This window comes from Cetorhinus maximus, unplaced genomic scaffold (assembly GCF_964194155.1).
Source record: "Cetorhinus maximus unplaced genomic scaffold, sCetMax3.hap1.1 HAP1_SCAFFOLD_1928, whole genome shotgun sequence".
Taxonomy (NCBI): domain Eukaryota; kingdom Metazoa; phylum Chordata; class Chondrichthyes; order Lamniformes; family Cetorhinidae; genus Cetorhinus; species Cetorhinus maximus.
In genome coordinates this window covers 1-62,418 of record NW_027597868.1, presented here as the reverse complement: position 1 = coordinate 62,418, position 62,418 = coordinate 1, and the positions used below count along the sequence as shown (strand labels likewise).

Genomic DNA, 62,418 nt, shown 5'->3' with positions numbered 1-62,418 from the left:
CCCACACACGACTCCCCCTGACCCCCTCTCCTCACTCATCGACTTCCCTCGTGGTTGCTGCAGACTCCAAACCCAGGACTTCGCAGACCCTCGAATCGGATTTCCATCGTCCGACTGGGAGGGAGATACACCCCACCCTCCGTTTGGCGGACCCCAAAAACCTGTCACTGCGGCGAGGGGATAGAGGGCAGAGGATTTGCCACCTCAGCTCTGAGACAGAGAGAGGGATTGGAGTCCCTCCGAGGAGGGAGACGACGAAATCCGCTGCCCCGAACATGCACAGGCGCACCTGTTCATTCACAGGCGCACGTACGCACAGGCGCACCTGTGTCCATTCACAGGCGCACGTACGCACAGGCGCACACGTGTACATTCACAGGCTCACGTACGCACAGGCGCACACGTGTACATTCACAGGCGCACGTACGCACAGGCGCACACATGTACATTCACAGCGCACGTACGCACAGGCGCACACGCGTACATTCACAGGCGCACGTACGCACAGGCGCACACGTGTATATTCACAGGCGCACGTACGCACAGGCGCTCACGTGTACATTCACAGGCGCACAAGTGTACATTCACAGGCGCACGTACGCACAGGCGCACCTGTGTCCATTCACAGGCGCACGTACGCACAGGCGCACGTGTCCATTCACAGGCGCACAGGCGCACATGCGTACATTCACAGGCGCACGCACGCACAGGCGCACACGTGTACATTCACAGGCGCACGTACGCACAGGCGCTCACGTGTACATTCACAGGCGCACACGTGTACATTCACAGGCGCACGTACGCACAGGCGCACACGTGTACATTCACAGGCGCACGTACGCACAGGCGCACACGTGTACATTCACAGGCGCACATGTGTACATTCACAGGCGCACACGTGTACATTCACAGGCGCACGTACGCACAGGCGCACACGTGTACATTCACAGGCGCACATGTGTACATTCACAGGCGCACACGTGTACATTCACAGGCGCACACATGTACATGCACAGACACACGTACGCACAGGCGCACGTACACAGGCGCACGCATGCACAGGCCCACCCACACGTGCACACATACATGCAAACCCACACGTGCGCACACTAACCCTAACCCACACACGCGCACACAGTCACACGCATATGCACACGCATGCGCTCAGACAGGCACGCACACACGCACGCACCCAGATTTTTCCAGCAAACTGGACGGAGGAACCTTCTCGTTCCCTGACTCACTCACTCTCTCTCTCTCTCTCTCTCTCTCACTCCCCTCCACCTTCCCCCCCCTCCCCCTCCCCAATCCCTTTTATATATATCTAATAAAGTTCAGACTGTGTTCCTTTGCGTCATGTTTCCTGGTCGTCGTCGTTTTTGTTGTTGTTGTTTGACACCTTCCCCGTCCGGGTGCGAGTGGATTCACAGGACCAATCCGCTCACTGCCAGATCCACAGCTCCGAAAGGGTAACGCAATCCAAAGTATCCCCTAACCCTAACCCTAACCCCCGCTGTATACACTCTCAAAGGGTGGTGACAATCTGTTAACTGAAGTGTTCCGTTTCTGGCAGTCGAGCCTGCCCCGGTTTATTTGCAAGAATCAAATTTCTACGAGAGTGAACTGTCTCTATTTGATCAAGAATTGATTTATTAAGAGACTGGAGGAGTGAAAACAATCGGCAATCCTCTACCTATTGGCTTCTGCACTCTCTGACTCTCACTTCGCTAACAGTCCGTCGCCTGCCTTTTCCAAATACAGCCTCCCAACGTTTAATAAACATTTCACTCATGACAAACCTACTGAGGTGAGAGTGACTGCCCTTGACATCAAGGCAGTATTCGACCGAGTGTGGCATCAAGGAGCCCCGGCAAAACTGGAGTCAATGGGAATCAGGGGGAAAACTCTCCGCTGGTTGGAGACATACCCAGCACAAAGGAAGATGGTTGTGGTTGTTGGAGGTCAGTCATCTCAGCTCCAGGACATCACTGCAGGAGTTCCTCAGGGTTAGTGTCCTCGGCCCAACCATCTTCAGCTGCTTCATCAATGACCTTCCTTCCATCATAAGGTCAGAAGTGGGGATGTTCGCTGATGGTTGCACAATGTTCAGCACCATTCGCGACTCCTCAGATACTGAAGCAGCCCCGTGTCCAAATGCAGCAAGACCTGGACAATATCCAAGCTCGGGGCTGACAAGTGGCAAGTAACATTCACGACCACACACAACTGCCAGGCAATGACCATCTCCAACAAGAGAGAATCCAACCAAATCCCCCTTGATGTTCAATGGCATTACCATCACTGAATCCCCCACTATCAACATCCTGGGGGTTACCATTAACCAGAAACTGAACTGGGACCAGCCATATAAATACTGTGGCTAACAGAGATGTGGTTGATTCTACCTTGCTGACTGAAGACAAATAGAGATCTAGCGAGTAACACCCATGCTCCACACCGCAAGTTCCTCTCCAAGCCACTCACCATCCTGACCTTTTTCTTAGTCGTTCATGGGATGTGGGTGTGACTGGCCAGGCCAGCATTTATTACCCATCCCTAGTCACCCCTTAGTTCAGGGGGCATTTAAGAGTCAACCACATTGCTGTGGGTCTAGAGTCGCATGTAGGCCAGTCCAGGTAAGGAGGGCAGATTTCCCCTCCCTAAAGGGGCATTAGTGACCCAGATGGGGTTTTTACAACAATCGACATCATCCGACTTTTAATTCCAGATTTTTATTGAATTCAAATTCCACCATCTGCTTGGAAATATATCGGCCGTTCCTTCACTGTCGCTGGGTACAAATCCTGGAACTCCCTCCCTAACAGCGCTGTGGGTGTACCTACACCACACGGACAAAATCCTGGAACTCCCTCCCTAACAGCACTGTGGGTGTACCTACACCACAGGGACAAAATCCTGGAACTCCCTCCCTAACAGCGCTGTGGCTGTACCTACACCACAGGGAACAAAATCCTGGAACTCCCTCCCTAACAGCGCCGTGGGTGTACCTACACCACACGGACAAAATCCTGGAACTCCCTCCCTAACAGCGCCGTGGGTGTACCTACACCACAGGGGACTGCAGCGGTTCAAGAAGGCAGCTCACCCACCACCTTCTCAAGGGGGCAATTAGGGACGGGCAATAAATGCTGGGCCCGGCCAGCGACCCCCACATCCCGTGAAAGAGTTTTTAAAAATCTCTATCTGAAGCATCGTTGTCCAGTAGGATTTCATTGCTCTCCAACTTGTTGCCTACAAAGTCACCATATTTGCCATTTGGTGTAAAGTATGTGCGATATTAATAAAACAAACCCGCAATCTTTATTAAAAGCGTGTTTGAGGTTTTAAACCATCAGTAATCGAGACCGATCCACTCACTGCCGGATCCACAGCTCCGAAAGGGTAACGCAATCCAAAGTATCCCCTAGCGGAGCAAACCCACTCTATACACACTCAAAAGGTGGTGACAATCTGTTAACTGAAGTGTTCCGTTTCTGGCAATCGAGCCTGCCCCGGTTTATTTGCAAGAATCAAATTTCTACGAGAGTGAACTGTCTCTATTTGATCAAGAATTGATTTATTAAGAGACTGGAGGAGGGAAAACAATCGGCAATCCTCTACCTATTGGCTTCTGCACTCTCTGACTCTCACTTCGCTAACAGTCCGTCGCCTGCCTTTTCCAAATACAGCCTCCCGACGTTTAATAAACATTTCACTCACGACAAACCTCCTGAGGTGAGAGTGACTGCCCTTGACATCAAGGCAGCATTCGACCGAGTTTGGCACCAAGGAGCCCCGGCAAAACTGGAGTCAATGGGAATCAGGGGGAAAACTCTCCGCTGGTTGGAGTCATACCCAGCACAAAGGAAGATGGTTGTGGTTGTTGGGAGGTCAGTCATCTCAGCTCCAGGACATCACTGCAGGAGTTCCTCAGGGTTAGTGTCCTCGGCCCAACCATCTTCAGCTGCTTCATCAATGACCTTCCTTCCATCATAAGGTCAGAAGTGGGGATGTTCGCTGATGGTTGCACAATGTTCAGCACCATTCGCGACTCCTCAGATACTGAAGCAGCCCCGTGTCCAAATGCAGCAAGACCTGGACAATATCCAGTCTCGGGGCTGACTAGTGGCAAGTAACATTCGCGCCATACAACTGCCAGGCAATGACCATCTCCAACAAGAGAGAATCCAACCATCGCCCCTTTGATGTTCAATGGCATTACCATCACTGAATCCCCCACTATCAACATCCTGGGGGTTACCATTGACCAGAAACTGAACTGGGACCAGCCATATAAATACTGTGGCTACTAGACTCCCATCTAACAGAGATGTAGTTGATTCTACCTTGCTGACTGAAGACAAATAGAGATCTAGCAAGTAACACCCATGCTCCACACCGCAAGTTCCTCTCCAAGCCACTCACCATCCTGACCTTTTTCTTAGTCGTTCATGGGATGTGGGTGTGACTGGCCAGGCCAGCATTTATTACCCATCCCTAGTCACCCCTTAGTTCAGGGGGCATTTAAGAGTCAACCACATTGCTGTGGGTCTGGAGTCACATGTAGGCCAGTCCAGGTAAGGAGGGCAGATTTTCCCCTCCCTAAAGGGGCATTAGTGACCCAGATGGGGTTTTTACAACAATCGACATCATCCGACTTTTAATTCCAGATTTTTATTGAATTCAAATTCCACCATCTGCTTGGAAATATATCGGCCGTTCCTTCACTGTCGCCGGGTACAAATCCTGGAACTCCCTCCCTAACAGCGCTGTGGGTGTACCTACACCACAGGGACAAAATCCTGGAACTCCCTCCCTAACAGCGCTGTGGCTGTACCTACACCAGACAGGGGACAAAATCCTGGAACTCCCTCCCTAACAGCGCTGTGGGTGTACCTACACCACAGGGTCAAAATCCCAGAACTCCCTCCCTAACAGCGCTGTGGCTGTACCTACACCACACAGGGGACAAAATCCTGGAGCTCCCTCCCTAACAGCACTGTGGCTGTACCTACACCACAGGGACAAAATCCTGGAACTCCCTCCCTAACAGCGCCGTGGGTGTACCTACACCACAGGGACAAAATCCTGGAACTCCCTCCCTAACAGCGCTGTGGGTGTACCTACACCACAGGGTCAAAATCCCAGAACTCCCTCCCTAACAGCGCTGTGGGTGTACCTACACCACAGGGTCAAAATCCCAGAACTCCCTCCCTAACAGCGCTGTGGGTGTACCTACACCACAGGGTCAAAATCCCGGAACTCCCTCCCTAACAGCGCTGTGGGTGTACCTACACCACACAGGGGACAAAATCCTGGAGCTCCCTCCCTAACAGCACTGTGGGTGTACCTACACCACAGGGACAAAATCCTGGAACTCCCTCCCTAACAGCGCTGTGGGTGTACCTACACCACAGGGACAAAATCCTGGAACTCCCTCCCTAACAGCGCTGTGGCTGTACCTACACCACACAGGGGACAAAATCCTGGAACTCCCTCCCTAACAGCGCTGTGGGTGTACCTACACCACAGGGTCAAAATCCCAGAACTCCCTCCCTAACAGTGCTGTGGGTGTACCTACACCACAGGGAACAAAATCCTGGAACTCCCTCCCTAACAGCGCCGTGGGTGTACCTACACCACAGGGGACAAAATCCTGGAACTCCCTCCCTAACAGCGCTGTGGGTGTACCTACACCACAGGGACAAAATCCTGGAACTCCCTCCCTAACAGCGCTGTGGGTGTACCTACACCACAGGGGACAAAATCCTGGAACTCCCTCCGTAACAGCGCTGTGAGTATACCTACACCACAGGGGACTGCAGCGGTTCAAGAAGGCAGCTCACCCACCACCTTCTCAAGGGGGCAATTAGGGACTGGCAATAAATGCTGGGCCCGGCCAGCGACCCCCACATCCCGTGAAAGAGTTTTTAAAAATCTCTATCTGAAGCATCGTTGTCCAGTAGGATTTCATTGCTCTCCAACTTGTTGCCTACAAAGTCACCATATTTGCTATTTGGTGTAAAGTATGTGCGATATTAATAAAACAAACCCGCAATCTTTATTAAAAACGTGTTTGAGGTTTTAAACCATCAGTAATCGAGACCGATCAACTCACTGCCGGATCCACAGCTCCGAAAGGGTAACGCAATCCAAAGTATCCCCTAGCAGAGCAAACCCACTCTATACACACTCAAAAGGTGGTGACAATCTGTTAACTGAAGTGTTCCGTTTCTGGCAATCGAGCCTGCCCCAGTTTATTTGCAAGAATCAAATTTCTTCGAGAGTGAACTGTCTCTATTTGATCAAGAATTGATTTATTAAGAGACTGGAGGAGGGAAAACAATCGGCAATCCTCTACCTATTGGCTTCTGCACTCTCTGACTCTCACTTCGCTAACAGTCCGTCGCCTGCCTTTTCCAAATACAGCCTCCCGACGTTTAATAAACATTTCACTCACGACAAACCTCCTGAGGTGAGAGTGACTGCCCTTGACATCAAGGCAGTATTCGACCGAGTGTGGCATCAAGGAGCCCCGGCAAAACTGGAGTCAATGGGAATCAGGGGGAAAACTCTCCGCTGGTTGGAGTCATACCCAGCACAAAGGAAGATGGTTGTGGTTGTTGGAGGTCAGTCATCTCAGCTCCAGGACATCACTGCAGGAGTTCCTCAGGGTAGTGTCCTCGGCCCAACCATCTTCAGCTGCTTCACCGATGACCTTCCTTCCATCATAAGGTCAGAAGTGGGGGTGTTCACTGATGGTTGCACAATGTTCAGCACCATTCGCGACTCCTCAGATACTGAAGCAGCCCCGTGTCCAAATGCAGCAAGACCTGGACAATATCCAGTCTCGGGGCTGACTAGTGGCCAGTAACATTCGCACCCACACAAGTGTCAGGTAATGACCATCTCCAACAAGAGAGAATCCAACCATCGCCCCTTTGATGTTCAATGGCATCACCATCACTGAATCCCCCACTATCAACATCCTGGGGGTTACCATTGACCAGAAACTGAACTGGGACCAGCCATATAAATACTGTGGCTACTAGACTCCCATCTAACAGAGATGTAGTTGATTCTACCTTGCTGACTGAAGACAAATAGAGATCTAGCGAGTAACACCCATGCTCCACACCGCAAGTTCCTCTCCAAGCCACTCACCATCCTGACCTTTTTCTTAGTCGTTCATGGGATGTGGGTGTGACTGGCCAGGCCAGCATTTATTACCCATCCCTAGTCACCCCTTAGTTCAGGGGGCATTTAAGAGTCAACCACATTGCTGTGGGTCTGGAGTCACATGTAGGCCAGTCCAGGTAAGGAGGGCAGATTTTCCCCTCCCTAAAGGGGCATTAGTGACCCAGATGGGGTTTTTACAACAATCGACATCATCCGACTTTTAATTCCAGATTTTTATTGAATTCAAATTCCACCATCTGCTTGGAAATATATCGGCCGTTCCTTCACTGTCGCTGGGTACAAATCCTGGAACTCCCTCCCTAACAGCGCTGTGGGTGTACCTACACCACACGGACAAAATCCTGGAACTCCTTCCCTAACAGCGCCATGGGTGTACCTACACCACAGGGAACAAAATCCTGGAACTCCCTCCCTAACAGCACTGTGGGTGTACCTACACCACAGGGACAAAATCCTGGAACTCCCTCCCTAACAGCACTGTGGGTGTACCTACACCACAGGGAACAAAATCCTGGAACTCCCTCCCTAACAGCGCTGTGGGTGTACCTACACCACAGGGGACTGCAGCGGTTCAAGAAGGCAGCTCACCCACCACCTTCTCAAGGGGGCAATTAGGGACGGGCAATAAATGCTGGGCCCGGCCAGCGACCCCCACATCCCGTGAAAGAGTTTTTAAAAATCTCTATCTGAAGCATCGTTGTCCAGTAGGATTTCATTGCTCTCCAACTTGTTGCCTACAAAGTCACCATATTTGCTATTTGGTGTAAAGTATGTGCGATATTAATAAAACAAACCCGCAATCTTTATTAAAAACGTGTTTGAGGTTTTAAACCATCAGTAATCGAGACCAATCCACTCACTGCCGGATCCACAGCTCTGAAAGGGTAACACAATCCAAAGTATCCCCTAGCGGAGCAAACCCACTCTATACACACTCAAAAGGTGGTGACAATCTGTTAACTGAAGTGTTCCGTTTCTGGCAATCGAGCCTGCCCCGGTTTATTTGCAAGAATCAAATTTCTTCGAGAGTGAACTGTCTCTATTTGATCAAGAATTGATTTATTAAGAGACTGGAGGAGGGAAAACAATCGGCAATCCTCTACCTATTGGCTTCTGCACTCTCTGACTCTCACTTCGCTAACAGTCCGTCGCCTGCCTTTTCCAAATACAGCCTCCCGATGTTTAATAAACATTTCACTCACGACAAACCTCCTGAGGTGAGAGTGACTGCCCTTGACATCAAGGCAGCATTCGACCGAGTTTGGCATCAAGGAGCCCCGGCAAAACTGGAGTCAATGGGAATCAGGGGGAAAACTCTCCGCTGGTTGGAGTCATACCCAGCACAAAGGAAGATGGTTGTGGTTGTTGGGAGGTCAGTCATCTCAGTTCCAGGACATCACTGCAGGAGTTCCTCAGGGTTAGTGTCCTCGGCCCAACCATCTTCAGCTGCTTCATCAATGACCTTCCTTCCGTCATAAGGTCAGAAGTGGGGATGTTCGCTGATGGTTGCACAATGTTCAGCACCATTTGCGACTCCTCAGATACTGAAGCAGCCCCGTGTCCAAATGCAGCAAGACCTGGACAATATCCAGGCTTGGGCTGACTAGTGGCAAGTAACATTCGCGCCATACAAGTGTCAGGCAATGACCATCTCCAACAAGAGAGAATCTAACCATCGCCCTTTGATGTTCAATGGCATTACCATCACTGAATCCCCCACTATCAACATCCTGGGGGTTACCATTGACCAGAAACTGAACTGGGACCAGCCATATAAATACTGTGGCTACTAGACTCCCATCTAACAGAGATGTAGTTGATTCTACCTTGCTGACTGAAGACAAATAGAGATCTAGCAAGTAACACCCATGCTCCACACCGCAAGTTCCTCTCCAAGCCACTCACCATCCTGACCTTTTTCTTAGTCGTTCATGGGATGTGGGTGTGACTGGCCAGGCCAGCATTTATTACCCATCCCTAGTCACCCCTTAGTTCAGGGGGCATTTAAGAGTCAACCACATTGCTGTGGGTCTGGAGTCACATGTAGGCCAGTCCAGGTAAGGAGGGCAGATTTTCCCCTCCCTAAAGGGGCATTAGTGACCCAGATGGGGTTTTTACAACAATCGACATCATCCGACTTTTAATTCCAGATTTTTATTGAATTCAAATTCCACCATCTGCTTGGAAATATATCGGCCGTTCCTTCACTGTCGCCGGGTACAAATCCTGGAACTCCCTCCCTAACAGCGCTGTGGGTGTACCTACACCACAGGGACAAAATCCTGGAACTCCCTCCCTAACAGCGCTGTGGCTGTACCTACACCAGACAGGGGACAAAATCCTGGAACTCCCTCCCTAACAGCGCTGTGGGTGTACCTACACCACAGGGTCAAAATCCCAGAACTCCCTCCCTAACAGCGCTGTGGCTGTACCTACACCACAGGGACAAAATCCTGGAACTCCCTCCCTAACAGCGCCGTGGGTGTACCTACACCACAGGGACAAAATCCTGGAACTCCCTCCCTAACAGCACTGTGGGTGTACCTACACCACAGGGTCAAAATCCCAGAACTCCCTCCCTAACAGCGCTGTGGGTGTACCTACACCACAGGGGACAAAATCCTGGAACTCCCTCCCTAACAGCGCTGTGGGTGTACCTACACCACAGGGGACAAAATCCTGGAACTCCCTCCCTAACAGCGCTGTGGGTGTACCTACACCACAGGGGACAAAATCCTGGAACTCCCTCCCTAACAGCGCTGTGGGTATACCTACACCACAGGGGAACTGCAGCGGTTCAAGAAGGCAGCTCACCCACCACCTTCTCAAGGGGGCAATTAGGGATGGGCAATAAACGCTGGTTCCAGCCAGCGACGCCCACACCCCATCACTGAATAAGTAAAAACCCAACGTGCGACTTTAACACAACTTAGCATTGTGTGATTCCAAAAGGGGCCAGGATTAATTTGTCCCATATCTGTGAACAATTGAGCACATGGGGTGAGTGGCGTGAGTATTGGACAATGCTGACCAGGGACCCTCATAACTTTATAAACCTCAATTAAATCTTTCCTAAGCCTCCTATTTCCAGAGCCAACAGCCCCAGGCTATCCAATAAGAATATAAAAATTGGGAGTAGGCCATTCAGCCCCTCAAGCCTGCTCTGCCATTCTATAAAATCATTACTGAGGTCCCTGTGGCCTTAACTCCACTTTCCTGCCTGCTCCCCTCCCCCAACGTAACCCTCGACTCCCCTTGTCAATCAAAACTCTGTCTAACTCAGCCTTGAATATATTCAACAACCCAGGGCCCCACTGCTCTCTGGGGAAGAGAAGTCCACAGACTGACGATGTAAGGAACATATCTTTTTTTAATTTCTGTTGGGCTGTGGGTTAAAATTACAATGGCTGCAGTTTGAAAGACATGCCTACTGGAACAGTGTGAGGGATACATGTACAGCGTTGCTGTCCTGGAACAGAGTGTGCCATGAAAGACAGGATGGTGCTGAGGAGGAGGAGTCCGGTCTAATGGGGAACTTCCTGGCAACAACATTTTTAATTGGCTCACAACCGGGTGGCCATGGTTTTATGAGAGCAGCACAGTGGGGTAGCTCCTGGCATGAAAGGAAAAAGACCTAAAACCTCCGTCTCCTGTGTGTGTAAGATTCCAGTAATCCTACAGTAATAGCTAGCTGGCTTTTTCCCCCCTCTTACCTCTACAACCTGCTCTCCCTCTGAAAACCCCTGTCAAGAGGCAAAGGGGAAAATCACCCTTAGAGACATTGAAAGGCAAGTACTCAACCAGTAAACTAAAGGCTGTAAGGGCTGGACGACCACCTCATATCATCGACAAAGAACTGAGACATCAATCAAAATCAACCCATCGAATCCTGTGCTCTGGAATTGGTGCTATTGAACTGTTTTATCCCACCCTTAAAATTCATGTTTTTGTGTGTCTTATGTGTGTGTGTAGGGGTTTAAGAAGAAGGTAGAGTTTAGACCAGAAGACCATAAGACATAGGAGCAGAAATTAAGCCATTCGGCCCATCGAGTCTGCCCCGCCATTCAATCATGGCTGATAAGTTTCTCAACCCCATTCTCCCGCCTTCTCCCCATAACCTTTGATCCCCTTACCAATCAAGAACCTATCTATCTCGGTCTTAAATACACTCAATGACCTGGCCTCCACAGCCTTCTGTGGCAATGAATTCCATAGATTCACCACTCTCTCTGGCTAAAGAAGTTTCTCCTCATCTCTGTTCTTCCCTTGACTCTGAGGCTGTGCCCCTCGGGTCCTAGTCTCTCCTACTCATGGAAACATCTTCCCCCACGTCCACTCTATCCAGGCCTTTCAGTATTCTGTAAGTTTCAATCAGATCCCCCCTCATCCTTCTAAACTCCATCGAGTATAGACCCAGAGTCCTCAAACGTTCCTCATATGTTAAGCCTTTCATTCCTGGGATCATTCTCGTGAACCTCCTCTGGACCCTCTCCAGGGCCAGCACATCCTTCCTGAGATACGGGGCCCAAAATTGCTCCCAATATTCGAAATGTGGTCTGACCAGAGCCGTATAAAGCCTCAGCAGCACCTCCCTGCTTTTATATTCTAGTCCTCTCGAAATAAATGCCAACATTGCATTTGCCTTCCTAACTACCAACTCAACCTGCAAGTTAACCTTAAGAGAATCCTGGACTAGGACTCCCAAGTCCCTTTGCACTCCAGATTTCTGAATTCTCTCCCCATTTAGAAAATAGTCTATGCCTCTATTCTTCCTACCAAAGTGCATGACCTCACACTTGCCCACGTTGTATTCCACCTGCCACTTCTTTGCCCATTCTCCCAACCTGTCTAAATCCTTCTGCAACATCCCCGCCTCCTCAATACTACCTGTCCCTCCACCTATCTTTGTATCATCTGCAAACTTGGCCAGGATGCCCTCAGTTCCTTCATCTAGATCATTAATGTATGAAGTTTAGGTTATCGTGTTAGAAATTAGTAGAGTTGATGAGGGGGAGCCAGTGGATGTGGTTTACATGGACTTTCAGAAGGGCTTTCGACAAAGTCCCACATAAGAGATTAGCGTGTAAAATTAAAGCGCATGGGATTGGGGGTAGTGTGTTGAGATGGATAGAAAACTGGTTGGCAGACAGGAAACAAAGAGTAGGAATAAACGGTCTTTTTCCGAATGGCAGGCAGTGACTAGTGGGGTACCACAGGGATCAGTGCTGGGACCCCAGCTACTCACAATATATAGATGGGGGAATTAATTGTAACATCTCCAGATTTGCAGATGACACAAAGTTGGGTGGGAGGGTGAGCTGTGAGGAGGATGCAGAGATGCTTCAGTGTGGTTTGGACAAGCTGAGTGAGTGGGCAAATGCATGGCAGATGCAGTTTAATGTGGATCAATGTGAGGTTATCCACTTTGGTAGCAAAAACAGGAAGGCAGATTATTATCCGAATGTCTATAAATTGAGAGAGGGGAATGTGCAACGAGACCTGGGTGTCCTCGTACACCAGTCGCTGAAGGTAAGCATGCAGGTGCAGCAGATGGTAAAGAAGGCAAATGGTATGTTGGCCTTCATAGCCAGAGGATTCGAGTACAGGAGCAGGGATGTCTTTGCTGCAATTGTACAGGGGCCTTGGTGAGACCACGCCTGGAATATTGTGTGTGCAGTTTTGGTCTCCTTATCTGAGGAAGGATGTTCTTGCTATAGAGGGAGAGCAGCGACTGATTCCTGGGATGGCGGGACTGACATATGAGGAGAGATCGAATCGGTTAGGATTATATTCACTGGAGTTCAGAAGAATGAGGGGGGATCTCATAGAAACCTATAAAATTCTAACAGGACTAGACAGGGTAGATGCAGGAAGGATGTCCTCGATGGTGGGGGGAGTCCAGAACCAGGGGGTCACTGTCTGAGGATACGGGGTAGACCATTTAGGACTGAGATGAGGAGAAATGTCTTCACCCGGAGAGCGGTGAGCCTGTGGAATTCACTACCACAGAGAGTAGTTGAGGCCAAAACATTGTGTGTTTCCAAGAAGGAGTTAGATACAGCTCTTGGGGTGAAAAGGATCAAAGGGTATGGGGAGAAAGTGGGAGCAGGATATTGAGTTGGATGATCAGCCATGATCATGATGAATTGGTACAGTGAATGGGGTAGTTGTTAAAAAGGTGAAGTTCAAAGAGGCTGGTGGGACAATGAGAATTTGAACTCAATCGGCGGCGGTGGGTATAACTTCAGTAGTTTTCGGGTGTGCGGGACAGAGGCAACGTGAGATCAAAAGGCAGCTGTCAGTCCCCCAACTGGCTCCACAGGAACCAAAGTGAACAGAACCTCATTTTGGGTTCGTAAGGTGAAAACGCTTTGCCTGGTGTTTGGTTAAGTCCGTGGGTCGCTATTGCCTGAATGGAGATTAGTTTGGGAATTTGTTAAAAGTGATGATCGTAGTAATTTGTAGCCATGTGTATATATATTTTAACCCATGTAAATTAATAAAATGTTTCATTTAGTTTAATGTAAAACCTCTCGAGAACTGGGGGGTCTGATTCCTGAGTTTAGAGTCGCATCTCAAAACACGACGCTTAAAAAATTATAGGTTATGACAGTTGTTTCAAGTTTCCCCCTGGGGAATTTTTAGAAAAAATAATAACTCTGCTTGACCAACCGTGTCGGTCACAAGATCGTCGGAGATAAACCCACAGCGCGGATGCAGAACCGTTCCAGGTACAGAAACCGAAACCCGGTCGACCTCAGTCTCCCAGCTTCAGCGCGTGGGGTGTGGCTCACTTAGAAACTGAGGTCCGGGTCCATGTCGGCCCCTTCACCGAGAGCCAATGGGCCTTTCACCGGACACCGAGAACCTATGGTCCTCCACCGAACAGCTCCCACAGAGCAAAGTGCCTCCTCCCCCTCCCCCGGACCCGCCCACCCCACCCCCTCTGCCGGTTAAGCCCGAGGGCGAGGCCCTGGAAAAGGTGGAGGGCCGCTTTCCCTGGCTGGGGAGCCTCCCCCCTCAACGGGAAGCAGGAGCTCATCGTCGCCTCCGGACCGACTGAGGGAGAGGGTACTCGAGGGTCAGGGTCTCAAGCCCTGGCTGGGCTGGCTGGCCAGAAGTGACCTCCGCCTCCCCTCTCTGTGTTTCAGAGACTTGGACAACCACCCCCCCCAGATGGTGGTCTTTGGGGAAAGGCTTTTAGGGACATCCTCAAATCGCCTCCCCTCTGAGGAAATGGTAATGTCACTGGACTAATGCGTGTCTGTGTGCGCGTGTGTGTGTGCGTGTGTGTGTGCATGTGTGTGTCTGTGTGTGTCTGTGTGTGCATGTGTGTGTCTGTGTGTGCGTGTGTGTCTGTGTGCGCGTGTGTGTCTGTGTGCGCGTGTGTGTCTGTGTGCGTGTGTGTCTGTGTGCGTGTGTGTCTGTGTGCGTGTGTGTCTGTGTGCGTGTGTGTCTGTGTGCGTGTGTCTGTGTGTGCATGTGTGTGTCTGTGTGTGCATGTGTGTGTCTGTGTGCGCATGTGTGTGTCTGTGTGCGCATGTGTGAGTGCGCATGTGTGTGTCTGTGTGCGCATGTGTGTGTGTGCATGTGTGTGTGTGCATGTGTGTGTGTGCATGTGTGTGTGCATGTGTGTGTCTGTGTGTGCGTGCATATGTGTGAGTGTGCGTCTGTGTGTGCATGTGTGTGTCTGTGTGCGCATGTGTGTGTCTGTGTGCGCATGTGTGTGTGTGCATGTGTGTGTGTGCATGTGTGTGTGTGCATGTGTGTGTGTGCATGTGTGTGTGTGCATGTGTGTGTCTGTGTGTGCGTGCATATGTGTGAGTGTGCGTCTGTGTGTGCGTGTATGTGTGAGTGTGCATGTCTGTGTGAGTGTGTCTGTGTGCGCGTGCATGTATGTGTGCGTGTGTGTCTGTGCGTGCATGCATGTGTGTGTGTGTGTGTGCGTGTGTGTGTGTGTGTGTGCGTGTGTGTCTGTGTGTGTGTGCGTGTGTGTCTGTGTGTGTGTGCGTGCGTGTCTGTGCGTGCATGCGTGTGTGTGTGTGTGCGTGTGTGTGTGTGTGCGTGTGTGTGTGTGTGCGTGTGTCTGTGTGTGTGTGAGTGTGCGTGTCTGTGTGCGTGTGTGTCTGTGCGTGCGTGCGTGCATGTGTGTCTGTGTGTGTGTGTGCGTCTGTGTGTGTGTGTGTGTGCGTGTGTCTGTGTGTGTGTGCGTGTGTGTCTGTGTGTGTGTGCGTGTGTGAGTGTGCGTGTCTGTGTGCGTGTGTGTCTGTGCGTGCGTGCGTGCATGTGTGTCTGTGTGTGTGTGGGAGTGTGTGGTGGTGTGTGTTTGTGTGGGAGTGTGTGTGTTTGTGTATGCATGTGTGTTTGTGTGTGTGTCTGTGTGCATGTGAGAGTGTGTGCGTGTGTGTGTGTGTGAGTTTGTGTCTGTGTATGCCTGTGTGTGCGTGTCTGTGTGCTTGCATGTGTTTGTGTGTGTGTGCACGTGTGAGTGTGAGAGTTTGTGTGTGTATGTCTGTGTGTGTGTGTGTGAGCTTATGTGTGTTTGTGTGTGTTTGTGTGTCTGTGTGTATGTCTATGTGTGTGTGTCTGTGTCTGTATGTATATCTATGTGTGTGTGTGTGTTTGTGTGTGTCTGAGTCTGTATGTATGTCTATGTGTCTGTGTCTGTGTGTGTGTTTGTGTGTGTGTGTCTGTGTCTGTATGTATGTCTATGTGTGTGTGTGCGTCTGTGTGTGGATGTGTTTGTTTGTCTGTGTGTATGTGTTTCTGTGTGTTTGTGTGTGTGTGTCTGTGTGTGTGTCTTTACACCTGTAATGTACTCACTGAGGTACAAGAGGGGGGTTGAATTTTGCTGGTGGGTTTTGTCTTGTGGAGAATTCTTGTGAAGGAACCTGCAGGCAGGGGAGGTGTGAGAAGAGTTTATCCTCAAGCTTCATTCTCCGTGTGAACTGCACTGGGAATGGTTATTTATTGAGAGTGAGGTACAATCTGCCCTTTGTCTCCCCTTCCTTCCCAAACTGGTTTTACCAGCTCAGTGAACCTCATCCCCGTGCTGTTAACCTGAGAGGTCAAGATAATTCCGAGATAAAACGATGGGGCTGAGAGATTCTGGTAGGTAAACAAATCTTGGGAAAGGGAGGGAGAAATTCTGAGATTCAGAGTTAGTTTTAACTGTTGAGAATATCACAGAGGAGTGGCAGTGACCCAACCGATCGGACAGAGAGAGAGAGAGAGGCAGAGAGAGAGAGAGAGGGAGAGGGAGAGAGAGAGACAAAGAGAGGTAGAGATTGATAGAGAGGCAGAGACAGAAAGAGAAGGAGGCAGAGAGATAAGAGAGAAAGAGAGGGAGAGACAGAGAGAGAAAGGGAGGCAGTGAGAGAGACAGAGAAAGGCAGAAAGATAGACAGAAAGAGAGGCAGAGAGAGGAATAGAGAGAAAGAGAGAGAGAGTGATAGAGGCAGAGAGATGGAAGATAGGGAGAGAGACAGAGAGAGAGAGAAAGGCAGAGAAAGAGAGGAAGAGAGACAGAGAGACAGATAGAGAAAGGCAGAGATAGAGAGAAAGAGAGGAAGAGAGAGAGAGAGACAGACAGAGAAAGGCAGAGATAGCGAGAAAGAGAGGAAGAGAGAGAGAGACAGATAGAGAAAGGCAGAGATAGAGAGAAAGAGAGGCAGAGAGAGGAACAGAGAGAATGAGAGAAAGAGACAGAGAGAGAAAGAGAAAGGTAAAGAGAGAGAGGCAGAGAGGGGGGGAGGAACAGAGAAACGCAGAGATAGAAAGAGACGAGAGAAAGAGGCAGATAGAGAGAGAGTTTGAACAGAGAAGTACAGAGAGAAAGACAGAGAGAATGAGAAAGAGAGGCAGAGAGTGATAGAGGCAGAGAGAGAGGTTGGGAGAGTCAACATTAGAGAGAGAGAGCGAGAGAGCGAGAGAAAGGCTTAACATATTGAGGAAGGTTTGAGGACTCTGGGTCTATACTCGATGGAGTTTAGAAGGATGAGGGGGGGGATCTGATTGAAACTTACAGAATACTGAAAGGCCTGGATAGAGTGGGACGTGGGGGAAGATGTTTCCATTAGTAGGAGAGACTAGGACCCGAGGGCAGAGTAAAGGGAAGACCTTTTAGAACAGAGATGAGGAGAAACTTCTTTAGCCAGAGAGAGTGGTGAATCTATGGAATTCATTGCCACAGAAGGCTGTGGAGGCCAGGTCATTGAGTGTATTTAAGACCGAGGTAGATAGGTTCTTGATGGGTAAGGGGATCAAAGGTTACGGGGAGAAGGCGGGAGAATGGGGTTGAGAAACTTATCAGCCATGATTGAATGGCGGAGCAGACTCGATGGGCCGAATGGCCTAATTTCTGCTCCTATGTCTTATGGTCTTGACCATGAGGCCCAAAGTCACAAACCCGCCTGGTTGACTGCTGTCCGGGCGCGGCCTGGTCTGTCAGTGACTCAGCTCCCAAGGGCAATTGGCGCAAGGGCAATAGGGGATACGGGGGGGCAATAAATGCGGGCCTAGTCAATGGCGTCCACATCCCCTTGAGTGAATAAAAGGAAGGGAAGGGCGGACAGAGAGGTGGAGAGAGAGAGCGAGACGCGGGACAGTGCCATCAGAGTGGAAGAGGCAACCAGTGCAGACGAGGTGGTTATTGAGGGAAGGAGGGAGGGAGGGAGGGAAGGGAAGGGTGGTAATCCTCGAGGGTCCGGTCACAATCTTCTCACCTCCCTGGGCTGATGGGAAGTGATGGCTTGAGACGGGAAGATTACAAATGTGTGACCCCACCCCTTTCTTAAGGGAGAGGAGTCATTGGCGGCGGTGGTGAAATTTGGGAGGCAGTAATTTGGACCAGGATGACAGCAGCACTTGGAAAATGATGGGCTATGGTTTGAAAGCCAACACGGTAAGGCTGGAAGAAAATGGCATTTAACGGACCCATCGTTGAGCTTCTGGTGAGGTATCAGGGAGAGGGTTGATGAGGGTGACGTGGTTAATGTGATGTACAGGGACTTCCAAAAGACACTTGATGTAGCCCCACAATATGAAACTGTTATCAAAATGCAAGTCCCTGGGATTGAAGGTCTTGACATCAGGGACCTAGGAGCGGAAGTAGGCCATTTGGCCCCTCGAGCCTCATCCTGTACCTCAGCATCATCTCCCCCCCCCCCTATCCCTTCTTGGGGCCTCTTTGGTATCCAGAAACCTTTGACCTCTGCTTTTGGGCATGCTGAGGGATGGGGGCCCCTGCAGCCCTCTGGGGTAGAGAGTGCCAAAAAGATTGACCACCTTCTGAGTGAGGAAATCCCTCCTCATCTCCGTCCCAAAAATGGCCACCCCCTTATTCTGAGGCTGTGTCATCCCCCTCACCACACACTCCCCCTCAACCAGGGTAAACAATCCTTCCAACGCCGACCCTATCGAGAATCTTGGACACTTGGCGTTGAGGTCACCCTCTCAGTCTTCTGAACTCTTAGGAAAAACAGGTCCCGGCCTCCTCAATTGCTTCTCCCATCATCCCAGACGTTAGTCTGGTGGGTCTGTGCCGCGCTCTCTCTATGGCCACTAAATCCTTCCTTGGGTAAGGAGATCAAGAGTTCACACAACTGCACTGGAGGGTGGGGTGCAGAGGAGATTGACCAGGATGTTGCCTGGGGATGAAACATTTAAGTGATGAAGAGAGGTTTGGATAGACTTGGGTTGTTTTTGTTGGAGCAGAGGAGACAATGGGGACGACCTGATCGAGGTGTACAAGATGATGAGGGGCATGGACAGGGTGGATAGGGAGCAGCTGTTCCCCTTAGTTGAAGGGTCAGTCACGAGAGGGGCACATAAGTTCAAGGTGAGGGGCAGGAGGTTTAGGGGGAGGATGTGAGGAGAAACTTTTTGACCCAGAGGGTGGTGAGGGTCTGGAATGTGCTGCCTGGGAGGGAGGTGGAGGTGGGTTAGCCTCACATCCTTTAAAAAGTACCTGGATGAGCACTTGGCACCTCATCAACATTCGAGGCTATGGGGCCAAGTGCTGGTCAATGGGGTTAGGGAGGTAGGTCAGGTGTTTCTCACAGTGTCGGGGCAGACTCGATGGGCTGAAGGGCCTCTTCTGCACCGTGATTCTGTGAATGCCTCACTTCCAGACTCCAGGAGCGGAGGGATCTGGGTGGGGGGAGGGACACAAAGCTTTGAATCACAGAGTCACACAGAGTGCCGGAGAGGCCCTTCGGCCCATCGAGTCTGCGCCGACACCGTGAGAAACACCTGACCTACCTCCCTAACCCCCATTGACCAGCACTTGGCCCCCATCGCCTGTGGGACAACGAGGGAGGAGGAAGACGGTGACAGTGTCGAGATGCTGCTTAACCAGAATGATTTTCTTCCCCCCACCCCTCCATTTAATGCCCTCCCCAGGTGAGAATTGCCAAGATCGACTGTGATGATGGAGAGTCGCTGATCGACAGGGTGGGGCTGGGGTCCAGCGTGAGTGGAGCAGGTTACACCCCCTCCCCCGCCAAACCCCCCCCGCCAAACCCCCACCCCCTCCCCCGACAAACCCCAACCCCTCCCCTGCCAAACCCTCACCCTCTCCCCCGCCAAACCCCCACCCCCTCCCCCGCCAAACCCCCACCCACTCCCCCGCCAAACCCCTCCCCCGCTAAACCCCCACCCCCTCCCGCCAACCCAACCGCTTCCCCGCCAAACCCCCATCCCTCCCCCGACAAACCCCCACCCCCTCCCCTGCCAAACTCCCACCCCCTCCCCCGGCAAACCAACCCCTCCCCCTCCCGCCAACCCACTCCCTCCCCCGGCAAACCACCCCCTCCCCCTCCCGCCAACCCACTCCCTCCCCCGCCAAACCACCCCCTCCCCCTCCCGCCAACCCACTCCCTCCCCCGCCAAACCACCCCCTCCCCCTCCCGCCAACCCACTCCCTCCCCCGCCAAACCACCCCCTCCCCCTCCCGCCAACCCACTCCCTCCCCCGCCAAACCACCCCCTCCCCCTCCCGCCAACCCACTCCCTCCCCCGCCAAACCACCCCCTCCCCCTCCCGCCAACCCACTCCCTCCCCCGCCAAACCACCCCCTCCCCCTCCCGCCAACCCACCCCCTCCCCCACCAACCCACCCCCTCCCCTCCCCCACCAAACCACCCCCCCTCCCGCTAACCCACCCCCTCCCCCACCAACCTACCCCCTCCCCTGCCAAACCACCACCCCCTCCCCGCCAAACCACCCCCCCTCCCGCTAACCCACCCCCTCCCCCGCCAAACCACCCCCTCCCCCTCCCGCCAACCCACTCCCTCCCCCGCCAAACCACCCCCTCCCCCTCCCGCCAACCCACTCCCTCCCCCGCCAAACCACCCCCTCCCCCTCCCGCCAACCCACTCCCTCCCCCGCCAAACCACCCCCTCCCCCTCCCGCCAACCCACTCCCTCCCCCGGCAAACCACCCCCTCCCCCTCCCGCCAACCCACTCCCTCCCCCGCCAAACCACCCCCTCCCCCTCCCGCCAACCCACCCCCTCCCCCACCAACCCACCCCCTCCCCTCCCCCACCAAACCACCCCCCCTCCCGCTAACCCACCCCCTCCCCCGCCAACCTACCCCCTCCCCTGCCAAACCACCACCCCCTCCCCGCCAAACCACCCCCCCTCCCGCTAACCCACCCCCTCCCCCGCCAACCTACCCCCTCCCCTGCCAAACCCCCACCCCCTCCCGCCAACCCCCACCCCGATATGAGGCTGCAGGCAGTGCGCGGGCAGCTCTTGCTCTGTTTGGCCAGGCTCCTGGCACTGGCCCTGTGCTGCGCGGGCAGGTGTCTCCACGACGACGTCCAGCGCAGGGTCGCCGGGGCGACGGCCGTCGGGTACAGCGGGCACAGGCGGACCGCCCGCCTGACACCGCCCGACCCGCTGCCCATCCGGATCGCCACGCACTACCCGGCCGTCCCAAACATGGTCCTGAGCCAAGGGGAGAGGAGCCGACTCAACGCCTCCGTCCAGGAGGCCATCGGACTCCTCGCCAACCTCCTGGCAGGTCAGTACACAGTCCAGACTTCCGCCTGTCTCTCGGCTACAGCGTTAGTTTCCCTGTATCTATGTATCGGTGTTACAGTGTTCATCTCCCGATATCTCTGTTACACTGTTAGTCTCCTTATATCTGTCAACCTGTAAGAATGTTAGTTTCCCTGTACATCTGTCTATCTGTTACAGTGTTAATCTACCTGTACCTCTGTCTATCTGTTACAGTGTTAATCTTCCTGTTCCTCTGCTCATCTGTTACACTGTTAGTTTCTCTGTACCTCTGTCTATCTGTTACAGTGTTAATCTTCCTGTTGCTCTGCTCATCTGTTACACTGTTAGTTTCCCTGTACCTCTGTCTATCTGTTACAGTGTAAATCTCCCTGTATCTCAATCAGTAACAATGTTGTCTCCATGTATCTCTGTCTGTTACAGTGCTAGTCTCCCTGTATCTGTCTATCTTTCACAGTGTTAATCGCCATGCCACTCTATCTACTTGTTACAGTGTTAGTCTCCCTGTATATGTCTCTCTCTGTTACACGGTTAGAGTCCGTGTATGTCTATCTATCTGTCTCGCTGCTACAGCATTTGTTTCTCTGTCTCTCTCTGTTACAGCGTCAGTATCCCTGTCTCTCTGTTACAGCGTCAGTATCACTGTCTCTCTGTTACAGCGTCAGTATCACTGTCTCTCTCTGTTACAGCGTCAGTATCACTGTCTCTCTGTTACAGTGTCAGTATCCCTGTCTCTCTCTGTTACAGCGTCAGTATCCCTGTCTCTCTCTGTTACAGCGTCAGTATCCCTGTCTCTCTCTGTTACAGCGTCAGTATCCCTGTCTCTCTGTTACAGCGTCAGTATCCCTGTCTCTCTCTGTTACAGCATCAGTATCCCTGTCTCTCTCTGTTACAGCGTCAGTATCCCAGTCTCTCTGTTACAGCGTCAGTATTCCTGTCTCTCTCTGTTACAGCGTCAGTATCTCTGTCTCTCTCTGTTACAGCGTCAGTATCCCTGTCTCTCTCTGTTACAGCGTCAGTATCCCTGTCTCTCTCTGTTACAGCGTCAGTATCCCTGTCTCTCTCTGTTACAGCGTCAGTATCCCTGTCTCTCTGTTACAGCGTCAGTATCCCTGTCTCTCTCTGTTACAGCGTCAGTATCCCTGTCTCTCTGTTACAGCGTCAGTATCCCTGTCTCTCTCTGTTACAGCGTCAGTATCCCTGTCTCTCTGTTACAGCGTCAGTATCCCTGTCTCTCTGTTACAGCGTCAGTATCCCTGTCTCTATCTGTTACAGCGTCAGTATCCCTGTCTCCCTGTTACAGCGTCAGTATCCCTGTCTCTCTGTTACAGCGTCAGTATCCCTGTCTCCCTGTTGCAGCGTCAGTATCTCTGTCTCTCTCTGTTACAGCGTCAGTATCCCTGTCTCTCTGTTACAGCGTCAGTATCCCTGTCTCTCTGTTACAGCGTCAGTATCCCTGTCTCTCTGTTACAGCGTCAGTATCCCTGTCTCTCTGTTACAGCGTCAGTATCCCTGTCTCTCTGTTACAGCGTCAGTATCCCTGTCTCTCTCTGTTACAGCGTCAGTATCCCTGTCTCTCTGTTACAGCGTCAGTATCCCTGTCTCTCTCTGTTACAGTGTCAGTATCTCTCTCTCTCTCTCTGTTATAGCGTCAGTATCCCTGTCTCTCTCTGTTACAGCGTCAGTATCTCTGTCTCTCTGTTACAGCGTCAGTATCCCTGTCTCTCTGTTACAGCGTCAGTATCCCTGTCTCTCTCTGTTAAGGCGTCAGTATCTCTGTCTCTCTCTGTTACAGCGTCAGTATCCCTGTCTCTCTCTGTTACAGCGTCAGTATCCCTGTCTCTCTCTGTTACAGTGTCAGTATCCCTGTCTCTCTCTGTTACAGCGTCAGTATCCCTGTCTCTCTCTGTTACAGCGTCAGTATCCCTGTCTCTCTCTGTTACAGCGTCAGTATCTCTGTCTGTTACAGCGTCAGTATCCCTGTCTCTCTGTTACTGCGTCAGTATCCCTGTCTCTCTCTGTTAAGGCGTCAGTATCTCTGTCTCTCTCTGTTACAGCGTCAGTATCCCTGTCTCTCTCTGTTACAGCGTCAGTATCCCTGTCTCTCTCTGTTACAGCGTCAGTATCTCTGTCTCTCTGTTACAGTGTCAGTATCTCTGTCTCTCTCTGTTACAGCGTCAGTATCCCTGTCTCTCTCTGTTACAGCGTCAGTATCCCTGTCTCTCTCTGTTACAGTGTCAGTATCCCTGTCTCTGTTACAGTGTCAGTATCCCTGTCTCTCTCTGTTACAGCGTCAGTATCCCTGTCTCTCTCTGTTACAGCGTCAGTATCCCTGTCTCTCTCTGTTACAGCGTCAGTATCCCTGTCTCTCTCTGTTACAGCGTTAGTCTCCCTATATCTCTATCTGTTGCAGTGTTAGTTTCCCTGTACATATCTTTCTGTTACAGCGTTAGTTTCTCTGTATCTCTGTTGTTCTGTGTCAGCATTTGTCTCCCTATATATCTCTATATCTGTTAGTGTTATTCTTCCTGTGCCTTTGTCTATCTGTTACAGCGTTAGTCTCCCTGTATCTCTGCCTTTCTGTTACAGTGTTAGTCTCCCAGTATTTCCGTCTGTCACAGCATAAGTCTCCCTGTTTTCAGCCTATCTCTTACAGTGTTAATCTCCCTGTCTGCAGTTCACTTTTAGTCCCCCTGTATCCGTCTGTTACAGCGTTAGTCTCTCTGTATCTGTCTCTCTGTTACAGCGTTAGTCACTCTGTATCTCTATCTATCTATTAACTGTTAGTGCCCCTGTATCTCTGTTACACTGTTAGTCTCCCTGTATCTCTGTCTATCACAGTTAGTCCTCCTGTATCTCTGTCTCTCTCTTAGAGTGTTAGCCTCCTGGGACCTATGTCTATCTGTTACAGTGTTAGTCTCACTGTCTCTCTGTCTATTACAGTTAGTCTCCCTGTATCTCTGTCTATTACAGTTAGTCTCCCTGTATCTCTGTCTATTACAGTTAGTCTCCCTGTATCTCTGTTTATTACAGTTAGTCTCCCTGTATCTCTGTCTATTACAGTTAGTCTCCCTGTATCTCTGTCTATTACAGTTAGTCTCCCTGTATCTGTCTATTACAGTTAGTCTCCCTGTATCTCTGTCTATTACAGTTAGTCTCCCTGTATCTCTGTCTATTACAGTTAGTCTCCCTGTATCTCTGTCTATTACAGTTAGTCTCCCTGTATCTCTGTCTATTACAGTTAGTCTCCCTGTATCTCTGTCTATTACAGTTAGTCTCCCTGTATCTCTGTCTATTACAGTTAGTCTCGCTGTTTCTCTGTCTATTACAGTGGTTCCAGTTGTTGATGCGTTGCTGCTCTCCCGTGATATGGACGAATATTGTAAGTCTGTCTGGAGAAATGTTTCACTGCCCAATTTCGACAAGTAAGTCTCCTCAAAACATGGGAACGTTGAATCCCTGTCTGTCTCTCTCACTCTGCCATTCTCCGTCTCCCTGTTGAATCCCTCTGTCAGTCTCTCTCACTCTGCCATTCTCCATCTCCCTGTTGAATCCCTCTGTCTGTCTCTCTCGCTCTTCCATTCTCCTTCTCCCTGTTGAACCCCTCTGTCTGTCTCTCTCACTCTTCCATTCTCCATCTCTCTGTTGAATCCCTCTGTCTGTCTCTCTCGCTCTTCCATTCTCCGTCTCCCTGTTGAATCCCTCTGTCTGTCTCTCTCTCACTCTTCCATTCTCCGTCTCCCTGTTGTACCCCTCTGTCTGTCTCTCTCGCTCTTCCATTCTCCATCTCCCTGCCTCACTCTCATTCTCGCACTCTCCATCTACCCCGCTTTCTCCCTCTCTCAGTCTCGCCACCTCTCTCACACTCTGGCGCTCACGTTCTCTCTCTCTCTCTCTCCGTCTCTGTCTCTCTCTCTCACACACACACGCCCACTCTGTATCTCCCCTGCTCTCTCTCCGACGCACACATCCTTTCATCTTCCTGTTACACATCCCCTACGCTCGCTATTTTCATGTCACACTCAGCCCCAATCCAAATTTTGATTCCTTCCCGGGCTTTTCGTGGTCTACATTTCATTCGCAATACATCAGTCCCACGATTGGGTCTCTCCATCTCTCGCCCGGAGACCACCTCTCTCTCTATCTCTCTATCTCTCCCCATCATTAATTGCCTCCTCACGCTCTCTGCCCAACAATTCCCACCCTCCATGCCCTATTCTCAATGTCCAACCCATTGAGGCAGCCAAATTGCGCACAGCAAGATCTCACAATGAACAAACACATAAACCACCATTTCACCTGTTTTAGTAACACTGAGCGATATATATTGGACGCAGGGAACCAGGGGGAATGTCAACCCTGACAGTGCGGCTCTCCCTCAGCACTGACCCTCCGACAGTGCGTCTCTCCCTCAGCAGTGACCATCCGAAAGTGCGGCTCTCCCTCAGCACTGACCCTCCGACAGTGCGGCTCTCCCTCAGCACTGACCCTCCGACAGTGCGGCTCTCCCTCAGTACTGACCCTCCGACAGTGCGGCTCTCCCTCAGCAGTGACCCTCCGACAGTGCGGCTCTCCCTCAGCAGTGACCCACCGACAGTGCGGCTCTCCCACAGCACTGACCCACCGACAGTGCGGCTCTCCCACAGCACTGACCCACCGACAGTGTGGCTCTCCCACAGCACTGACCCTCCGACAGTGCGGCTCTCCCACAGAACTGACCCTCCGACAGTGCGGCTCTCCCTCAGTACTGGCCCTCCGACAGTGCGGCTCTCCCTCAGCACTGACCCTCCGACAGTGCGGCTCTCCCTCAGCACTGACCCTCCGACAGTGCGGCTCTCCCTCAGCACTGACCCTCCGACAGTGCGGCTCTCCCTCAGCGCTGACCCTCCGACAGTACGGCTCTCCCTCAGCGCTGACCCTCCGACAGTGCGGCGCTCCCTCAGCGCTGACCCTCCGACAGTGCGGCTCTCCCTCAGCACTGACTCCGAGTGTCAGTGGGAGTTAAGGTAACAGTGAGACGATTTTTCGAGGTGACTGATTTGAAGCGATTACTCTGAGGTTTAACACCTGCTCATTCTCCAGATGTGGACAGAAGAACGAGAATTACCGAAAGGAAACCTGTCTGGACATCGTGGTGAGTGACCGTCTGTCTCCGTGCCTGTCTCCGTCTGTCTCCCTGTCTCCTTCTATGTCTCTGTCCCTGTTTCTCTGTCTCTATGTCTCCCCTTGTCTCTATCTCACTGTCTCATTGTTTCTCTGTCTCTATGTCTCCCCTTGTCTCTATCTCACTGTCTCATTCTGTTTCTCTGTCTCTATGTCTCCCCTTGTCTCTATCTCACTGTCTCATTCTGTTTCTCTGTCTCTATGTCTCCCCTTGTCTCTATCTCACTGTCTCATTCTGTTTCTCTGTCTCTATGTCTCCCCTTGTCTCTATCTCACTGTCTCATTCTGTTTCTCTGTCTCTATGTCTCCCCTTGTCTCTATCTCACTGTCTCATTCTGTTTCTCTGTCTCTATGTCTCCCCTTGTCTCTATCTCACTGTCTCATTCTGTTTCTCTGTCTCTATGTCTCCCCTTGTCTCTATCTCACTGTCTCATTCTGTTTCTCTGTATCTATGTCTCCCCTTGTCTCTATCTCACTGTCTCATTCTGTCTCTCTGTCTCTATGTCTCCCCTCGTCTCTCTCACTCTCTGTCTCTATGTCTCCCCTCGTCTCTCTCACTCTCTGTCTCTATGTCTCCCCTCGTCTCTCTCACTCTCTGTCTCTATGTCTCCCCTCGTCTCTCTCACTCTCTGTCTCTATGTCTCCCCTCGTCTCTCTCACTCTCTGTCTCTATGTCTCCCCTCGTCTCTCTCACTCTCTGTCTCTATGTCTCCCCTCGTCTCTCTCACTCTCTGTCTCTATGTCTCCCCTCGTCTCTCTCACTCTCTGTCTCTATGTCTCCCCTCGTCTCTCTCACTCTCTGTCTCTATGTCTCCCCTCGTCTCTCTCACTCTCTGTCTCTATGTCTCCCCTCGTCTCTCTCACTCTCTGTCTCTATGTCTCCCCTCGTCTCTCTCACTCTCTGTCTCTATGTCTCCCCTCGTCTCTCTCACTCTCTGTCTCTATGTCTCCCCTCGTCTCTCTCACTCTCTGTCTCTATGTCTCCCCTCGTCTCTCTCACTCTCTGTCTCTATGTCTCCCCTCGTCTCTCTCACTCTCTGTCTCTATGTCTCCCCTCGTCTCTCTCACTCTCTGTCTCTATGTCTCCCCTCGTCTCTCTCACTCTCTGTCTCTATGTCTCCCCTCGTCTCTCTCACTCTCTGTCTCTATGTCTCCCCTCGTCTCTCTCACTCTCTGTCTCTATGTCTCCCCTCGTCTCTCTCACTCTCTGTCTCTATGTCTCCCCTCGTCTCTCTCACTCTCTGTCTCTATGTCTCCCCTCGTCTCTCTCACTCTCTGTCTCTATGTCTCCCCTCGTCTCTCTCACTCTCTGTCTCTATGTCTCCCCTCGTCTCTCTCACTCTCTGTCTCTATGTCTCCCCTCGTCTCTCTCACTCTCTGTCTCTATGTCTCCCCTCGTCTCTCTCACTCTCTGTCTCTATGTCTCCCCTCGTCTCTCTCACTCTCTGTCTCTATGTCTCCCCTCGTCTCTCTCACTCTCTGTCTCTATGTCTCCCCTCGTCTCTCTCACTCTCTGTCTCTATGTCTCCCCTCGTCTCTCTCACTCTCTGTCTCTATGTCTCCCCTCGTCTCTCTCACTCTCTGTCTCTATGTCTCCCCTCGTCTCTCTCACTCTCTGTCTCTATGTCTCCCCTCGTCTCTCTCACTCTCTGTCTCTGTCTCTCTCCCTGTCTCTGTCTCTCTCCCTGTCTCTGTCCCTGTCCCTGTCCCTGTCCCTGTCCCTGTCCCTCTCCGTCTCCGTCTCCGTCTCCCTCTCCGTCTCCGTCTCCCTCTCGGTCTCCGTCTCCCTCTCGGTCTCCGTCTCCCTCTCGGTCTCCGTCTCCCTCTCGGTCTCCGTCTCCCTCTCGGTCTCCGTCTCTCTCTCGGTCTCCGTCTCTCTCGGTCTCTCTCCGTCTCTCTCTCAGTCTCTCTCTCCGTCTCTCTCTCAGTCTCTCTCTCAGTCTCTCTCTCAGTCTCTCTCTCAGTCTCTCTCTCAGTCTCTCTGTCTCATAGAAACATAGAAACTAGGAGCAGGAGGATGCCATTCGGCCCATCGAGCCTGCTCCGCCATTCAATATGATCATGGCCGATCCCCTATCTCAACGCCATATTCCCGCCCTCTCCCTATACCCCTTGATGCCCCTAATAACCAAATATTTATTAATTTCTTTCTTGAATATACACAGTGACCTGGCCCTTCACAGCTTCTGTGGTAGAGAATTCCACAGGTTCACCACCCTCTGAGTGAAGAAATTTCTCCTCATTTCAGTCCTAAATGGTCTACCCTGTATCCTGAGACTGTGACCTCCTGGTTCTAGACTCCCCCAACCAGAGGCAACATCATCCCTGCATCCGGTCTGTCCATCGCTGTCAGAATTTTATACGTGTCAGTGAGATCCCCTCTCATTCTTCTAAACTCCAGTGAATACAGGGCCCAGTCGACCCAATCTCTCCTCATACGACAATCCTGCCATCCCAGGAATCAGTCTGGTGAACCTTCCCTGCTCTCCCTCTATGGCAAGTATATCCTTTCTTAGGTAAGGAGACCAAAACTGCACACGATACTCCAGGTGTGGTCTCACCGAGGCCCCTGTACAATTGCAGCAAGACATCCTTGCTCCTGTACTCAAGTCCTCTCGCAATGAAGACCAACATACCATTTGCCTTCTTCACCGCCTGCTGCACCTGCATGCTTACCTTCAGCGACTGGTGTACGAGGACACCCAGGTCCCTCTGTACATCCACATTTCCCAATCTATCACCGCTTAAATAATACTCTGCCTTTCTGTTTTTCACACCCAAAAGTGGATAACTTCACACTTATCCACATTACACTGCATCCGCCATGTATTTGCCCACTCACTCAACCTGTCTAAATCACCCTCGAAGCCTCTTAACACCCTCCTCATCGCTCACATCCCCACCTAGTTTTGTGTTGTCAGCAAACTTGGAAATAGGACATTTGGTTCCCTCATCCAAATCATTGATATATATTGTGAATAGCTGGGGCCCAAGCCCTGATCCCTGAGGGTACCCCACTAGTCACCGCCTGCCACTCCGAAAAAGACCCATTTATTCCTACTCTCGGTTTCCTGTCTGCTGACCAATTCTCGATCCCTGCCAATATATTACCCCCAATCCCATGCGCTTTAATTTTACTCACTAACCTCTTATGTGGGACTTTATCAAAAGCTTTCTGAAAATCCAAATACACCACATCCACTGGTTCTCCCTTATCTACCCTACTAGTTACATCCTCAAAAAAACTCCAGTAGGTTTGTCAAACATGATTTCCCTTTTTATTAATTCCTGTTGACTTTGTCTAATCCCGTTGATGTTTTCTAAGTGCCCTGTTATCACACCCTTTTATAATAGACTCTAGCATTTTCCCTACCCCTGATGTTTAGCTCACTGGCCTAGAATTCCGTGTTTTATTTCCCATCTTTTTTAAATAGTGGGGTTAAATTTGCTTCCCTCCAATCTTGCCTGGACTGTTCCAAAATTCGGTAGACTCTGGAAGATGATAACCAAAGTATCCACTACCTCCATGACCACCACCTTTAGTGGCCTGGTGTAGATTATCGGGCCCTGGGGATTTATCGGCCTTCAGTCCCCATTCATTTCTCCAGCGCTGTGGTTTTCTCTAATACTAATTTCCTTCCGTTCCTCCTCCTCACTCGACCCTCGGTTCCCTAGTATTCCTGGGAAGTTATTTGTGTCTTCCTCTGTGAAGACAGAACTAAAGTAGTTGGTTAATTGCTCTGCCACTTCCTTGTTCTCTGTGATAAATTCTCCTGTCTCAGACTGTAAGGGACCTACATTTGTCTTCACCAATCTTTTTCTTTTTACATAACTATAGAAGCTTTTACTCCCCTCTTCTGCGTTCCTTGCCAGTTTACTCTCAGACTCTATTTTTCCCCTCTTAATCAATCTCTTGGTCCTCCTTTGCTGAATTCTAAACTGCTCCCGATCCTCAGTCTTGCTGCTTTTTTTCTAGCGACTTTATATGACTCCTCTTTGAACCTGACACTATCCTTAATTTCTTTTGTTAGCCACGGTTGGGTCACTTTTCCTGTTGTGTTTTTGCAACAGACAGGAACGTATAACTGTCACAATGCTTACATTCCGTTCCTTAAATATTAGCCGCTGCTGATCCACCGTCGTGTCTGCTATTGGAGTTCCCCAATCTGCCTTTGCCAACTCGCACCTCGTACTTTCGTCGTTTCCCTTTGTTAAGATTTAGGACCCCAGTTTCAGATCGGACTGCTTCACTTTCCAACCTGATGGAGGACTCTTATCATGTTATGATCACTCTTCCCCAAAGGACCCCGCACAGCGAGATTATACATTAACCCCTTCTCATTACACAAAACCGAGTCTAGGATAGCCTGACCCTGAGCTGGTTCCTCGATACACTGGTCTAAAAAAGAAACCATCTCGTACACACTCCAGGAATTCATCCACCACAGTATTATTGCTAATTTGCCCAGTCTATATGTAGATTAGAGTCACCCATGATTACTGTAGCACCCCTGTTACATACATCTCTAATATCCTGTTTAATGCCGTCCCCTACCTGCTGTTTGGAGGCCTATAGACAACTCCCGCTAATGTTTCCCTCCCCTTGTAGCTCCACCCGGACTGCTTGTACATCTAGATTTCCTGAGCCAATATCCCCTCTTCACTATCGCACTGATTCCATCCTGAGTTAACGACGCCGCCCCACCTCCTTGTCCATTTTTGCCTGTCCAGCCTAAATATCGAGTACCCTTGGGTATTCAGTCCCCAGCCTTGGTCACCCTGCAGCCATCGCAATCATATCGTACCCGTTTACGTCTCTTTGTGCTGTTAATTCGTCGACCTTATTGCGCATGCTCCGTGCATTCAGATACAGAGCCTTTAGACTTGTCTCTGTAACATTTTTACACCCCTTTTTTGTACTATGGCCCTATTGGCTGCTAGCCCTTGTTCCCTCTGCCCTCCACTTTTGCTTTCCTGTCTTCCATTCCTATCTTTGCTTCCTTCTCTAGTGTCCCCACCTGCCCATCTAGTTTAAACCCTCCCCCCCACCCCCCCACACAGTACTAGTGAATGCCCCCTGCAGAGGATATTGGCTCCGGTCCTGCTCGGGTGCAGTCCGTCCAGTTGATATATTCTTCCCGCCCACCTCAGAATCGGTCCCAATGCCTCAGGAATCCAAATCCCCTCCTCCCTCCTGCACACCGTCTCTCCGGCCGCGCGTTCATCTGACCTGTTCTCCCCTTCCCGATCTCGCCAGCGCGTGGCACTGGGAGTTCACCCGGAGATTACCACCTCTGAGGTCCCCGCTTTTTAAATTCACTTCCCAGCTCCCCATATTCTGCTTTCTGAACCCACCCCCCACCCCCACCACCAATCCCTCTTTTTAACCTCTGTCCCTCTGTCGTTGGTAGCGATATGGACCCCACGACCTCTGGCCCTCCCCCCGCCACCCCCCTTCAGAATGCCCTGTGACATCCTTGACCCTGGCACCATCCTGGGGTCACGTCCACAGCCGCAGGAACGCCTGTCTGTTCCCCTGACGATAGAATCCCCTATCACTGATGCTCACCCGCTATTTTTACTCTCCACCCCCCACCCTCCGTGCAGTTGAGCCCCGGACTTGGCTCTCGCTGTATTCCCATTGAGAAACCACTTCCCCCCACCCCGACGGTATCCAAAACAGGAAAACCGGTCGGGGAGGGAGATGGGACCAGGGGACTCCTGCCTTAGCTGCCGAGTGCTTTGACTCCGTCCGGCGGTCACCCATCCTCTTTCTGCCCGTGCACTCTCCACCTGTGGTGTGTGACCCACCTCACTGCGCGTGCTACCCGCGAATATCATCGGAGGGTCCGCGGTGACTCCAAGGCGCAGCTCCGGCTGGGAAACATGGATTTTTGGGGAGCCGCAGCTGGAGACACTTCCCAGTGTCCAGGGCGACCCGCGGGCGCTGGAAGTGTCCCCGACTTCCCACGTCCCACAAGAGGAGCATTCCACTTGGCCAAGCTGCCCCGACACGACTTACCCAGTAAATTACTCCCTTCACTTTTACTTCCAATGAATGAGAATATTAAGGACAGAAGAAATACTAAACAAGTCATGCATACCAAGGCCGGCGCTCTCTTAATTGTCTCTATCTTTGTCTCTCCCTGTCTCTGTCTGTCTCTCTTTTTCTCTCTCTCTCTCTGCGTCTCTCCCTACCTGTTGCTTTCCATCTGTGTCGCTCTCTCTGTCTCTGTCTTTCTCCCTGTCTCTCTCTCTCTCTCTGTTGCTCTCTCTCAGGCTCCTCGTGTCTCTCTCTATATCTCCCTTTCTCTCTGTATCTGTCACTCTCTTTCTCTCTCTCTCTCTCTACCTCTTTCGCTGTGTCTTTGTCTCTCTCTCTCTCTCTCACTCTGCCTGTTTGTCTCTGTCTCTCTCTCTCCTTGTCTCTCCCGCTCTGTTGGGCTCCCTTTTTCAGGCTCATTGTGTGTCTCTCTATGTCTCCCTTTCTGTGTGTGCGTCTCTCTCTCTCGCTCCATACCTCACTCTCTTTCTCAGTGTGTCTTTTACTGTGTGTCCGTGCCACTATGCCTTTGTCTCTAACGGTGTCTGTGCCTGTGACTGTGTCTCTGTCGCTGTGCCTGTGTCTCTATTGGTGTCTGTGTCCCTGTCTGCGTCTGTGCTGCTGTGCCTGTGTCTCTATTGGTGTCTGTGTCTCTGTCTTTGTCTGTGCCGCTGTCCCTGTGTCTCTATCGGTGTCTGTGTCTCTGTCTGTGTCTGTGCCACTATGCCTGTATCTCTATCGGTGCCTGTGCCTCTGACTGTGTCTGCGCCGATGTGCCTGTTTCTCTATCGGTGCCTGTGTCTCTGACTGTGTCTGTGCTGCTGTGCCTGTGTCTCTGACTGTGTCTGTGCCGCTGTGCCTGTGTCTCTATCGGTGTCTATGTCTCCGTGTCCGTGCCGCTGTGCCTGTGCCTCTATCGGTGCCTGTGTCTCTGACTGGGTCTGCGCCGCTGTGCCTGTGTCTCTATTGGTGTCTGTGTCTCTGACTGTGTCTGTGCCACTGTGTCTGTGTCACTATCAGTGTCTGTGTCTCTAACTGTGTCTGCACAGCTGTGTCTGTGTCTCTATTGGCGTCTGTGTCTCTGTCTGTGTCTGTGCCGCTGTGCCTGTGTCTCTATTGGTGTCTGTGTCTCTCACTGTGTCTGCACCGCTGTGTCTGTGTCTCTATTGGCATCTGTGTCTCTGTCTGTGTCTGTGCCGCTGTGCCTGTGTCTCTATCGGTGTCTGTGTCTCTGTCTGTGTCTGTGTCTCTATCGGTGTCCGTGTCTGTGCCGCAGTGCCTGTGTCTCTATCGGTGTCTGTGTCTCTGACTGTGTCTGCGCACCTGTGTCTGTGCTGCTGTGCCTGTGTCTCTATTGGTGTCTGTGTCTCTGTCTGTGTCTGTGTCGCTGTCCCTGTGTCTCTATCGGTGTCTGTGTCTCTGACTGTGTCTGCGCCGCTGTGCCTGTGTCTCTATCGGTGTCTGTGTCTCTGTCTGTGTCTGTGCCACTGTGCCTGTGTCTCTATTGGTGTCTGTGTCTCTATTGGTGTTTGTGTCTCTGTCTGTGTCTGTGCCACTGTGCCTGTGTCTCTATCGGTGCCTGTGCCTCTGACTGTGTCTGTGCCGCTGTGCCTGTGTCTCTATCGGTGTCTATGTCTCAGTGTCTGTGCCACTGTGCCTGTGTCACTATCAGTGTCTGTGTCTCTGTCTGTGCCGCTGTGCCTGTGTCTCTATCGGTGCCTGTGTCTCTGACTGTGTCTGTGCCGCTGTGCCTGTGTCTCTATCGGTGCCTGTGTCTGTGCCGCTGTGCCTGTGTCTCTATCAGTGCCTGTGTCTCTGACTGTGCTGCTGTGCCTGTGTCTCTATTGGTGCCTGTGTTTCTGACTGTGTCTGTGCCTGTGTCTCTATCGGTGTCTGTGTCTCTGACTGCGTCTGTGCTGCTGTGCCTGTGTCTCTATCGGGGCCTGTGTCTCTGACTGTGTCTGTGCCGCTGTGCCTGTGTCTCTATCAGTGTCTATGTCTCTGTGTCTGTGCCGCTGTGCCTGTGTCACTATCGGTGTCTGTGTCTCTGTCTGTGCCGCTGTGCTTGTGTCTCGATCGGTGCCTGTGTCTCTGATTGTGTCTATGCCGCTGTGCCTGTGTCTCTGTCTGTGTCTGTGTCTCTGTCTGTGTCTCTGTCTGTGTCTGTGCCGCTGTGCCTGTGTCTCTATCGGTGCCTGTGTCTCTGACTGTGTCTGTGCCGCTGTGCCTGTGTCTCTATCAGTGTCTATGTCTCTGTGTCCGTGCCGCTGTGCCTGTGTCACTATCGGTGTCTGTGTCTCTGTCTGTGCCGCTGTGCTTGTGTCTCTATTGGTATCTGTGTCTCTGGCTGTGTCTGTGCCACTGTGCCTGTGTCTCTATCGGTGCCTGTGCCTGTGCCGCTGTGCCTGTGTCTCTATCAGTGTCTGTGTCTCTGTCTGTGCCACTATGCCTGTGTCTCGATCGGTGCCTGTGTCTCTGATTGTGTCTATGCTGCTGTGCCTGTGTCTCTATCGGTGTCTGTGTCTCTGTCTGTGCCGCTGTGCCTATGTCTCTATCGGTGCCTGTGTCTCTGACTGTGTCTGTGCCGCTGTGCCTGTGTCTCTGACTGTGCCGCTGTGCCTGTGTCTCTATTGGTGCCTGTGTTTCTGACTGTGTCTGTGCCGCTGTGCCTGTGTCTCTATCGGTGCCTGTGTCTCTGGCTGTGTCTGTGTCACTGCGCCTGTGTCTCTATCGGTGTCTATGTCTCTGTGTCCGTGCCGCTGTGCCTGTGCCTCTATCAGTGCCTGTGTCTCTGACTGTGTCTGCGCCACTGTGCCTGTGTCTCTATCGGTGTCTGTGTCTGTGCCGCTGTGCCTGTGTCTCTATCGGTGTCTGTGTCTCTGTCTGTGTCTGTGCTGCTGTGCCTGTGTCTCTATCGGTGCCTGTGTCTCTGACTGTGTCTGTGCCGCTGTGCCTGTGTCTCTATCAGTGTCTATGTCTCTGTGTCCGTGCCGCTGTGCCTGTGTCACTATCGGTGTCTGTGTCTCTGTCTGTGCCGCTGTGCTTGTGTCTCTATTGGTATCTGTGTCTCTGACTGTGTCTGTGCCACTGTGCCTGTGTCTCTATCGGTGCCTGTGTCTGTGCCGCTGTGCCTGTGTCTCTATCAGTGTCTGTGTCTCTGTCTGTGTCTGTGCCACTATGCCTGTGTCTCGATCGGTGCCTGTGTCTCTGATTGTGTCTATGCCGCTGTGCCTGTGTCTCTATCGGTGTCTGTGTCTCTGTCTGTGTCTGTGCCGCTGTGCCTATGTCTCTATCGGTGCCTGTGTCTCTGACTGTGTCTGTGCCGCTGTGCCTGTGTCTCTGACTGTGCCGCTGTGCCTGTGTCTCTATTGGTGCCTGTGTTTCTGACTGTGTCTGTGCCGCTGTGCCTGTGTCTCTATCGGTGCCTGTGTCTCTGGCTGTGTCTGTGTCACTGCGCCTGTGTCTCTATCGGTGTCTATGTCTCTGTGTCCGTGCCGCTGTGCCAGTGCCTCTATCAGTGCCTGTGTCTCTGACTGTGTCTGCGCCACTGTGCCTGTGGCACTATCAGTGTCTGTGACTCTGTCTGTGCCGCTGTGCTTGTGTCTCTATTGGTGTCTGTGTCTCTGACTGTGTCTGTGCCAGTGTCACTATCAGTGTCTGTGTCTCTGACTGTATCTGTGCCGCTGTGCCTGTGTCTCTGACTGTGTCTGTGCCGCTGTGCCTGTGTCTCTATTGGTGCCTGTGTCTGTGCCACTGTGCCTGTGTCTCTATCAGTGTCTGTGTCTCTGTCTGTGCCACTGTGCCTGTGTCTCGATCGGTGCTTGTGTCTCTGATTGTGTCTATGCCGCTGTGCCTGTGTCTCTATCGGTGTCTGTGTCTCTGTGCCGCTGTGCCTGTGTCTCTATCGGTGCCTGTGTCTCTGACTGTCTCTCTATCGGTGCCCGTGTCTCTGTCAGTGTCTGTGCCACTGCGCCTGTGTCTCTATCGGTGTCTCTGTCTGTGTCTGTGCTGCTATGCCTGTGTCTCTATTGGTGCCTGTGTCTCTGACTGTGTCTGTGCTGCTGTGCCTGTGTCTCTATCGGTGTTTGTGTCTCTGACTGTGCCTGTGTCTCTGACTGTGTCTGTGCCGCCGTGCCTGTGTCTCTATCGGTGCCTGTGTCTCTGTCTGTGCCGCTGTGCCTGTGTCTCTATCAGTGCCTGTGTTTCTGACTGTGTCTGCGCCGCTGTGCCTGTGTCTCTATGCTTCTCTTTTGCATCTCTATGCATCATTCTATGTGACACACTCTGGCCCAGAAGTGATGATCATCATTCCTGCTCGAGCCCCATCACTACAGAGGGAGAGCGGAATCCCTCTCAGGCCACCTCCATCAAGGAGTTGGCTGAGTGAGGGAGGCGCCAGGACCTGGGACCTTGTTGATCTGTTTGAATCTCTGCTCCCTGCAGATCCCTGATGATCACCTTCAAGGGTACAGTGTCTGGCCAGCGCAGGGCAACTCACCCACTGTTATAGAGGAAGATGGAAGAGGGATTCGGGAAGCGGATTATATCCTGTACGTGAAAGCAGCGGACACCAGCAAGTGTAGGAAAGAGGTAAGGAGATCAAGAGGGAGTTACAGACTGGAATCTAATCGAGGGGTTCGGGGGTGGTTTATATATAGAATAACAGATACCCGGGAGTGAGTTACAGACTGGAATCTAATCGAGGGGTTCGGGGTGGTTTATATATAGAATAACAGATACCCGGGAGTGAGTTACAGACTGGAATCTAATCTCGCTCCCGATCCCCTCTCTCGCTCCCGATCCCCTCTCCCGCTCCCGATCCCCTCTCTCGCTCCCGATCCCCTCTCCCGCTCTCGATCCCCTCTCCCGCTCTCGATCCCCTCTCCCGATCCCCTCCCTCGCTCCCGTTCCCCTCCCCTCCCCTCCCTCGCTCCCGTTCCCCTCCCCTCCCTCGCTCCCGTTCCCCTCCCCTCCCTCGCTCCCGTTCCCCTCCCCTCCCTCGCTCCCGTTCCCCTCCCCTCCCTCGCTCCCGTTCCCCTCCCCTCCCTCGCTCCCGATCCCCTCCCCTCCCTCGCTCCCGATCCCCTCCCCTCCCTCGCTCCCGATCCCCTCCCCTCCCTCGCTCCCGATCCCCTCCCCTCCCTCGCTCCCGATCCCCTCCCCTCCCTCGCTCCCGATCCCCTCCCCTCCCTCGCTCCCGATCTCCTCCCCTCCCTCGCTCCCGATCCCCTCCCCTCCCCTCCCTCGCTCCCGATCCCCTCCCCTCCCCTCCCTCGCTCCCGTTCCCCTCCCCTCCCTCGCTCCCGTTCCCCTCCCCTCCCCTCCCTCGCTCCCGTTCCCCTCCCCTCCCTCGCTCCCGTTCCCCTCCCCTCCCCTCCCTCGCTCCCGTTCCCCTCCCCTCCCTCGCTCCCGTTCCCCTCCCCTCCCTCGCTCCCGATCCCCTCCCCTCCCTCGCTCCCGATCCCCTCCCCTCCCTCGCTCCCGATCCCCTCCCCTCCCTCGCTCCCGATCCCCTCCCCTCCCTCGCTCCCGATCCCCTCCCCTCCCTCGCTCCCGATCTCCTCCCCTCCCTCGCTCCCGATCCCCTCCCCTCCCTCGCTCCCGATCCCCTCCCCTCCCCTCCCTCGCTCCCGATCCCCTCCCCTCCCCTCCCTCGCTCCCGATCCCCTCCCCTCCCCTCCCTCGCTCCCGATCTCCTCTCCTCCCTCGCTCCCGATCTCCTCTCCTCTCTCGCTCCCGATCTCCTCTCCTCTCTCGCTCCCGATCTCCTCTCCTCTCTCGCTCCCGATCTCCTCTCCTCTCTCACTCTCTCTCTCGCTCCTGATCTCCTCTCCTCTCCCACTCCCGATCTTCTCCTCTCGCTCTCCCTCTTGACCGCCTCTGCCCTCTCACTCTCCATCCTGACGCCTCTCCTCTCCTCCCACAGCCCTCCGTTATTGCCTACGCCTCCTATTGCAAGCTGGATCAGCACGGACGGCCGATCGCGGGAGCTGTCACCTTCTGTCACTCTCGTCTCCGTGGATCTGCCTTTGACCACCGCAAGACCATGTTGGTAAGTGGGCCAAGGTTCAGGGGCCTTGGGGGTCAGGGTTCATTGCTGTTGACCACTGGTAGTTGACCGGGGAGCGGTGGGGTGGTCAGTGTTCGTGTGCCTTGATCATTGCTGGTCAGTTGCCTCAGTGTTCTTGTCCCTTGACTCCCATTGGCCTGTGGGGAGTTCAAGGTTCATGACCCTCACTGGTAGGCGCAGGTCATGCAGTTCATGCCCTGTAGCTCAATGGTGATTGGAGGGTGGTGGGGAGGGGGAGGGGTAGGGGTCAGGGTTCATGCCCCTTGACTCCCATTTCCAACTGGGGTCAAGGATTGTTCCCCTTGCTCTCTCGGCCAAACTGGGTCAGAGTTCGAGTCCCGTGACCCTGATTGGTTAGCGGTGTCGGGTTGCCTGACCCCCACCACCCCCCCGATTTTCGCCGTCAAGTGGGGCCATGGATCGCGACCCTTGACCCTCGCGGGCTAGTGGTTCCAGGGCTTGTGGTGCCCTGAAACAAAACATCAGAGGGACTGCGGAACTCCGAGGCGCAGAGGGATCTGGGCGTCCCGGTGCATGAATCAGGGAAAGTTGGTAGCCAGACGCAGCGAGTGGTTAGGAAGGCACATGCACGTTGCCGTCTATGGCAAGCGGACCGGAAGATACAACATCGATACAGAATCACAGGGCGCAGAAGAGGCCCTTCGGCCCATCGAGTCTGCACCGACACACCTGGAGTTCTGGTCTCCTTACTCAAGGAGATTGGCTCGGCTGATTCCCGGGATGAAGGGTTTTACTTTGGAAAGGTTTGAGCAGGCTGGGCCCATCGGAGTTTTATCATGTCACGGAATCAGGAATTGGTTACAGAGACAGGAGGAGGCCGTTTGGCCCATTGCACCTGTGCTGTTCCTTCTGAAGGAGCAATGCCCTCGGACCCACTTCCCTGCCTTTCTCCCCCCCCACCCCAGTGACCGGTAACTTATTCCTTTTCGGATAACAATCCCGTTCCCTCCGGAGCGCCTCAATTTGGCCCTGCCTCCCCTCCCCCACACACTCTCGGGCAGCGTCTCCCAGACCCTCAGCACTCACTGCGTGAGGGAGTTTCTCCCTCGTTCCTGTTACCCATCGCCTCAAACCCCGCGTCCCTCTGGTTCTCGACCCTCCCGCCAATCGGGAATGGTCTCTCCCGGTCGGCTCTGTCCCTGACCACCCTCCCCTCCCCTCCCGGTTTTGAACGCCTCGATCGAATCTCCCCCTCGGCCGCCTCTTCTCCAAGGGGAGAACAGTCCCGGCTTCTCCGATCTATCCGCACGACTGTCGTCCCTCCTCCCTGGAATCTCGGGAATCTTCTCCACTCTCTCTCTCCAATGTTCACATCCTTGTGCGGAGCCCAGAACTGGACACAACGCTCCATCTGAGCCCGAACTAGTGTCTTCTACAAGTTCAACATAACCTCCCGGCTCTTGTACTCTCTGCCCCTGTTAATAAAGCCCAGGATACTCTCTGCTTCAATAGCTGCTCTCTCCATCCCTCCCTACCACCTTCAATGACTTATTCACATATACACCCAGGTCTCTCTGCTCCTGCACCCTCTTTAGAGTTACACCCTTTGATTTATATTGTCTCTCTATGTTCTTCATGCCAAGATGAATCACCTCACGTTTCTCCGCATTGAACTACACCCACCACCTGTCTGCCCACTCCACCCACATCTCTCTGTCCTTTCGAAGTCCCTCACTATCCTCACAGTTCACAAGGCTTCCCAGTTTTGTATCACCTTCAGATTTTGAAACCCTGTACACCAAGGGTTAGGTCATCGATATGTGTCAGGAAAAGCAACACCGACCCCCGGGGAACTCCACTAAAAACCTTCCCCCAGCCCGAGAGACGCCCATTATCCCCCCTGCTCTCTGTTTCCTGTCACTCAGCCGCTTTCGTATCCGTGTCATAAGACCATAGGAGCAGAAATTAGGCCATTCGGCCCATCGAGTCTGCTCCGCCATTCAATCATGGCTGATAAGTTTCTCAACCCCATTCTCCCCGCCTTCTCCCCGTCACCTTTGATCCCCCTTACCCATCAAGAACCTATCTATCTCGGTCTTAAATACACTCAATGACCTGGCCTCCACAGCCTTCTGTGGCAATGAATTCCATAGATTCACCACTCTCTCTGGCTAAAGAAATTTCTCCTCATCTCTGTTCTAAAAGGTCTTCCCTTGACTCTGAGGCTGTGCCCCTCGGGTCCTAGTCTCTCCTACTAATGGAAACATCTTCCCCCACGTCCCACTCTATCCAGGCCTTTCAGTATTCTGTAAGTTTCAGTCAGATCCCCCCACCCCTCATCCTTCTAAACTCCATCGAGTATAGACCCAGAGTCCTCAAATGTTCCTCATATGTTAAGCCTTTCGTTCCTGGGATCGTTCTCGTGAACCTCCTCTGGACCCCTCTCCAGGGGCCAGCACATCCTTCCTGAGATACGGGGCCCAAAATTGCTCCCAATATTCGAAATGTGGTCTGACCAGAGCCTTATAAAGCCTCAGCAGCACATCCCTGCTTTTATATTCCAGTCCTCTCGAAATAAATGCCAACATTGCATTTGCCTCCCTAACTACCGACTCAACCTGCAAGTTAACCTTAAGAGAATCCTGGACTAGGACTCCCAAGTCCCTTTGCACTCCAGTGTCGCTCCTGTACCTGATGTTCCACATGCTCCAACTTTGTCCACAAGTCTGTTGGGCGGCACTTTGTCGAACGCCTTCGCGAAGTCCACGTACACCGCATCTACTGCATTACCCTCATCGACCCTCGCTGTTGTTCAGTAAGCCAGTCGAACGCGATTTTCATGGAAGAAACCCATGCTGGCTTTCCTTAATTCGCCCACACTTGCCCCAGATTTTTGCCCCAAGTCGGATTGTTTCTGGAACCTTCCCCACGACCGAGGTTAAACGGACTGGCCTGTTGTTGCCGGGCTTATCTTTTAACCCTCCTTTCAGCGAGGTTGAAAAAAAGGACTAGGTGGGAAGGGAAGCTGCGTGGAGGACACAGAGAGAGGCAGCAAAGAGGTACAGACAGGGGCTTAAGTTTGCGGGTGGAGTATAACGTGGGGGAAAGTGTGAAGTTATTCACTTTGATCGTACGAATAGAAACGCAGAGTACTTTTGAAACTGGTGATGTTCAGAGAGACTTGGGGGCGCTCGTCCAAGGGACACAGAAAGGTTAACGTGCGGGTACAGGAAGCAATGAGGGAGACAGATGACCCTTGGCCTTTATTGCGAGGGGGTTGGAGAATAAGGATAGAGAAGTCTCGCTACAAACCGTACAGGGGTTTTTTGGGTGAGGCCACATCTGGAGGACCCAAGTGCAGTTCTGGGTCTTCACGATGAAGGATGGAGATACTTGTACTGGGGGGGAGAGCGGGACAGCGAAGGGGGTCGCTCGATCGGTCCCTGGGATGAGGGCGGGGAGAGTCGCCCTCCGATGAGAGGCTGAGCGAATTGGGCCGATTATTCTCGGGGAGTTTAGGGAGGAGCGATCTCGCTGAAACCCACAAGGATTGTGAAGGGGGTTTGACAGGGTGTAGGGGGTGGGCTGAGAGATTGTTCCCCACTGCTCGGGGAGGGGTCTATAAACGCGGGGGGGGAGATGCAGTCTGAGGGGGAGGGGGTGGCCATTTTGGACAGAGATGAGGAGAAATCCCTTCACTCGGAGGGTGGTGGTGAGTCTCTGGAATTCTCTACCCCAGAGGGTTGTGGAAGCCCCATCATTGAATACGTTGGAGGCCGAGTTAGACACAGATTCTCCATCGATGAAGGAGTCGAGGGTAATGGGTGGGGGGGACAGGCAGGGGAGTGGGGTTAAGGCCACAGTCAGATCAGCCGTGATGGGATTGACTGGCGAAGCAGGCTAGAGGGGCCGAATGGCCTCCTCCCGCTCCGATTTCGTAAAAATCTTATTCTTTCACAGAATGTGGGCGTCGCTGGGCCGGGCCCAGCATTTATTGCCCATCCCTAATTGCCCCCTTAAGAAGGTGGTGGGTGAGCTGCCTTCTTGAACCGCTGCAGTCCCCTGTGGTGTAGGTACACCCACAGCGCTGTTAGGGAGGGAGTTCCAGGATTTTGTCCCCTGCGGTGTAGGTACACCCACAGCGCTGTTAGGGAGGGAGTTCCAGGATTTTGTCCCCTGTGGTGTAGGTACACCCACAGCGCTGTTAGGGAGGGAGTTCCAGAATTTTGTCCCTGTGGTGTAGGTGCACCCACAGTGCTGTTAGGGAGGGAGTTCCAGGATTTTGTCCCTGTGGTGTAGGTACACCCACAGCGTTGTTAGGGAGGGAGTTCCAGGATTTTGACCCAGCGACAGTGAAGGAACGGCCGATATATTTCCAAGTCGGGATGGTGAGGGGCTCGGAGGGGATCTTCCAGGTGATGGGTGTTCCCCATGTGTCTGCTGCCCTCGTCCTTCTAGATGGTAGCGGTCGTGAGTTTGGGCGGCGCTGTCGAAGGAGCCTTGGTGAGTTGCTGCAGTGCATCTTGTAGATGGTACACACACTGCTGCTACTGTGCGTCGGTGGGTGGAGGGAGTGAATGTTTGTGGATGGGGTGCCGATCGAGCGGGGGCTGCTTTGTCCTGGACGGTGTCGAGCTTCTCGAGGGTTGTGGGGGAACTGCAACTCATCCAGGCAAGTGGAGAGTATTCCATCACACTCCTGACTTGTGCCTTGTAGATGGTGGACAGGCTCTGGGGGAGTCAGGAGGTGAGTGACTCTCCGCAGGATTCCTAGCCTCTGACCTGCTCTTGTAGATGCCGTATTTATATGGCTGGGTCCCAGTTCAGCTTCTGGTCGATGGTCACCCCCATCTTATGAGACGAGAGAGTTGAGTCTTTACCTGTTAAGCGGGACTGTGGACTGTGCTGAGCTAACTGGTCTCCTGATGTCTATATGTGTTGGTCCCCGGGCTTGGTCTCTGACCCTTTGCTGTCTTTTCTGTTACAGACGACAGTCCATGAACTTCTCCATGCATTGGGATTTTCCAAGGATCTGTACAGCAGCTGGCTGGATTGTTCCTCCGCTCCCTCCAGTACGTTCCCCGCACTCTCCGCTGACTGGGCTTCGAGTTTTAGCCTCGCCCTCGATGGTATCATCCCCGGACACAGCGCAGACGGCAGAGGTCAGGGTGCAGGCCCTGGGCGATGGTTACAGGCTCAAAGCAAGCCCCGGGCCCGAGGCCCATACGTTGCAGGCTTAAAGCAAGTCCAGGGCACAGGCCCGAGGCTCATATGTTGAAGGCTCAAAGCAAGTCCAGGGCACAGGATCAAGGAACAGGCCCCAGGCCCCAGGGAACAGGCCCCAGGCCCCAGGGAACAGGCCCCAGGCCCCAGGGAACAGGCCCCAGGCCCCAGGGAACAGGCCCAGGCCCCAGGGAACAGGCCCCAGGCCCCAGGGAACAGGCCCCAGGCCCCAGGGAACAGGCCCCAGGCCCCAGGGCCCCAGGGAACAGGCCCCAGGCCCCAGGCCCCAGGGAACAGGCCCCAGGCCCAGGCCCCAGGGAACAGGCCCCAGGCCCCAGGCCCCAGGGAACAGGCCCCAGGCCCCAGGCCCCAGGGAACAGGCCCCAGGCCCCAGGCCCCAGGGAACAGCCGGGAACAGGCCCAGCCAGGGAACAGGCCCCAGGAACAGGCCCCAGGGAACAGGCCCCAGGGAACAGCCCCAGGGAACAGGCCCAGGCCCAGGGAACAGGCCCCAGGCCCAGGGAACAGGCCCCAGGCCCAGGGAACAGGCCCCAGGCCCAGGGAACAGGCCCCAGGCCCAGGGAACAGGCCCCAGGCCCAGGGAACAGGCCCCAGGCCCAGGGGAACAGGCCCCAGGCCCAGGGAACAGGCCCAGGCCCAGGGAACAGGCCCCAGGCCCAGGGAACAGGCCCCAGGCCCAGGGAACAGGCCCCAGGCCCAGGGAACAGGCCCAGGCCCAGGGAACAGGCCCAGGCCCAGGGAACAGGCCCCAGGCCCAGGGAACAGGCCCCAGGCCCAGGGAACAGGCCCCAGGCCCAGGGAACAGGCCCCAGGCCCAGGGAACAGGCCCCAGGCCCAGGGAACAGGCCCCAGGCCCAGGGAACAGGCCCCAGGCCCAGGGAACAGGCCCCAGGCCCAGGGAACAGGCCCCAGGCCCAGGGAACAGGCCCCAGGCCCAGGGAACAGGCCCCAGGCCCAGGGAACAGGCCCCAGGCCCAGGGAACAGGCCCCAGGCCCAGGGAACAGGCCCCAGGCCCAGGGAACAGGCCCGAGGCCCGTGGCAAAGGCCCGAGGCCTAGGGTGCCGCCAAAGGCCAAGGATTCAGGCTCCAGATTCCTGGCTCCCAATCCTCGGCCCCTGAACGTTGAGTGTCTGACTCCCGGATTCCTGGCTCCTGATTCCCGTCTCCTGATTCCCTGGTTCCTGGCTCCATGCTCCTGCTCACGATTCCCAGCTCCTCATCCCCAGCTCCTGATTCCCTGACACCGATAAGGAATCTGTCCTTGTCTGTCAGTCGGACTGAACTGCTCCTCCAGACCCTCATTCCTGGCTCCTGTATCCCTGATTCCAAGCTCCTGATCACACAGAATCACACAGGGTGCAGAAGGGCCCTTCGGCCCATCGAGTCTGCACCGGACACGTGAGAAACACCTGACCTAACTACCCTAATCCCATTTACCAGCACTTGGCCCCATAGCCTTGAACGTTATGACGTGCCAAGTGCTCATCCAGGTGCTTTTTAAAGGATGTGAGGCTAACCCGCCTCCACCACCCTCCCAGGCAGCGCATTCCAGACCCTCACCACCCTCTGGGTAAAAAAATTTCTCCTCACATCCCCCCCTAAACCTCCTGCCCCTCACCTTGAACTTATGTCCCCCTCGCGACTGACCCTTCAACTAAGGGGGGAACAGCTGCTCCCTATCCACCCTGTCCATGCCCCTCATAATCTTGTACACCTCGATCAGGTCGCCCCTCAGTCTTCTCTGCTCCAACGAAAACAACCCAAGTCTATCCAGCCTCTCTTCATAACTTAAATGTTTCATCCCCAGGCAACATCCTGGTGAATCTCCTCTGCACCCCCTCCAGTGCCATCACATCCTTCCTATAATGTGGCGACCAGAACTGCACACAGTACTCCAGCTGTGGCCTCACCAAGGGTCTATACAACTCCAACATCACCTCCCTACTTTTGTAATCTATGCCTCGATTGATAAAGGCAAGTGTCCCCTATGCCTTTTTCACCACCCCCACTAACATGCCCCTCCGCCTTCAGAGATCTATGGACACACACGCCAAGGTCCCTTTGTTCCTCAGAACTTCCTAGTGCCATGCCGTTCATTGAATACTTCCTTGTCAAATTACTCCTTCCAAAGTGTATCACTTCACACTTTTCAGGGTTAAATTCCATCTGCCGCTTATCTGCCCATTTGACCATCCCGTCTATATCTTCCTGCAGCCCAAGACACTCAACCTCACTGTTAACCACCCGGCCAATCTTTGCGTCATCCGCAAACTTACTAATCCTACCCCCCACATAGTCATCTATGTCGTTTGTATAAATGACAAATAATAGGGGACCCAGCACAGATCCCTGTGGTACGCCACTGGACACTGGCTTCCAGTCACTAAAGCATCCTTCTGTCATCACCTTCTGTCTCCTACAACTAAGCCAATTTTGAATCCACCTTATCAAATTACCCTGTATCCCATGTGCATTTGCCTTCTTTATAAGTCTCCCCTTTGGGCTTTGCTGAAATCCATATAAACTCCATCCACCGCGCTACCCTCATCTACACACCTGGTCAACCTCCTCAAAAAATTCAATCAGATTCGATCACTGGTTCCTGCTCGCGATTCCCAGCTCCTGTATCCCCCAGCTCCTGACTCCCTGTCACTGATAAGGGATCTGTTGTGTCTTCCAGTAGGGCCGAACTGCTCCTCCAGACCCTCGGTCACTAACACGGACGATCAGGGGTCAGTGAGGATCTACACTCGCACCGTGATCCAGAGAATGCAGCAACATTTCAATTCCATCTCTCTGGAGCTCGGAGGACCATTGGAGAACAGGGTCAGTGTCTGGACCGTCCATCCTCCCCCAGCCCAGCTCTCGCTTGCCCTCCGTCTGTCCTCCCTCCCACACCACGCACATTCACACCATCGGAAAGGTGCAGATTCCTGTCTGTCTCTCCCTCTACCTCTATCTCTTGCACTCCCTGTCTCTCTGACTGTCTCTCTCTCTCTGGGTCTCTGGCTCTCTCTCTCTCTCTCTGGGTCTCTGGCTCTCTCTCTCTCTCTCTGGGTCTCTGGCTCTCTCGCTCTCTGGGTCACTCTCTCTCTGGGTCACTCTCTCTCTGGGTCACTCTCTCTCTGGGTCACTCTCTCTCTGGGTCACTCTCTCTCTGGGTCACTCTCTCTCTGGGTCACTCTCTCTCTGGGTCACTCTCTCTCTGGGTCACTCTCTCTCTGGGTCACTCTCTCTCTGGGTCACTCTCTCTCTGGGTCACTCTCTCTCTGGGTCACTCTCTCTCTGGGTCACTCTCTCTCTGGGTCACTCTCTCTCTGGGTCACTCTCTCTCTGGGTCACTCTCTCTCTGGGTCACTCTCTCTCTGGGTCACTCTCTCTCTGGGTCACTCTCTCTCTGGGTCACTCTCTCTCTGGGTCACTCTCTCTCTGGGTCACTCTCTCTCTGGGTCACTCTCTCTCTGGGTCACTCTCTCTCTGGGTCACTCTCTCTCTGGGTCACTCTCTCTCTCTCTCTCTCTCTGGGTCACTCTCTCTCTCTCTCTCTCTCTCTCTCTGGGTCTCTCTCTCTCTCTCTCTCTGGGTCACTCTCTCTCTCTCTCTGGGTCACTCTCTCTCTCTCTCTGGGTCACTCTCTCTCTCTCTCTGGGTCACTCTCTCTCTCTCTCTGGGTCACTCTCTCTCTCTCTCTGGGTCACTCTCTCTCTCTCTCCGGGTCACTCTCTCTCTCTCTCCGGCTCACTCTCTCTCTCTCTCCGGCTCACTCTCTCACTCTCTCTCTCTGGGTCACTCTCTCTCACTCACTCTCTCTCTCTCTCTCTCTGGGTCACTCTCTCACTCTCACTCTCTCTCTCTCTGGGTCACTCTCTCACTGGGTCACACTCTCACTCTCTCTCTCTGGGTCACTCTCTCACTCTCTCTTTGGGTGGGTCTCTCGGAGTCTCTGACTCTCTCTGACGGTCTCTGGGTCTCTGACTCTCTCTGGATCTCTGACTCTCTCTCACTCTCTCTCACGGTCTCACCCTCACTATGGGTCCATCTCCCACTCCCTCCCTCCATCCCTCTCTCTCTCTCTCTCGCCGTGTGTTTGATGCCTTCGCCTACTCTGTGTTTCAGGACCATCCAGGATTCCCTTCCTCCCACTGGGAGGCTCGCTTCCTGCAGGGGTCAATTATGACAGCAACAATGGGCGCTCCCGAACACACATTCATCGACCCCATCACACTGGCGGCCATGTCTGACACAGGCTGGTATCGCGTCAACTACAACAGCACTCAGTCATTGGTGTGGGGCCGAGGTGAGTGACTGCGATCCTGGAGTGAGAGCGAGAGAGAGAGACGGGGAATCAGCCAGGGTTCCTGCTCCTGATCACTGTCCAGTGATCCCTGGGTTAGAGAGAGAGGGAGAGGGGAAATCAGCCAGGGTTCCTGCTCCTGATCACTGTCCAGTGATCCCTGGGTTAGAGAGAGAGGGAGAGGGGAAATCAACCAGGTTACCTGCTCCTGATCACTGTCCAGTGATCCCTGGGTTAGAGAGAGAGGGAGAGGAAATCAGCCAGGGTTCCTGCTCCTGATCACTGTCCAGTCACAGTAGGTCCTTTTTATAAAATGGAGATCAGAACTGTGCACGGTGATCCGAGTGTGGTCTAACCGAGGGGGATACAGAGACCGGAACTGTGCACGGTGCTCCGAGTGTGGTCTAACCGAGGGGGATACGGAGACCGGAACTGTGCACGGTGCTCCCAGTGTGGTCTAACCGAGGGGGATTCGGAGACCGGAACTGTGCACGGTGCTCCGAGTGTGGTCTAACCGAGGGGGATACGGAGACCGGAACTGAGCACGGTGCTCCGAGTGTGGTCTAACCGAGGGGGATACGGAGACCGGAACTGTGCACGGTGCTCCGAGTGTGGTCTAACCGAGGGGATACGGAGACCGGAACTGTGCACGGTGCTCCGAGTGTGGTCTAACCGAGGGGGATACGGAGACCGGAACTGTGCACGGTGCTCCGAGTGTGGTCTGACCGAGGGGATACGGAGACCGGAACTGTGCACGGTGCTCCGAGTGTGGGTCTAACCGAGGGATACGGAGACCGGAACTGTGCACGGTGCTCCGAGTGTGGTCTAACCGAGGGGGATACGGAGACCGGAACTGCGCACGGTGCTCCGAGTGTGGTCTGACCGAGGGGATACGGAGACTGGAACTGTGCACGGTGCTCCGAATGTGGTCTAACCGAGGGGGATACGGAGACCGGAACTGTGCACAGTGCTCCGAGTGTGGTCTAACCGAGGGGGATACGGAGACCGGAACTGTGCACGGTGCTCCGAGTGTGGTCTAACCGAGGGGGATATGGAGACCGGAACTGTGCACAATGCTCCGAGTGTGGTCTAACCTACGAGTTTCACACAATCTCCTTGCTTTTCGATCTTATCTCACTCGTTTATTTTGGTCTTATTAACCTGCATCAATACTTAGTGATTTGAGAATTCGTACCCCTAGGTCTCTCTCTCCCTCTTTTCAACACTTATTCCCTGGACTGCGCCAGAACTGGAAAATCCTCCTTATCATATGCACCAGCTCTCACATAACAGGATAGGAATTCATTGGCCCACTCGGGAAGGACATGAATACCTTCTTGAGGGCAATGGGTCTGTGGGACATCTGAGAATACTGCCCCTCACCCCTCCCGGGAATCTAGTCATGTAATCATAGCTACCTCCGCTGATTCCTCCTTGCTCCACGGTTTCCTTCTCTTCTCATTTATTCTCTTAGCACAGGGAGGGAGCTTCGGACTGACCAGCACCTGTCAGGACAATTCCTCGGAATATTTCTGCACAGGAAGGTAAGGAAACAGAAAAGTGGGAGCGAACGGGAAGGGGTTTGGGTCCATTGGGATTGTGTACGGTGGGAGTGAACGGGAAGGGGTTTGGGTCCATTGGGATTGTGTACGGTGGGAGTGAAGGGGAAGGGGTTTGGGTCCATTGGGATTGTGTACGGTGGGAGTGAAGGGGAAGGGGTTTGGGTCCATTGGGATTGTGGACGGTGGGAGTGAACGGGAAGGGGTTTGGGTCCATTGGGATTGTGTACGGTGGGAGTGAAGGGGAAGGGGTTTGGGTCCATTGGGATTGTGTACGGTGGGAGTGAAGGGGAAGGGGTTTGGGTCCATTGGGATTGTGTACGGTGGGAGTGAACGGGAAGGGGTTTGGGTCCATCGGGATTGTGTACGGTGGGAGTGAACGGGAAGGGGTTTGGGTCCATCGGGATTGTGTACGGTGGGAGTGAACGGGAAGGGGTTTGGGTCCATCGGGATTGTGTACGGTGGGAGTGAACGGGAAGGGGTTTGGGATTGGGATTGTGTACAGTGGGAGTGAACGGGAAGGGGTTTGGGTCCATTGGGATTGTGTACGGTGGGAGTGAACGGGAAGGGGTTTGGGTCCATTGGGATTGTGTACGGTGGGAGTGAACGGGAAGGGGTTTGGGTCCATTGGGATTGTGCACAGTGGGAGTGAACGGGAAGGGGTTTGGGATTGGGATTGTGTACGGTGGGAGTGAATGGGAAGGGGTTTGGGATTGGGATTGTGTACGGTGGGAGTGAACGGGAAGGGCTTTGGGATTGGGATTGTGGACGGTGGGAGTGAACGGGAAGGGGTTTGGGATTGGGATAGTGTACAGTGGGAGTGAACGGGAAGGGGTTTGGGTCCATTGGGAATGTCCGTTGTTCCTCTGGGTCCTGACTCTATCTCTCTCTGACAGCGGACTGGGATGTCACTACCTGCACATGGACAAAGGCAGTTGCCTAACAGATGAGTTTCTGGATGGATGCCGTGTTTATAAACCGCTGGTGAACGGGGTAAGCAGTTAAGGCTGGTCGGTCTGAGCTCGCAAGATCCTGGCCAGATTTCCCCAATCAACACACTAGCAATTCAGTCATCCCCGTGTGTGTGTTGGCGGCTCTGCCCTGGTTAGAGAGAGGCAGAGGTCAGCGTCTGACCCATCCCCTCAGCCAGTCTCCCCAACAGGCAGGAAACGGAGATCACAGCCCACCAAAGCCTGTCCACCACCTACAAGGCACAAGTCAAGAGTGGGATGGGATACTCCCCACTTTGCCTGGATGAGTGCAGCTCCCACAACACTCGAGAAGCTCGACACCATCCAGGACAAAGCAGCCCCGCTCGATCGGCACCCCATCCACAAACATTCACTCCCTCCACCACCGACGCACAGTAGCAGCAGTGTGTGTACCATCTACAAGATGCACTGCAGCAACTCACCAAGGCTCCTTCAACAGCACCTTCCAAACCCACGACCGCTACCATCTAGAAGGACAAGGGCAGCAGACACACGGGGAACACCCACCACCTGGAAGTTCCCCTCCGAGACCCTCACCATCCTGACTTGGAAATATATCGGCTGTTCCTTCACTGTCGCTGGGTCAAAATCCTGGAACTCCCTCCCTAACAGCGCCATGGGTGTACCTACACCACAGGGGACAAAATCCTGGAACTCCCTCCCTAACAGCGCTGTGGGTGTACCTACACCACAGGGGACAAAATCCTGGAACTCCCGCCCTGACAGCGCCGTGGGTGTACCTACACCACACAGGAGACAAAATCCTGGAACTCCCTCCCTAACAGCGCCGTGGGTGTACCTACACCACAGGGACAAAATCCTGGAACTCCCTCCCTAACAGCGCCGTGGGTGTACCTACACCACACAGGAGACAAAATCCTGGAACTCCCTCCCTAACAGCGCCGTGGGTGTACCTACACCACACAGGAGACAAAATCCTGGAACTCCCTCCCTAACAGCGCTGTGGGTGTACCTACACCACACAGACAAAATCCTGGAACTCCCTCCCTAACAGCACTGTGGGTGTACCTACACCACACGGACAAAATCCTGGAACTCCCTCCCTAACAGCGCCGTGGGTGTACCTACAACACAGGGGACAAAATCCTGGAACTCCCTCCCTAACAGCGCCGTGGGTGTACCTACAACACAGGGGACAAAATCCTGGAACTCCCTCCCTAACAGCGCCGTGGGTGTACCTACACCACAGGGGACAAAATCCTGGAACTCCCTCCCTAACAGCGCCGTGGGTGTACCTACACCACAGGGGACAAAATCCTGGAACTCCCTCCCTAACAGCGCCGTGGGTGTACCTACACCACAGGGTCTGCAGCGGTTTAAGGGGAGGCGTAGTTGTATCGTCACTGGATGGGTAATTTAGAGACCCGGGGTAATCCTCCTGGGTTCGAATCCCTGGACAGACGGTGGAATTAGAATTCAATAAAAATCTGGAAATAAAAATCTAACGATGACCATTGTCGATTGATGTAAAAACCCCATCTGGTTCGCTCATCCCCTTTAAGGAGGGGAAATCTGCCGTCCTTACCCAGTCCGGCCTACACGTGACTCCAGACCCCACGCAGCGATGTGGTTGACTCTTAAATGCCCCTCCGAAACGGCCTAAGCCAGCCACTCAGTCCTCAAGGGCAATTCGGGATGGGCTATAAAAACAACAGGGGGGAGATGGTGGAGGGGGGGAAAAGTTTGTAGGGGGAGGAAATCTGGGGGCAGATAGGTCTGAGGAGAGGCAGGAGTGTTGGTTTGGAGGGGGGGTCCCTGGGTGAGTTAATTGCACAGCAATCAGGTTTCATTATTTGCCAGGTTAAGGGACATCAACTGTGCTTTTACCTGAGCAGATTATAAAGAGACACTGGCTGAGGGTGAGTTAGGAGGTACACGCTTGAAGCTTTTCATCCCGCAAATAAATAAATACCAGGCTGAGCCAAGATTAGCTCCAGTCTTTGCCCCCTTCGACTGGCTTCCCAGACAATGGAACCGATTCATCTGTCTGCGCTTGCAGAGCGAATGCTGGAAGGAGGAGAACGGGCGGAAGGCCGGGAATCTGAGCGCGAGCGGAGAGATCTACGGGGAGCGGAGTCGGTGTTTCGTCGCAAACCTGACCAGGGCGGTGAGTCCGGGAAAGGAGGGGAGGGGGTTAAAGTCAAACTCCCTCGGGTCACCACCAACCCCCCCCGGACAAACGCCCCAAACATTGAGGTGGGGGGTCTCAGCTGGGATGATGTCGAACGGGATCGGGACGAGCGGGAATTCGGAGGAGGTGGAGTGACTGGAGAAGCTGGGACTGTTCTCCTTGGAGTCCCTCGTGGCGGGGCAGGAGTCGCTGGGGAGAGGCGGAAAGGCCGGATAGATACTACGCCATTTGACCACTGACCCTTCTCTCTCTCTCTCTCTCGCTCTTCCCCTCTGAACCAGGCTCCCCTCTCCTCCTCCTCGGACACGGAGAGGCCGATGACCGGCCACTGCTACCTGCATCGGTGCGTAGGGGAGAACGCCTTTGATGTCAAAGTGCAAGGGTCACCGTGGCTACGGTGCACAGCTGGTGACAGCATCCAGGTATGTCGGCTTGGCGTTGCGCCTAAGGGCGCGACCTCTCACCCCTAGGCCCGCTTATCCCTCCGGCCTACTCTCCCTCCCATCTCCTCGCACACTCTCTTTCTCTCTCTCTCTCTCACACACACTCTCTCCGTCTGGGTTACAGGTGCCAGGATTCCGGGGACTCCTCTCCTGCCCGGACGGACGCCTCTGTCGCCACGGCGATGGCCAGACAACGGCCGCGTCAACAAGGCCGCCAATCCCGACCGTCTCCCACTCGACCCCGGCTCCACCTCCCCGTCCCCCTCCCCCAGCAGGTCCCAGCCAGGCCGCTCAGCCCGATGACCGGGTCCCCGTGCGGATCGGAGTCCTCGCGAGCGAAGAGTGCGAGGGGATGGAGGAGGGGGACGGGCCAGGGGCGGCCGAGAGTCTCCTGAACGTCACCGCCATCACCAGGTAACCGGGCAACGGGGCAGAGGAGGGACACTGAACTCTGACCCTGCGCTGCGCACCGTCGGAGGGGTTGGCGCTGAGGAAGAGCCGCACTGTCGGAGGGTCAGCTCTGAGGGACCGCCGCACTGTCGGAGGGTCGGCGCTGAGGGAGAACCGCACTGTCGGAGGGTCGGTGCTGAGGGAGAGCCGCACTGTCGGAGGGTCAGTACTGAGGGAGAGCCACACTGTCGGAGGGTCAGCACTGAGGCAGAGCTGTGCTGTCGGAGGGTCAGCGCTGAGGGAGCGCCGCACTGTCGGAGGGTCAGCGCTGAGGGAGAGCCGCACTGTCAGAGGGTCAGTGCTGAGGGAGCACCGCGCTGTCGGAGGGTCAGCGCCGAGGGAGAGCCGCACTGTCGGAGAGTCAGTACTGAGGAAGAGCCGCACTGTCGGAGGGTCAGCTCTGAGGGACCGCCGCACTGTCGGAGGGTCGGCGCTGAGGGAGAACCGCACTGTCGGAGGGTCGGTGCTGAGGGAGAGCCGCACTGTCGGAGGGTCAGTACTGAGGGAGAGCCACACTGTCGGAGGGTCAGCACTGAGGCAGAGCTGTGCTGTCGGAGGGTCAGCGCTGAGGGAGCGCCGCACTGTCGGAGGGTCAGCGCTGAGGGAGCGCCGCACTGTCGGAGGGTCAGCGCTGAGGGAGAGCCGCACTGTCGGAGGGTCAGCGCTGAGGGAGAGCCGCGCTGTCGGAGGGTCAGTGCTGAGGGAGCGCCGCACTGTCGGAGGGTCAGTGCTGAGGGAGCGCCGCGCTGTCGGAGGGTCAGTGCTGAGGGAGCGCCGCGCTGTCGGAGGGTCAGTGCTGAGGGAGCGCCGCGCTGTCGGAGGGTCAGTGCTGAGGGAGCGCCGCGCTGTCGGAGGGTCAGTGCTGAGGGAGAGCCGCGCTGTCGGAGGGTCAGTGCTGAGGGAGAGCCGCACTGTCGGAGGGTCAGCGCTGAGGGAGAGCCGCACTGTCGGAGGGTCAGTGCTGAGGGAGAGCCGCACTGTCGGAGGGTCAGCGCTGAGGGAGCGCCGCGCTGTCGGAGGGTCAGTGCTGAGGGAGAGCCGCACTGTCGGAGGGTCAGTGCTGAGGGAGAGCCGCACTGTCGGAGGGTCAGTGCTGAGGGAGAGCCGCACTGTCGGAGGGTCAGCGCTGAGGGAGTGCCGCACTGTCGGAGGTGCAGTGCTGAGGGAGAGCCGCACTGTCGGAGGGTCAGTGCTGAGGGAGTGCCGCACTGTCGGAGGTGCAGTGCTGAGGGAGAGCCGCACTGTCGGAGGTGCAGTCTTTCAGATGAGATGTTAATACTAGGGCCCTGTCTGCCTCCTCTGGGGGACAGAACCCAGGGGTATGACTGGGAGGAGGGGGTGGGTGGAGAAGTGTCCTGGGACTGATGCAGCAATTTTTATCCCTCAACGATCCTGCTAAAAACAGACGGACTGGATCATTCTCAGGATGCCGTTTGTGGGCGTTTGCTGTGGGAACACCAGGCGCTCCCTCGGCTCTCAAACTTTGGGGGTGTTTTGAGGTGATGAGAGGTGCTGGAGAAATTTTTTTTATCCTTTCTGTCCCTCATTGTCCAGATGCCACATTCAAAACCCGCACGTGTGCAGCGTCTATGAACTGTGCCTCGAGCTCTGGGAATATTCCGGGTGTTCGGACCATTCCGTTACATCCCTGTATCGGGGCCTGGAAGAGATCATCAGCACGGGCAGGCTGCAACTGAGGGTCGGAGGCAAAAACTGTACTGCTTTCAACATCAGGTACAGCACGGAGTCAAATACAGAGTAAAGCTCCCTCTACACCGTCCCCATCAAACACTCCCAGGACAGGTACAGCACGGGGTTAGATACAGAGTAAAGCTCCCTCTACACCGTCCCCATCAAACACTCCCAGGGCAGGTACAGCACGGGGTTAGATACAGAGTAAAGCTCCCTCTACACCGTCCCCATCAAACACTCCCAGGACAGGTACAGCACGGGGTTAGATACAGAGTAAAGCTCCCTCTACACCGTCCCCATCAAACACTCCCAGGACAGGTACAGAACGGGGTTAGATACAGAGTAAAGCTCCCTCTACACTGTCCCCATCAAACACTCCCAGGACAGGTACAGCACGGGGTTAGATACAGAGTAAAGCTCCCTCTGCACTGTCCCCATCAAACACTCCCAGGACAGGTACAGCACGGGGTTAGATACAGAGTAAAGCTCCCTCTACACCGTCCCCATCAAACACTCCCAGGACAGGTACATCACGGGGTTAGATACAGAGTAAAGCTCCCTCTACATCGTCCCCATCAAACACTCCCAGGACAGGTACAGCCCGGGGTTCGATACAGAGTAAAGCTCCCTCTACACTGTCCCCATCAAACACTCCCAGGACAGGTACAGCCCGGGGTTCGATACAGAGTAAAGCTCCCTCTACACTGTCCCCATCAAACACTCCCAGGACAGGTACAGCACGGGGTTAGATACAGAGTAAAGCTCCCTCTACACCGTCCCCATCAAACACTCCCAGGACAGGTACAGCACGGGGTTAGATACAGAGTAAAGCTCCCTCTACACCGTCCCCATCAAACACTCCCAGGACAGGTACAGCACGGGGTTAGATACAGAGTAAAGCTCCCTCTACACTGTCCCCATCAAACACTCCCAAGACAGGTACAGCACGGGGTTAGATACAGAGTAAAGCTCCCTCTACACTGTCCCCATCAAACACTCCCAGGACAGGTACAGCACGGGGTTAGATACAGAGTAAAGCTCCCTCTACACCGTCCCCATCAAACACTCCCAGGACAGGTACAGCACGGGGTTAGATACAGAGTAAATCTCCCTCTACACTGTCCCCATCAAACACTCCCAGGACAGGTACAGCACGGGGTTAGATACAGAGTAAAGCTCCCTCTACACTGTCCCCATCAAACACTCCCAGGACAGGTACAGCACGGGGTTAGATACAGAGTAAAGCTCCCTCTACACTGTCCCCATCAAACACTCCCAGGACAGGTACAGCACGGGGTTAGATACAGAGTAAAGCTTCCTCTACACCGTCCCCATCAAACACTCCCAGGACAGGTACAGCACGGGGTTAGATACAGAGTAAAGCTCCCTCTACACTGTCCCCATCAAACACTCCCAGGACAGGTACAGCACGGGGTTAGATACAGAGTAAAGCTCCCTCTACACTGTCCCCATCAAACACTCCCAGGACAGGTACAGCACGGGGTTAGATACAGAGTAAAGCTCCCTCTACACTGTCCCCATCAAACACTCCCAGGACAGGTACAGCACGGGGTTAGATACAGAGTAAAGCGGTGCGGGGCCAGACTGAATGCAGTTGTGGATTATGGGACTGGTTGAGACTGTGACACCCACTCGTCCCGTGTCACCATCCCAGAGTCCCGGGCAGGAGGGCCGCTCGGGAGTCGGATCAGGAGCAGATGTGCTGTCCCCGACTCGCCCCGGGGTGGGGTGGGTGGGTGGGTACCGAGGGTCGCGGGAATGCAGGGCGGGGTCAGGTCACGTGACCGATCCCCTTCGTTTCGTGAGAGAGAGAGCGCCCCGGACTTAATCATGTATCGCCTGACCGAGGCTTTATCCCATTGACCTTTGACCTAAGTATTGTCTGACCTGTTGACCGAGCAACTGACTGCATCTTGATCGGCCTATTGGCTGACTGACCGACCGATTGATTCATTGCCTGGTCCAGAGACCGACTGAGTGCGTTTTGACTCAGCCATCGACTGACCTACCAACACGCCGATATACCAACATTCCAAATAGGAGGAGTGGGCCACTCGGCCCCTCGAGCCCTGCTACCCCCCATTCAATAAGATGGTGGCTGATCTGGTTGTAACCTCAACCCCACATTCCCTGCCCACCCCCGATAACCTTTCACCCCCCTTGTGAATCAAAAATCTATCTCGTTCTCCCTTAAAAATATTCAGAGACTCTGCTCCCCACCGCCTTTTGAGGGAGAGGTCTAAACACTCACCACCCTCGGAGAGAGAAACATTTCCCCTCATCTCTGTCCTTAATGGGTGACCCCTTATTTTTAAACAGTGACCCCCCCCTCCTCGTTCTAGATTCTCCCACAAGAGGAAACATCCTCTCCACATCCCACCCTGTCCGAGACCCCCTCAGGACCTTAAAGGTTTCAATTCAGTCGCCTCTTACTCTTCTAAACTCCAGCGGATACAAGCCTAACCTGTCCGACCTTCCCTCATCAGACAACCTGCCCATTCCCGGTATTAGTCTGGTAAATCTTCTCTGAACTGCTTACCACGCATTTACATCCTTCCTTAAATAAGGAGACCAATACTGTACACAACACTCCAGATGTGGTCTCACCAGTGCCCTGTACAACTGAAGCAGAACCTCCCTAACTTTTATATTCAATTCCCCCTCACAATAAATGATAACTTTCTATTAGCTTCCTAATGACCCACTGTACCTGCAAACTAACCTTCTGAGATTCATGCACTAGGACACCCAGATCCCTCTGCACCTCAGAGCTCTGCAATCTCTCACGATTTAGATAATACGCTTCATACTAACCTTCTGTGATTCATGCACTAGGACACCCAGATCCCTCTGCACCTCAGAGCTCTGCAATCTCTCACCACTTAGATAATACGCTTCATACTAACCTTCTGTGATTCATGCACTAGGACACCCAGATCCCTCTGCGCCTCAGAGCTCTGCAATCTCTCACCATTTCGAAAATATGCTTCTCTTTTATTCTACCTGCCAAAACGAACAATTTCACATTTTCCCACAATATACTCTATTTGCCAGATCTTTGCCCTCTCACTTAACCCATGTATACTCCTTTGTAGTCTCCTCATGTCCTCTTCATAACTTACTTTCCTACCTATCTTTGCTCCCGCTTTCTCCCCATACCCTTTGATCCCTTTCGCCCCAAGAGCTATATCTAACTCCTTCTTGAAAACATACAATGTTTTGGTCTCAGCTACTTTCTGTGGTAACGAATTCCACAGGCTCACCGCTCTCCGGGTGAAGAAATTTCTCCTCATCTCAGTCCTAAATGGTCTACCCCGTATCCTCAGACTGTGACCCCCTGGTTCTGGACTCCCCCCCACCATCGGGAACATCCTTCCTGCATCTACCCTGTCTAGTCCTGTTAAAATTTTATAGGTTTCTATGAGATTCCCCCCCTCATTCTTCTGAACTCCAGCGAATATATAATCCTAACCGACTCGATCTCTCCTCATATGTCAGTCCCGCCATCCCAGGAATCAGTCGGGTAAACCTTCGCTGCTCTCCCTCTATAGCAAGAACATCCTTCCTCAGATAAGCAGACCAGAACTGCACACAATATTCCAGGTGTGGTCTCACCAAGGCCCCTGTACAATTGCAGCAAGACATCCCTGCTCCTGTACTTGAATCCTCTGGCTATGAAGGCCAACATACCATTTGCCTTCTTTACTGCCTGCTGCACCTGCATGCTTACCTTCAGCGACTGGTGTACGAGGACACCCAGGTCTCGTTGCACCTTCCCCCTCTCTCAATTTATAGCCATTCAGATGATAATCTAACTTCCTGTTTTGCTACCAAAGCAGATAACCTCATATTTAACCACATTACACTGCATCTGCCATGCATTTGCCCACTCACTCAGCTTGTCCAAACCACACTGAAACATCTCTGCATCCTCCTCACAGCTCACCCTCCCACCCAGCTTTGTCTCATCTGCAAATTTGGAGATAATGAGTTCCCTCATCTATTGTGAATAACTGGGGTCCCAGCACCGATCCCTGGGGTACCCCACTAGTCACTGACTGCCATTCGGAAAAAGACCCGTTTATTCCTACTCTTTGTTTCCTCTCTGCCAACCAGTTTTCTATCCATCTCAATACACTACCTCCAATCCCATGCACTTTAATTTTACACGCCAATCTCTTATGTGGGACTTTGTCGAAAGCCCTTCTGAAAGTCCATATAAACCACATCCACTGGCTCCCCCCTCATCAACTCTACTAGTTACATCCTCGAGAAATTCCAGTAGATTTGTCAAGCGCGATTTCCCTTTCGTAAATCCATGCTGACTCTGTCCGATTCTGCCACTGTTTTCCACGTGCTCAGCTATTAAATCTTTTATAATGGACTCTAGAATTTTCCCCACTACCGACGTCAGGCTGACTGGTCTATAATTCCCTGCTTTCTCTCTATCTCCCTTTTTAAATAGTGGGGTTACATTAGCTACCCTCCAATCTGTAGGAACTGTTCCAGAGTCTACAGAATCTCGGAAGATGACCACCAATGCATCCACTATTTCTAGGGCCACTTCCTTAAGGACTCTGGGATGTAGATTATCAGACCCCGGGGATTTATCGGCCTTCAATCCCATCAATTTCCCCAACACCATTTCCCGACTAATACTGATTTCTTTCAGTTCCTCCCTCTCACTAAACCCCGTGTTCCCCAACATTTCTGGTATGTTATTAGTGTCCTCCTTTGTGAAGACAGAACCAAAGTATGTACTTAGTTGGTCAGCCATTTCTTTGTTCCCCATTATAAATTCCCCTGTTTCTGACTGTAAGGGACCTACATTTGTCTTCACCAATCTTTTTCTCCTCACATTCCAATAGAAAACTTTTAGAGTCAGTTTTTACGTTCCCTGCAAGCTTACTCTCGTACTCTATTTTCCCCTTCTTAATCAATCCCTTGGTCCTCCTTTGCTGAATTCTAAACTGTTCCCAATCTTCAGGTCTGTTGTTTTTTTCTGGCCAATTTGTATGCCTCTTCCTTGGATCTAATACTATCTCTAATTTCCCTTGTAAGCCATGGTTTGGCCACCTTTCCTGTTTTAACTTCTGCGCCAGACAGGAATAAACAATTGTTGCAGTTCACCCATGCGCTCTTTGAACGTTTGCCATTGCCTAACCACCGTCATCCCTTTTAAGTAACGTTTCCCAATCCATCATAGCCAACTTGCGCCTCATACCATCGTAGTTTCCTTTATTAAGATTCAGGACCTCGTTTCAGAATCAACTACGTCACTCTCCATCTTGATGAAGAATTCTATCATATTATGATCGCTCATCCCCAAGGGGCCTCGCACAACTAGATTGCCGATTATTCCTTTCTCATTACACAATACCCAGTCGAGGATGGCCTGTTCTCTCGTTGGTTCCTCAATGTATTGATCCAGAAAACCATCCCGTATACACTCCAGGAATTCCTCCTCTACGGTATTGTTACCAATTTGATTTGCCCAGTCTATATGCAGATTAAAGTCACCCGTAAATACAGATGTTCCTTTATGGCATGTGTCTGTAATTTCCTGTTAGCCAGCCAATCTTCTATCCGCGCCAATAGGTTACCCCCGACACCACGAGCTTTTGTTGTCCACAATAACCTTTGATGTGGCCCCTTATCAAACGCCTTCTGGAAATCTAAGTACAGCACATCTACAGGTTCCCCTTTACCCACAGCGCACGTGACTCCTTCAATAAATTAGTTTAGACGCGATTTTCCCTTTCACAAAACCATGGTGACTCTGCCCGATTACCTCGAATTTTTTAACGTCTTGAATAACTGCTCCTAACGTGTTCCCTATGACAGACGTTAGAAAATTAAAACCGACACGTCGACTCTCTCACGAGTCACTTCTTCCTATGACCCTGGGTAGAAGACCAACCGCAACCTGAGGAGGGGGGAGGGATTTGTCAGCCCCTCGGCTCCCAACAATTTGCTCAGTGCCACTTCCCCTGGCGGCTGTCATTTTCCTGAGTTCCTCCCATCTCCTGACTCAATTCATCTGCCCTCTCCTTACTTTCCATTATTAACCCCACAGGCTCCCCAATTTCGGCTGTGTTTTGACCCACTGACCTCTCCTCTTCTCTCTCTTTTCTACCCCCCCTCCGCAGGTCAGCGAGCGGACCCAGTCCCCTCCCCACTCCCGAGGCGGAGGGTCAGAAGACGCCGGGGACGGTGATGGCGGCGGCCGCCGTCTGTGGAGCTCTGGGGGCCCGCCATGGTCGGAGGGGCGCTGGGGGCGGGGGTCTACCACAAACTGCGGGGGGGGAGGGGGCGAGTCCACCACGCCGGCAGCTGGAGGCTGGCCTGACCCCTCTTGCACACCCCCCGCCCCCACCACCACAACACCCCTCCCCCACTCAAACCGCTTGACCATCCCGTGGACCACGGCGGAAGGGGCCAGGACCTTGCCGACGGGAGAACGGACTCTACCCCTCCCCCGAAAGTCGTCGCCTTCCGACCCCGAGGTCAAGCTTGTTGACCCCACCCTCTTGACCGGCGCGGAGCTGCTACGCCCCCAACCCACGCAGACCCCGCCCCAACCTCCCTCACAAGATCTGGACAAACCAAGAACCGAGGACAAGGGGGAACTTTGCGGAAATAAAGTGGACGTTTTATTAAAAAAAAGGTTGAACCATGAACCAACACCCAGGGCAGTGAAGCGTTTGACTTTTGGGGGAGGGGTCTCACTCCTGGACACCCCCCCCCTCCCCTCTTCAAGTCAAGTCCAGTATTCCCGAGATGTCCGAAGCTTTGAGCGGTACAGAGCGGAGACCGGTCCTCGTTGTCCTGTTCCCCGTGTTGAGGCTCCGAGAGGACGATGGGGATTGCGGGGGGTGGTTGGGGGAGGATACAGCGTTCGAGGTTGGACGGGTCGGGGGGGTTCGGGGGTCAGCGTTCGAGGTTGGACGGGTCGGGGGGGTTCAGGGGTCAGCGTTCGAGGTTGGACGGGTCGGGGGGGTTCAGGGGTCAGCGTTCGAGGTTGGACGGGTCGGATGGGGGGGGGGGGGGGGGTGGTCGGGGGTCAGCGTTCGAGGTTGGACGGACGGGTCGGGGGTCAGGGTTCAACGTTCG

General features: G+C 53.5%; 1 protein-coding gene across 1 annotated transcript; it reads left to right on the top strand.

Moving 5' to 3' along the window:
- The first annotated feature begins 20,923 nt into the window (after positions 1-20,923).
- cirop (ciliated left-right organizer metallopeptidase) lies at positions 20,924-53,560 on the top strand. The gene is made up of 13 exons (XM_078537121.1): positions 20,924-21,224; positions 24,552-24,645; positions 26,279-26,354; positions 36,870-37,016; positions 38,353-38,478; positions 43,445-43,529; positions 46,383-46,528; positions 47,819-47,999; positions 49,471-49,540; positions 50,452-50,548; positions 52,568-52,675; positions 52,972-53,121; positions 53,267-53,560. Exons 1-13 carry the CDS (start codon positions 20,924-20,926, stop codon positions 53,558-53,560), a joined length of 1,875 nt encoding a protein of 624 aa, XP_078393247.1.
- The last annotated feature ends 8,858 nt before the right edge of the window (positions 53,561-62,418 follow it).

Excerpts from the sequence above, each read along its gene's own strand:
- cirop (XM_078537121.1), top strand. The coding sequence starts at position 20,924 with ATGAGGCTGCAGGCAGTGCGCGGGCAGCTCTTGCTCTGTTTGGCCAGG. Across the intron at positions 24,646-26,278 it reads TCACTGCCCAATTTCGACAA|GTTTAACACCTGCTCATTCT; the intron begins GTAAGTCTCCTC and ends GATTACTCTGAG. Across the intron at positions 43,530-46,382 it reads TTGTTCCTCCGCTCCCTCCA|TAGGGCCGAACTGCTCCTCC; the intron begins GTACGTTCCCCG and ends TGTGTCTTCCAG.